Source organism: Lycorma delicatula, chromosome 10, assembly GCF_047948215.1.
Source record: "Lycorma delicatula isolate Av1 chromosome 10, ASM4794821v1, whole genome shotgun sequence".
Classification (NCBI taxonomy): Eukaryota; Metazoa; Arthropoda; class Insecta; order Hemiptera; family Fulgoridae; genus Lycorma; species Lycorma delicatula.
In genome coordinates, this window is record NC_134464.1 from 47,226,014 (window position 1) to 47,298,102 (window position 72,089).

Genomic DNA, 72,089 nt, shown 5'->3' on the forward strand with positions numbered 1-72,089 from the left:
GAGGCATGCCGAAAAAATGAGAAAGCATGGAAAAAAAGGCAAGAAACTTATGGCCTTTTTGTATAAAAAAATTATTAATTTTATTATTTTTATAGGCATTTTAATTCAAGGATTGCTGTCTGTTTAATTTATCACAAAAAAAAATCAAATATAAAAACCATAGTGACAGTTTAAATTTAATAATATAATCAGCAGAGTACAATAGACATTCAAGAATAGTGAAGCCATCAGTTGTAATAAGTTAGTTTCAACAGATCAAATGAGTTCGGTGTGGTCAGTTGTCAAAGAGGTAGTTAAAGTAAACAAACCAGATTAGGTCAAGCTTATTAAATGCTACTACGACGACTTCAGTTGTAAAGGTTGTGCGACAACGTTGATGTACGAGCAGTAGTTAAAAGGATCAAAGCGTTATAGTAAATAAAGGCAGTATATAAAAGGGTAGTTTCTCAGTAAACTTTACGAGTTAAATTTATAATTTATCGGTAGAATTTTATCAGCTGCTATTTAACGTTTTAAATATTAAATAAATGTTTAATACTGTAACTTAACATTACTAATAACTCAGCTGATATAATTAACGATGTAAGTATTACTACCGGTAAAAAAAAACACATTCCTACAAAGAATTTTGTATTTCATGACATTTTCATAAGATCACTAAGGAATATCTATATTAATATTTAAAATATTTATGAGTGTTTGGGCGTTATTTTAGCATCTGTTTGATATAAAGATTCAGAAATAGTTTAATCTTGTATATAGGAGGGATAGTTCTATTTAATTTATTGAAACATCAGTAGTACATATGTAGTACATATTACATATTTAAATATTCAAATTGATCGTGTACATGTGACGAAGTTTAATAAACCAGTTTCATTATTGGAATTGTTTTGCTGATGATGTAAATGAAAAAAAAATTCAAATTCTTTAGGTCAATTAAACTTTTATTTGTCTTTTAGGTAGATTTCATAAGAAAGCTACGGTAATGGGTACCGTGATTCGACTTTTGGAAAATTTCCACATAGCTTCGCGTTTCATACTAACGCAGACCCCAAAACCGGTCAGTTCAAAAGTTTATATATATATATACTAGCACACCCGGCAATGCTTCACTATAGCTATATATATATATATATATATATATATATATATATATAGAGAGAGAGAGAGAGAGAGAGAGAGAGAGTGGGAAAGAGAGAATTTAAATAACACAATTGAAAATTTGATAAAAAATTAAAAAACTGAACTTCCCAAATTTTACCTTTCACTTATTCTCCTTCTCCCCGTTTCCCTCTCCAACTTCTCCCTTTCACCCTTCTCCTTCATCCCTCTCCCAGTTTCCTTTTCCCCCTTTCCCCCTTTCTCGTTTTCCCCTTTCACCCGTTTTCCATTTTCCCCATTTTCCCTTTTGCCCACGCGTAAAGACGGTCAATTAGTTTTTTGGTCTATAGCGGACACACATACGAACATGCCTTTTATATATATATATATATATATATATAGAATAAAAAAGTCTGTTTGTATATTTGTTTGTTTGTTTCGTAAATATCTCGTCACCGGCCCCACCTAGCGGGTATAGTTTTTGCAAAAATATTTCTTTTCACGTAACTAATATTCATTCATCTTCTGAATATGAACCAAATCGGTCCATAAATATAATTTTTCTAAATATCTCAACCCCAGCTCCATCTAGCGGGTTCATTTTTTGCAGAGATAATTCTTTCCATGTAAGTAACATGTATTCTGAATATGAGGAAAATCGGACCATAAATACAATTTTTCGAAATATCTCGACTCCAGCGCCACCTAGCAGGTCAAACCTAATTCAGAAACCTTCCCTGGCATGCGTCCAACCATTCCCCAAAGTTTCATCCCTATTGGATGAACGGTTTAGAAAGGCATAAGAGACATACAGACAGACAAACATTCATTTTTATATATATATAGATATGTATATATATAAATATATATATATATATTTCACTTTCTTGTGGACACGATAACTGCTGTAATTTTGCACCAATCACTATAAGGACCCAAAATCTCAGTCGAGTTTGTTAATGGGAAAAATTGTACCATGAGAGTAGATATGGGGAAGCTTATTAAAAAAAAACAACATATCGCTATAACTTCCTACTATTCTTTGAATGAAGGCCTAAAACTTATATAAGTAAATTTTTTTAATATCGCCAATCATTGGCGCAGGGGTTCCAAAAAATGAGGTTTCGAAGACAAAAACCATCATATCTCCCTATAAGGCACAGCACCGTATCGGTTTAATGTAGTCGTTAGTCCTGTAAACATTATCTAAATATTTTTTTCTTAACAATGTTTGATATGACCGCCCCTTACACCAAGGAATGACCAAAACCATTAAAAATAAAATATTGGTATAAATTTCTTATTAAGAAAAATATTGAATTCGTTTAAAGTTCCAACTATTCTTTAGATAAGAACCAAGGGTTGGAAAAATGGTGTTTCAAGGACTAAATAATCATAGCTTCCTTAGTAGGTACAGGATCGAATCCGTTTAAAGTGGTCTTATTCCTCTAAAAATTTTGTCTGAAACGATTTTGTTTTGACCAACCCTTACGGCAAGGGATGACCAAAATATTGCTAGAATTGAAAGAAGGTGGTATTGAGTAAATTTGAAGTTTTTCTTAACTTTAAGGTGGAAATATTGTTTTCCCCTACTTAACACCGGTGAAATCTACCTCTGCCTTCCGGCGTGTTGAAGGGTCTTTTTTTGTTTTCTATTATCTTTCTTTTTTTTATATGGGGTTTTTAATAATTCCATTTACGATTCTACACACAATTTATTTATCAGTTAATATTTCTCCGAATTCGTATTATTGAAAATAGAATTTTTTTTGTTTTTCTTTTGAATTGTTATAGATTATTCCTTCAGTCTTCCTAGAAATAATTTACTTCCATTTTAACAAAATACGTTATACTATACGAAGGTACTTGATATTTTCGAATTATTTAAAAACTATATTTAATATTTTGAAAGCATTTTTTATTATTTATTTTTTTTCCTAAAAATCCATCCATATTTCGTAGCTTGAAGCAATATAACTGAACGTGTTTTTAACCGATGATATTAGGCTAAGTTATTCGTTTTTTAAAAATAAAAAATAAAAATATGAACTTCCTTTGCTGAACTGAAATAGTTTGTTAAATTTTTTACAGCAGTTTAGTATTTTAATTTTTTCTTGATTCTATCGGTTCTAGTCGACTTTATCGAAGTAAGGTACATAAAACATCTAAGGCACTAGTCAAATTTGCTTTCCTTGAAAGTAATGATGTTCAATATGACATTAGTCTCCGTCATTAAAAAGTGAAGAGATGTTTGAAGGATTGAACATCATATTTGATTCTATAAGTTTGTCATATTGACATGCAATTGTAGGTTTGGTTCAGTAATAAAGGTAACAGGAACTACTTCATTACTCACGTTTCTTACCAAACCTGAGAGAGGAAGTTTATTTTTCTGTTGAATGATTGTCATTTTTGCGATTGAATTTTGTTCTGGCGTTAAAATTAGGTCATTTAAAAGTCAATACAGTTAGAATAATCATCATATACGAATATGTCTCCAAAATTATTGGGATTAATGAAACTTTACTTTTGATTTTTTTTTAACTAATCAAAGAGCATTATCTTTAGACAAAATTAATATTTTTTTTTTTTTTTTTTTTTTTTTAAATTACAGGGATTTTTTTGTAGGAAAATATTTGATTGTTTTAATCAAAACACTTCATTTTTTGTTTAATTTTTTTTTTTAAGCAATTGATAACAGTAGGAACGATTCTCAAACGTTATTTATGTAAAAAAAAATAAAAACCCTATTCACCTAAACATACATTACAAGTCTATAGCTTTTCCTTATTTCTGATGTTTTAAATCGTGTTCCTTGAATGTTTTATTATTTTTTTTAAATACAGGATGTCCCATATAAAACGCAACTCATCAATCACTCATCCATGAAATTTCAAAAGTGAAGCTTACTCCTCTACTCGTTACTGAAATGGACCCGTCCAACATCTGAACATCGCGGCGACGGAATAGAACACTACCGATAGTAACAACAATGCAATCATAACGTTCAGTGTATTGCTAGAGACAAGATGGTGTTTTCGCTAGATGAACGTGTTTTCATTGTTGAGTCGTACTTCAGTACGAAATCAGCGGTTGCAGTGCAAGATTTGTTTCGCCATAAGTACCCAGATAAACCAGCTCCTAACAAAACATCAGTATTAAGGATAGTCGCAAAATTTAGAGAGACCGGTTCTGTTAATAACAAGGAACAAAAAAGATCTGCGTCAGTGTTGAATACAGATACAGTCACTGAAATCAAAGACCTATTACTCGCCTCGCCAAATAAATCGATCAGACGTTTGTCTGCTGAAATTAATTTGTCTAAATCAGTTGTTCATCGGGCGACCAAACAATTACAATTACGACCTTATCGCATTCAAACGGTTCATCAACTTCTTGAGCCCGACAAAGAAAAACGGCTACAATATTGTCAATGGTTTGTCGATGGATTCGTTATATTTTACAGATGAATCACGGTTTCATTTGGATGGCTACGTAAACAGCCAAAACAGTAGAATTTTGAGTGCTGAAAATCCCCACGTTTATCACGAAAAACAATTACACCCGCAGAAGTTGGGCGTGTGGTGGGCGATATCGCGGAAGAAAATAATCGGTCCTATTTTTTTCGAGTACACTATTAATGCAGAACGATTTCAGGATATTTTTTTTCAGTTCATCGCGCTCTTGGAAGAGGAAGACAGACACTGCTGGCTACAACATGACGGTGCGACATCGCACTACGCAGGTTCAACTTCTGATTTCGTCGAGGAATTCTTTGGTAATCGTGTTATCGGTCGAAGCTTGTGGCCACCAAGATCTCCAGATTTGACTGCGGCGGATTTTTTTTCTATGGGGTTACATCAAAGAAAAAGCATACAGCAACAAACCACGAACACTTGAACAATTGAAAGTCAATATTGAACAAGCTGTATTAAATACCAGCCACAAATTTTGAAAAAGGTTGCAAGAAACGCTGTAAAAAGAATTGAAGCTAGTATTCAAGAAGATGGCGGCCACTTCCAAACTCTCTCTGGCGGCCACTTACTCTAAATGTAAGGTAATGGATGGTAATAATAAAAATTACATTTACATTTACACATGCCTTTTTATTATTTCAATACCTACCAATATAAGGTTGGGTTGCGTTTTATATGGGACATTCTTTATATAGAAAAAATTAAAATCTGATTTTCTAATGATAACAGTACAGTATTACAATTTACGCAGCAACTGAAATTCATATGGAAAAATAGTCAAAATTTGATATTTTTACGAACTTCAGTTTGTATTTTTTTTATTTAAAAAATTAAACACCTTGCCGATCTCCGTGGTATAGTGGTAGCGTCTCAGATTCCAGAGGTCCTGGGTTCAAATCCCAGTCAGGCGTGTCATTTTTCATACGCTTCAAATTTTTATTCTATAGGACAAAATGACCAAAGCAATTGATGCCTGTTATATCAATGAAAAAAAAAACAATGTTCAATTTTATTACTTATTGGCGAAATTCAAAATAAATATTAGAAAATTTAGTTTAAATTATATTATTAACATTAAAATATTTTAATTGACCTTTACAAAAAAATTAAACTAATAAATTTAATTACGGGAAAACATTTATGGAAATTTCTATGTATTTTTTGCATAACATTTATTTTTAGTTACATTATTATTACATATAGAATTGTTTTATAAATGTACTTTTAAAGTTTTCTCTTAATTATCTAAATGTCCTTATTTTAATAATATTTACCATAATTTCTTTTTTTTAGTTATATATTTGAAAGATGTCACAGAAAACATTCTGAAACATTGATTTCTTTTTCTTTATATATACATAACAACCAAATCTTTATAAATGTACAAAAAGCGTTCTGTATATTTCGTTTGAAAAATATATTGCTTTTATTCATTTCTATCTCTACCTACACACCTACGCAATTTTTCACGAGATATCTTTTAAGAAATATTTTATATAAAACCTTGACAAAACCTTTTTACAAGAGATTTTCTTCTTCTTTTTCCCCTCCCTTTTTTTTAAAAATCTTTCATAAGACCCGCACTTCATATAATTTTTATTTTTTGATATTTTACGTAGGCCTAAATAACATTTCATTTCATGTAAAAGTTTTTCATTTCCATTTCTTGGAACAGGTCTACTTTACATAAAGTCTTTCAAGAAGAATTTTATATCATCAATATGTTTCGTAGGCTCTAAAAGGTTTGCTTACCTATATATTATGTCATAAATTTATCTAGTTCATATTTTGATTATTATTAATTCTTATTAACTGGCATAAATTATTAACAATAATAAAGCTGTTAATAATTTTACAAATACACTATATATATATATATATATATAGAAATAAATGTGTGATATTTATAGTATATATGTATATTAAATTTGAAATCAAATTCAATTAATCGATTTACAATTAAGAATAGTTTTAGGTTTCTTCATTTGATTTTTTTAGAAATTAGTAGATAGTATTGACATTTCAATAAACAAATTTAAGGTTACACAGTGTACTTTAAAAGCTTTACGCATACTCTATTTTAAAAACCACTTCTCCACGGAAATGCTTATTTTAGATAGAATAAAACCATTATTTTTTTCTGGAATTTACCAGTAGGTTTAGATTAATTAAGTACATTGTGATCCAGTAAAATTATAGAAAAATTTATCCTTTAAGTCCAAAAGTAAGGTCAAATAGAATTTTTTTTTTCTGAGGATACATTGGTGAAAATATGCTTTATATTTTCGAATGAAAGTCCTTCTTTATGGCAATTAAATACTAATGGAAATTTTTAGCATAAGAAAAAACCTATGCATTATTAAATGTGGAAAATCAATCTAGGAACATTTGGGTTAAAATTAGAGATTCTACCAAACTGGAAAAATATAAAAGTCTTTACTGTATATTTTTTAATCTATTTAAAAAATATACATCGGGTAATATACATAAATATAATGGATGTTGGGTTACATAAAAAGCATTTTGTATATGAAGAAAATATTCATTTACAGATGTATTATTAAGATATATATATATATATATATATATATATATATATATATATACATAACACTTCGATTATTACAATACATAGACAAGAAATTTTGTTTTGTATATTCCCGGATTTTCCCTGTAAGATATAATATTATTTGATAAAAGGATGAAAATAGAAAACAAGGAAGGAATATGGTTGCTGGGAAAGCAAAAAGCCTGGGAAAAGTTGGTAGGGGGAATATAAATGTAGGACATGGAATCCCAAATACGTTCTAGGATAAAGGGAATCATTTCATTATACGGAGAAAAATATGTGTAGTTAGAAATCTTTCTAATATAATAATTTAAGTGTTATGAACAAAACAAACCCAAGAAAATAATTTTACTATATCATGTGCTAAATTAATTTGTATTTAAATCATTCAATTTATTCATGTTTAAATATTATTAAATGAAAATTTATAATTAATAAAATATTTAGGTACTAATTTAGATTTATGAATTGTATGAAATAAAAATTATTTAAAAAATATATATATATGAAAATACTGATTTTTTTTTTGTACTAAAAATCTGCAATATTTATTTAATCTGTTTGATTTTTTACGAAGTATAATGATAAAAACATCTATTTCCTTATTACAAAGAAATAAAATTTAAAGAAAAGACTCGTAGTTTTAATTACTTATTTATTTTATATTTTAACTACTCGTAGGTAGGAATTAATTTTATAACAAATACATCTAATTATGTAAAAGGGTAACTCCAACTGGAATAAATTAAAAATTCGGTTTATAAATTTAATATAAATACAGAGTTTTATGAAGAAACGAAAATAATTTCAGGACATGTAGACAAGTAAAAGTAAACACAAGAAATTGTGTTAATAAGCGTCCGAAAGAGCTTTGTTTTGGAGTTATAGCTTGGGAAAAATTTCGCCTTGATTTCTGTCCAAGGGTAAAATGAAACAACATTAAGTGAACTTTAAAATTAAGGGCTAAATTTGATGGTTCCATATGATATTTTAGAATTCGTATTACCGATTGTTTTTAACAAGTAAAATTTTACTACAGTGTTAAGTAATCAAACTAAATCAGGAAAATTCATGGATAATCAAATAAAACTGACTACCAGTCGTCATGAAAATCATGCAATTTAAATATTAATATACAGAGTGTTTCTAAAATTGTGGACTGGCTATTTTTTTTCGGATTGTACTTGTAAAACTAAACAAAAAATATCCTTAGGAAAAATGGGAATTTCTCCTTTCTTCTCCCCTTGTCAGCCATTTTGTTATTTTTATATAAAGATTTATATCTCGAGTTCGGATATACGAATCACATTAATGTTTGGTACGTAATAAAGTTTTAAAATTAGCAAAAAATCAGAACTTAAATACTTATGAAAATTACAAAATGGCGGCCATGTTTATTTTTCATTCAGTTATATCTCCATAAATATTAATTTTATCAAAATTTATGTTATTTGCTAAAATGTTAAGGCTTTTATTCTGAAAAAAATATAATTTTATTTTTGAAAAACGGTTAACAAATAGTTGATTTATGGTAGAAAATTGATTTTGTAATTATGTATCTGTTTTCATTTCCACCACTTTACGCTCAATTCGATGAAATATTAATTGTTTTATTTACTGTTAATTCTAATATTGTAAATTAGTATCAAATAAAGTGATAATTTTCTCACAATAATAAACCTAACAATTATGACACAAAATTGCAACATGAATTTTCTCCCAAAATCGTCAATTTGTTAAAAGATTTAAAAAAATAAAATGTCTTTTTTCAAAATGAAAGGATTAATATTTTAGCAAATAACATAAATTTTGTTAAAACTAATATTTGTGTAGATATAACTGATTGAAAAACAAACATGACCGTCATTTTGAAATTTCCGAAGGTATAAGTCCTGATTTTTTGCTAATTTTAAAATTAATTAATTAATTTAAAAATTTAATTTTTTTTATTTTTATTACCAAGACGCTGACCAAATATTAATGTGATTCGTCTATCCGAACGAGGTGTAAATTATTACATAAAAATAACAAAATGACGGACTGTGGGAGAACGAAGGAGAAATTGTCATTTTTCCCAAGGATATTTTTTGTTTAGTTATACAAGTAGAATCCGAAAACAAAATAGCCAGTCCACCATTTTAGAAACACTCTGTATATTAATATTTGAATTACATGATTTTCATGACGACTGGTAGTCAGTTTTATTTGATTATTCATGAATTTTCCTGATCTAGTTTGATTACTTAACACTGTAGTAATTTTACAAGTAGAATCCGAAAAAGTATAGCCAGCCCACCATTTAGAAACACTCTGTAAATCACAAATTGTGATCTCTTCATTATTTAATTTGCTAATAAGGTACAAGAATCTATGTGGTGAGATAAGTGAAAAGGGATCCATTCATTCTTTCACAGTGTTCTGATTAGGGCTGGTAGTGTCACAACTCCTGCTCTTCACCTTGTTCTATCCTTTGCTAACTCTTTGTTTTTCTAACTCTTTGTTTCAGCATATTTTCCCTTTTCCATAACCCTATCCATCATTTCAAATTTCTTCCTTTCCTTACATTCACCAAGCCTTCTATCGCATCCACTAATAAACACCTACTTCTCATACAATGTCCTAGCCCGTTTCTTTGCCATTCTGCATCACATCCACATCTCAAAAGCCTCAATTAGTTACCTGTCTGCCTTTCTCATCATCCACGTTTCAACTTCACAGAGTATCGCACTCCAAATAAAATATTTTATTAATCTCTTCCTTAACGCTAAGATAAACTATCCACACAACAGTCTTTCCTTCTTATGAAAGAATGAAGAAAAAAAGAGATACTAAAGACTAATTATTAAATAAAAAATCTTTAGAAAAACCTATAAAAAAAATTTCAGATATAATGTTGCCAATTTAATTTGATTATTGCAATATTTGTATACGGTGATTAAAAAAAAGAAGGCATAAATATATATACATATAAAATGGACGACTTCAAGGTTGAATGAAACTACATAAAGATGAAAAAGATAGTGGGATGAGGTAATAAACTGACATAGAGATTTGATCCCATAAGGTAACTTTTTTTATCTTCAGTTATTTGACTGGTTTGATGCAGCTCTCCAAGATTCCCTATCTAGTGCTAGTCGTTTCATTTCGGTATCCCTACATCGTACATCTCTAACAATTTTTTTTTTACCAAGACACATGGTGTTTCTATAAGATAACCTTATAGAAAAAGAGAAATATAAAGATATCATCTATATTTTTTTCTTAATTTTGAAAGAGAGTTCTTATTGATAGATTTGTTTGCGTTTAAATTAGTAGATTTGAAAATTTTATTTATGAATTAGGCAAAAAATAATTTCGCCTGTTTATCAAAAACATGTCCTTTTGTAATTTATTTAAGGTTTGGCCTGCTCAATGATTTAAATAGCCGCAGTATTTTGACTGTGCTAAGGTAGCATTATAATTAAGTCTTTTAATTGAGGTCTGGAATGAAGGGTTTGACGAAAATTATACTTTATTTTTAAAATTTAATTTGAATTTTATTTTTAAGTTAAAAAGCTTAAATTTAGGAGAGGGACGATAAGACCCTATAGATCTTAATTTTGTTTTTAAAATTTTTATGAATTAAATTTTGTTGGGGTGACAAATAACATTTTAATCTTTATTTTTTTTTTACATTTTTTTATGGAGTTTTGATCCTTTATTTTGATTAAAAGATTAAGATACATTAGGGATAACAGCGTTATAAATCTGGAGAGTTCTTATTGATAGATTTGTTTGCGACCTCGATGTTGGATTAAACGTTTCTGTGGGGTAGGTTTTACAGTTTTGGGTCTGTTCGACCTTTAAAATTTTACATGATCTGAGTTCAAGCCGGCGTGAGACAGGTTGATTTCTATCTTCTTTAAATTTATTCTAATTGGTACGAAAGGATTTTTGGTAATATAATAATTTATTAACTAATTTGGCAGATTTAAGTGCTTTAAATTTAGAATTTAATAATGTATTTTTACAGTTAGTAAATGTTTATTCTTAGTTCTTTTTTTTTTATTTATTTTTATTCTTTTGGGTGTTGCTTTTTTTACTTTATTTGAACGTAGGGTTTTGGGTTATATTCAATTCCGTAAGGGTCCGAATAAAGTTGGTTTATTTGGTTTGTTACAGCTTTTAGAGATGCTTTAAAGTTGTTTAGAAGGGAATTTTTCTTTCTTGTTTTTGGAAATTATTTAATTTATTTTTTGTACCTATTTTGGGTCTTTCTGTTTCTTTAATTTTTTGATTAATATTTCCTTTTAGTTTTAATTTTGTTGGAGTTTCTTATTGTCTTCTTTTTTTTTGTTGTTCTGGTTTGGGGGTTTATTTTATTATAATTACTGGGTGGTCTTCTAATTCTGTGTATTCTTTATTGGGTTGTATACCAAGAATTTCTCAAAGAATTTCTTATGAGGTTTTTTTTTTTAGTTATTTTTTGTTTTATTTTATATTGTGAGTCTTTTAATTGAAATTATTTTTGTTATTTTCAGTTGGATGTTTGATTTATTATTTTTTTTCTTTCCCTTTATTTATAATTTTTCTTTCTTGTATTTTGGCTGAAACTAATCGTTCTCCATTTGATTTTTCTGAGGGTGAGTCTGAGTTGGTTTCTGGATTTAATGTTGAGTATAGGTCATTTAGATTTTCTTTATTTTTTTATCTGAATATAGAAATATAATGTTTATGAGATTTTTTACTTGTTTAGTTTTTTTGGGGGGTGATTGTATAATTTTTTTTTTTTGTTAGGGTTATTTTTCTTATTTATTTTTTTGTTTGGGTTCGTGGTTCTTTTCCTCGTTATCGTTATGATAAATTGATATATATGTGTTGAAGGAGTTATTTACCTGTTACTTTAAATTATATTTTGGTTTTTAATTTTTTTAGGATTTTTTTGTTTTTCATTATTTTAAGGTGATAAAAAAGTTAATAGTATTTTATACTTTGTTATAATTTACATTTGACTATTAATTTTGTTTTACTATAAATTTTATGATTTTACTGTATTAATAATAGAAATAATCAGTATTTTAGAATCTATTTATAAATAAAATGGAATTAAAATATTGATAACTTAATATTTGTCATTGTAATAAAATTTTTATATTATTAATTTTAATAGCATTTACGATTATATATACCGCATAATAATTTTTTTTTTTTTTTTTTTTTTATTTATGAGCCTGCAGTTCGTAATTCATGATGTGATTTTGCATCAAAGAGCTTTTAATATAATTTTATTATACACTAATATTAATATAAAAAATACACATACAAAAACTACATTTACAAGTATTATTTAGAATTTTTATAAATACTGGTTTTTATTTTGAAAAAAAAAATTTTTGGACCATAACCAAATATTCACTTCTGCTATTAGATTTTCACATAGCCTCTGAAACTTATTTATTATACTCATACGAGTCAATCTACTAGCCCATCCCTTCCTTACAAGATATATTAAGGCTGTATAAGATCTGATATCCTGAAGTTCAGATTTATATCAATTGTACAAAAATCTTGGAAGAGAAAAGGAAAAGAGATAAATGGTAAATAAGGAAGAGTATTTAATCTTGGAGAAATCTCTGTATAAGAAGAAATAATTTAATTAAAAAGAAAGCTTGAAGTATTGTCCAAGCAAGTAAAACTATCACGGTTACAATCCCTCGAGAATTCGAGATATTTTTCCCAAACAGAAGCCGTAGATTACTGGTAAATGATTTTGTTTTAACCAAATTATTACTTATAGAATTAAAGGTGTTTTTGTATAGAAATTAAAAAATACGGTAGGAAAAGACGTAGGATTTGTTAATTCACAATCTCGTCCATCTTCGAAATTGTGTAGCAGTGAGTATCTGAGGTGTTATAAACCATTATACGCCACACTCCATTATACGTTTTATATTACTGTATTCAATATTTAAAAAAAAATTAAATGAATATCATTTTACTTTTTTCGGTGTTATTATTTATTTACTACATAAGCTCAAAACTTGGGGCGTAGGAATACAGAACAGAAATTTCGGTCTAAAAAATTCCAATTCATTCTAGGATTTGAACCCGGAAAATTTCAAATGAAAAGCTGAGACACTATCACGGAAGTCGAAAATTTTAAATAAGTATCAGTTTTAAAATAATCATTTAACCTATCGGAGCTAATTAAGTGTAACTTTCTTATGAAAAATAGTGATGCTAATTTGCTTCTAAAGATCAGATACAAGAGAAGTTCTAATAATATTATTTATAATACAAATAATAATAATAATATAAAGTTAAAAAGCATTAAGAACCCTGAAAAGGCTCATTGCCAAACATAAAACAAATTTTCATTTTATTTAAAAAAAAAAAAATAATAAAATATTTATATTTGTAGTAGTGTAGTTTTAAAACTACAAATAATGTAGAACTAGGAACTTTAAAAAATGTATTATAATAGCATTATTTTTATAAGGTAAAACCTCAACAAATAAAATCTTATGAAAATTTTATAATTAAATAATAGCTTACGTAAATAAATTTGAAAAAACTTTTACATGCGACGATCATAAAACAATAGTACTAATAATACACAAATGATTGTGAAAGCAAAATAATTGATAAAAGGGTTTTGCTACTTTCAGTACATCACTTTATAACCATGTGATGACTTTTCATCTACTGCTTGAGCAAAATTGTATTGTTTATAACTTCATTTTACAATCGTAATTCCTCTTGATGTTTGCGAATAAGTTGACGTTTGTGAATTGGTTTGAATTTCTTAAGTGATCCATTTTTTTGCTTTCCGAAGGTAAAAAACTGGTTAATATTTACCGTCATATACTGCCCTGCTGTTATGGAGGGGGGGTAGAGATCAGCCACCCTGGAACTTAGAGGTCAAGGGGAAAATTGGCTATTCACAAGCGGCGAGTCAATGTGGCGAGAGCTGCATTTTTGGACAGTGTGGGAGTTCCTAGATGCGGTTTCTATGTTCAACCGACATCAGTAGTTTACTAAGGGAAAGAATCCCAACGCATTGCTGTGGGAAGCTAACCTTGAGATATATGGCTGACCACCAGCCAATTAAGGCTCCAAGCACTTTAATATGGTGGACAGGTACTTGCTGGCATTCAACGACCTACGCGTGGCAGCGAATTGCTGTCGTGACAAATTAAATTTTAATTTGTGCATGTCATATATATTTTTAGTAGTTGATGGGGTGCGCCTACCCATTTTAGTAAATATATGACAAGTGAGCGGTTGGGACACGTAAACCGGCGGTGTATGGCACCGCGCTTAGTCCGCTCTAGGAGCTATTTAGGGCACTGGTCGCTAAACTGTTTCGAGGCTCAGGAGCCGTTTGTGGCACAGACACTCGGTCTTTCGCTTTTGGGTGACCGAAGGGGGTGGTGGCCGGAGAAATGCCAAGCAAACCAATACCGTCATATGACTAAACAGTACAAATAAAGTTGTATGAATCACAAAACCTTTACAAGCGGGTAGACGGTCAAACTTCAGTGTCTTACAAGCATCATTCTTGACGCCCAATTGAAGTCACAACTTCAGCGCTTGAAAAATGCATAAATCTTTTTATCCAAGAAGATCTGCAGATTGTAGATTGCAGAGATTTTTAGCTAAAAATTACAAGTAAGTGTCGATAAAATTCATAACATTATCACCAACTAGCTCAAGTACCGTAAAACAAGCGCAAGATGGGTTCCTAGAGAGTTGGCAGATCTCCATGAGGAGGCAAGGATTAGTATATACACAGAACTGAAACAACGGGCTTATAGAGCTGTAAAGTGATGCTTTTAGAACAGTAATCTAACCTAAGGTGGAACATGGATTCACCATTACGTATCAGAATCAGAAAAGACAGAGCCTGGAGTGGAAGTTTGTCTCAAGAAAAAATTCTGAACCCGACCATCACCAGGAAAAATCATGACAATATTTTGGGATGCAAAAGCCCTGTTTTTTTCGATTTCCTAGATCAGAAAACAATGATCAGTGCATGTTATTCTGACATGCTTATCAACAAAGTGAAGCTAACACAATTGAAAAAATCCCTTTTGCTACGCCGGAAGGCAGAGGTAGATTTCACCGGTGCTAAGTAGGTGATAAAAAGGATTTCCACCTTAATGTTAAAGAACTTCAAATTTACTCAATACGAAAATGGTTGCACGTGAAAAAATTTTGACATGTTTAGCATACGACAAACCCCATCTTCTTACAATTCCAGCAACATTTTGGTAATCCCTTGCCGTAAGGGTTGGTCATATCAAAAATTCAGACAAAGGTTTTAGGTAATGTTTACAGAACTAACGACTACTTTAAACCGATTCAATACTGTGCTTATTAAAGAAAGTATGATCTTTTTGTCTTCGGAACCCCATTTTTTCCACCCCCTGGGCCAATGGTTGGTGATATCAAAAGACTTTACTTAGATAAGTTTTATGCTCTTATAAAAAAAAATAGTAGGAAGTTTAAAGGAATTCGATATTTCACTTTACAAGAAAGTTATAGCGATATTTTTTTTTTATCGAAAAAGCCCTCCATTGCCACCTCCATGTTCCGATTTTGCCCATTAACGAACTAGATCGAGAGTTTGGGTCGTTATATTTTATTTATCAATTTGAAAGTAACTGGGTCAAAATTACGGCAGTTATCGTGTCCACAAGAGAGTGAAATATATATATATATATATATATATATATATACATATAACATTTTGAAGTGACGGTGGTTTTGGGGGCCTTGGGGATGTGAAACATGAAGATATGTCAAAATTTTCCGGAAGTCGAATCATGATACCCATTACAATAGCTAGCTTTCTATGTTCCTAAATCTACCTAAAATATTGTGGGGGAAAGCAAATAAGTCTCAGATTAAGTAAGCCAATTTATAGATGGGATAAGTGTATACTTTTGCTGGATATTATGTTGAAAAGTGAAAAAAATCATATATAATTCGAAAAAAGGCGCACACATATAGACATCACGTGTGTTATAACATCAAATAAACATAATTTTTGTTCTATTAGCAATCAATATTTCCGTTAATAAGTAAATAAACTCTAGTTTTAACTCTAGAGAATTTGAGTTCTTAAATTACTAAATGACCCTCGTATTTAATTACTGAATAAAAATAAACATTATTTTTTATTTATTAGAATGTTGTTTTAATGCATTTTATACATGCAATAATTTACTGATGAAAGTTTTATTACTTAACACGAATATTCATATATTACACAATAAACTGTTTATATCTAATCTCCGGGGAAATATATTAACATAGACCAATTATTATTATTCCATTAAACAAAATTTAGCATATAAATACAAAGGTTCGTGGCGGGTTCTGCCTGTCCGTTTGCAACAGCATCAAGCAAGAACCAACGGGCTGATTTCTTTCTAATCATCAGGATAAATTCTTGTTATACTATCGAAGATTTTGAGCCATAAATCCAGCTCCTAGCCCCCTTGGTGGTGAGGTTGAGAATATTCCTTTTCAAACGTCTGTGTACTTAGTTTCTATAGTTACTACTATTCTGTCTTTTGAAATTTACCTTTTTCCACGTATTTGTTAAGTTTGAATACTTTAATTATTATTTATAAGTATTTTCATAACAATGAGGATAGCGAACACAACGCTGATTTAGATGGCAGAGCTGTCTGGCTAGACTGGAAGTGCGAGCGAAGCGAGCTCTGACCGGCTAGTTAAAAATAGTTATAAAAATTACCTTAACATATAAAAATATAAATAATTCAACGATTACTTACCCGCACAAATAACATTTAAGTTAATGAGCCACATATAAATGAGTCGCCACTTACCTAAGAAACAAAAAAAAATTATTAAAATATAATAGTTTAAGATATTTTGTAGAATTTTTATGATATGAAAATATTTCAAAACATTTATATATTGAGACGATACAAGTCGGAGGATTACGAGGTGGAGTGGTAGCGTCTCAACCTTTCATCCGGAAGTCCTGGGTTCGAATTCCGTTTGGGCGTCGCATTTTTCATTCGATAAAAATTCCATAATCTATATTTACGTACAAGCTTCTTTGTATGATTTTGAATAATTCATTAACCAAAAAATAAAAAGTGTTGCCAAAAAAAACTGTTGGGTAATAGAACTAGTTATATAAAAATATTAACGTACTTAATTTGATGAAAATGCTTTTGTTGTTTTTCTATATTTCTCTTGTAAACACACACACATATCCACATCACGTACGTCATAATATATCCAAATATTAATCGATATTTCCATAACTAACTTCTTTCTTTTCTGTTTAGCCTCCTAAACCACCGTAAGGTATTACTTCAGAGGATGATATGTATGAATGTAAATGAAATGTAGTCTTGTACAGTCTCAGGTCGATCATTCCTGAAATGTGTGGTTAATTGAAAATAACTAACCTGAAACGCCAGCCTCCGTGGCGCGAGTGGTAGCGTCTCGGCCTTTCACCCGGAGGTCCCGGGTTCGAATCCCGGTCAGGCATGGCATTTTTCACACACGCTACAAATCATTCATCTCATCCTCTGTGCATTAATGCTTAACTGCGAACCCGGAGGTTAAACAGTAAAAAAAAAAAAAAAAAACTAACCTGAAACACATTTAAATAATCGATTACTAACCGTAGAAAAAATATCCATTAATCTATTGATTCGCATACTCATTTTTTATAACTAACATTCATATAAAGCAACTAGGGTTCAAGTTGTACAAATCAGAGTAGCTTTTTTCTAAAATAATGTTGTTCATTATAATAATCAATTGATTTGGTGAACAGAATGAAGAAATCATGTAGGTTAAAGTAAAACCTAAATTTTTTTTATTGAGCTTGACATGATTATATGCTGCAATAAATTTTATTCACGGAAGAAGATAATGGTAAATTTAATTTAATGAAGAAGGTACTACTACATTCCTCACTTTTTTAATAATAATCCTGGCATGAGAAACTTATTATTATTGGATATTTATTTCTGAAAGTGACTGTATTATGTCAAGTCGCTTCAAATATAACATAACCGTTATATTATATACGTTATAATATAACCGTACTAAGTTACGTAGAATAACTGATATATAAATATTGTTAAATGTTTAACTATTAATTTTTTAGTCTTTTTGTTCACTTGATCTTCTTAATTGTTCAACTAAATTATATACAGGTAGAGTAATTTTGAAAAAAAAATATAACAAACATCAACCTTTTATTTGTAAAAACTTCTTTTCTTTGGTAAGAAAAAATTATTAAATGAATACAAAAATTTGTCAGTAACAAATACAGTATATGAATTTGTTTTATTATTATTATTGTTTTGTAGTATATGATATTTTTATCGAATTGCGTATCATAGACTAACCTCAAATATTAAATTTCTGATGGATTCAGCTTAATATTAATTTAATGCAATTTTGAAGTAATTCAAAATATTATACGAGTATTTCATAAGACTTGGATGATTTATAGGAAATTACTTATTTGTTTATATATATATATATATATATATATATATATATATATATATATATTAACGGCTGGATATAATAAAAAGCTATATAGGGTAGTAAAAAATATAAAAAAGTAAATTAATAAGTAAACTAATTGATTAGCTCAGACTCGTTAACTTTTTCCTAAATATTCTTTTGCCCAAATGACGGTAGAGATTGACAATCATTTTAATAAACATTTTTTTTTTTAATTTTTGAATATATTTACTTTTAAATTATTACCAAACTATCTACTTAATGTACCACTTTTCATAAAATGCATATGTATTATCGTTCCAGGCATTATTATCTATGTACTAAATTACAGCTTATAATCAAAATTAATTTTACAAAAGGACTAAAATAAATTATCATTGATTTAAGCAACATAATTATAATAAACTATCCGGTCAGGTCTTGCTTCGCCAACCCTTTCCGTCTAGTTACTATGTCCATTATCCTCATGCTAATGTGAATAATATTCAGGAAAAACAATTAAAGCATGTTTAATTCATAAAAATTCCCAGTGTACTGTAATTTCTTCAGAGTAAAAGTTTTCATAGCACAGGAATCGAATCTGAAGTACGCAGATTTATTCGGCCCCCATCTTAAAAATAATAATTATAACTACTTATCCATCTTTTGTAAGCATAAAAACGTATTTTAGTCAGTTCTTAGAGTTACCCAACAATTACCACAAGGAGAGAACATCCCAACCCCGTAGGGAGAATACACCCATCTTGTGACATTACCGGTCGCCACACCACCGCCTCCGTTCCAAGCTCTGAGGGACTTTACAGGAGGTCGTTTTTAGACCCTCTAACTGACTACATCTCAGAGTCATCAGCCAGGACAAGGAAAGGACAGTACTTCGTTTCTAAATACTTAAGTATTTCGATTGTTTATTATTTATTTATTGTATGTTTTCTAGCCAAAAAAACGGAGAAGGTTCAGTCAGTCGTGAACTTGTTGAAACGCGTCGATTATGAGATCAGAAAAGATCATCACTCGATTTCCGACCAGCCCTTCTTTTTCCTGATGTTTCAAGAGCTGTTATTGGTTGCATAGTTCATGACCATTTAGGCTTCAGAAAGGATTGGCATGTTGGTTGCCGCACGTCTTAACGGAACGTCACAAAATACCCGAAGGGATCTGCTTTGAAGTTTCTGATACTCTACAGAGAAAAAGCTGATGATTACCTTAATTCAATTTTTACCGGAAACATGGATTTCGTATTACACGCCAGAGCGAAAACGGCAGTCAAGTGAATGGCGTCATCCTCAATCACCAACCAGACCGACAAAGGTCAAGCCACAGTCATTTGAAAGCAACTGATGACCACAGTCTTTTGGGATAGGTTTGACATACGGCTGATCGATTTCATGCAATGTGGAATGACTATAAATGCGAAAGCCTACTGCGAAACTCTACGTAAATTACGGCGCGCCATTCAAAATCGGTGACGTGGGCGGCTGACCGACGGCGTCGTCCTCCTACACGATAATCCACATGTTGCTGGTTGACACGTGATTTATCGAGAACATTTGGATGGGAAATTTACGATCACCCACTATATATTCCGGACTTAGCTCCTTCTGATTACTATTTGATTGGGAAATTTAAAGAATTTTTGAGCGGTAAACCATTCGCGGGTAACGATGAACTTAAAAATGCTGTTAATCAGACGTAAATGAACTGGCTGCAGAAAATAGAGGATATATTGAAGTCAGTGTATCGCTACGATAAATGTCTTAATTCATGTTACGATTATATAGAGAAGTAGTATAAGGTATGTAGTTTAAGAAAAATAAAGAATATTTATAAAGTTTTCAGAATAATCAATATATATATATATATATATATATATATATATATATATATATAATATGTATATATATAAGATGTATGATTTCTAAGAAAAAATTGGACCAAAAATGAAATTCAATTTTTTTCAGAAACTGGCAAACCATACTCAAGGCAACAGGTATCATATACATGCTTAATTCCGAAAACGTAAAATTATTTTCCTCGCCTTCATCACAGAGAATAATATATTATTATACACAGACCTATAAAAACCCAAATAAATGATCTTCAACTGCAAGTAAATTCTCTTCAGCATGGAAATTAACTGTTTAATAAGCATCATACATTTAAAGCATGTAATTCTTAATAGTGTCTCTTTCATTTTAAATGGTTTATTTACATTTTATCCCAAATACAAAAAATATTAATATAATAATAATAGAGAAGATATTTTACATCAAAAAATTAATGTAAATATATCTATAAGAAATATAATTGCTTATATTCAATGAAGTGCTGAAAAAAACATTATTACTTTTATAGGTAGCAGCAATATTATATAATTATCTTACCAATGAAAAGAAAACAATTCCTTAGGGTAAGAATATAAAGAAGAAGATTATTTTATTCATGAGAAAAGAATAAATTAATTTTTTTTTAGCAGTTATGTGAATAATTTAATGAAATAAATGGATTTTTAACCAAATAAAACTTGTTCTCTTTTGTAAATAATGTTATAAAGTGAAATTTAAATGATGTTGAATCTAAAAAGCTGAATATATAAAAAAATAGGTTTTTATCTATCATACAAGTATTTTTTAATGAATGACTAATAATGTGCCTTTATTTTTAAAATTGCTGTTTTCTCTTTAAGCAAAGATTGTTTACACTAAAATCAATTTTTTAACAATGTTTTCGAACTTAAATAGTTTCATAATTATCCTCAATAATGTGTTGGACTGTGAAAGAAAAATATGTTTTATCAAAATAAATTACTCGTAGAAAGAAGCTCTGTATGAAACGTGTTTAGTCACTTAGAAAATATGATTCTCTACTAATCTATATCTTCTTCTAACATTATAAAACGATTGTACCATACGATTCTACCCGTTTATAGGAAATATATTTTCTCTTTACGACCGTTTATTAAAATTCAGAAACTATAGATTCAACGTAATACAAATATTAAAACGTTTGGTTTAGTGCAAAATAAAAGTTCCTTTTTTTAATGAATATCAGAAGAGCCGTTGTTTTAAAACAGTATTAGCATCCTTGTCACGGTTTCACCCGCACTAAATGCAAATAGAATATCATGAATTGGAAATAGTTTTTTAATAATTACGTGTCTTTTTTGAGTAATTTTGTTTGCTCTCAGAGATATGATTTCATAACAGACCAGGTAAAATAAAATGTTTAGATGTTTAAAAATCTGTTCACAAAATCAAATTTTTAATGAAATCAAGTGGGTACTGAAATTGTTCAAAAACTACTTTGCACCCAGCACAACAAAATCCAGGAGTTTCATCATTCTATTGATTTTTATTTTGGCATTATAATGGTATTTTAATCATGCTACTAAATTGAATATCTTTCAAATTCAGAGGTTGAACTTGATTTTGAGCCGACCGTCTACGTTGATCTTCAAGTATTTGAAACCGCTCTGCCTCACGATATTTACGATCACAATCCTAGAAGTTCAAAAGCCCAAGAAGTTCTTTCTATCGTTGACCTCAACAAATTAAGTATTACCAAAATATTAATACCAGATAGAAAATCAAACCTATGCCGATTATGTGTATGGCTTACCCTTACACATAACAGTACTACGGAGTGCTACTTTTTCTCGTGAGGATGAAATCTCCAGGGTCACTGCCAGATTATACAACTTTTATTGTTATTCCTCGTATGAAAACTGCAGAGAAATTGAAAGAAAGAAACATCATTATACATAAGCTCTGTGGAACAACGTGGGGAGCATCGGCTTCCACTTTGCGGACATAGACTCTGAATCTCGTCTTCTCGGCTGCAGAATATTGTGCGCCAGTGTGGCTTAACAATCCTTATGTTTATAGAATTGATGCTCAACTTAGTAACTCTATGAGAATGATTTCCGGGGTTATCGGGTCTACTCCTGTATAATGGTTCCAGTATTGACCCCACATACCATCCCAAAATTTGCGCCGTATGAACGCTCTTATAAGAGAGGATTATGGACAATCGAAACCTACCAAAACATGAGGACATTGAGAATGCCAATCATGGTCGCCTTCGATCTAGAAAGCCATTCATCAAAACAGCAATTGCTGCCACAGAAGAAGGATTTAACCTAACTGACGCCTGGCGTCAAGAATGGACTACAAAGCAGAATAACCAAATTCCATGTATTACTCAAAGCCGCCGGGTTTTGACTTGCGACGTAAGACATGGTCAACGTTAAACAGAATACGAACTCTGCATGGTAGATGTTATTTCCTTTATAAATGGGGTGAAACACCGACGCCCCTTTGCGAGTGTGGCTTCAGTATGTAAGTAGAATCACTTGCTAGTTTTTTTTTTTGTTTTTTTAACCTCCGGGTCTACCGTTAGGTATTGGCTTTAGAGGATGGGATAAATCATTTATAGCGTATGTTAAAATACCATGCCTAACCGGAATTCAAACCGGGGACCTCTGGGTGAAAGGCCGACACGCTACCACTCGCGCCACGGTTGACGGCATCTTCCTAGAGTTTGGCCTCACCTTTAAGGACACTCTGTGTACAGCTTATGGATGAATAATTGTAGCGTAGTGTCGTACTGTATATTAATACACTGTTTATTAGTATTGATGTCTTACTGAGGTGTTCTTAGTTAATTGATAGGTTAGTTCAATTTTATTGATTCTTGAGCTGATGGCTTACTTTACAGAAATGTTGACTTCAATTATCTTCCCTATATATACGAGTTTTCTTAATTTTCACACATGCCGTTATTAGTTTTTGGGGCTGATTTGATATTTCTCGAAGGATATCTGCAGACCTATCTTTTCTATTAGTAATGTTATTTGCTCCATTGCTGTCGTTAAAAAGATATTTATTTATGAATTTTTTTCTTGTAAGAAACAGAAAACTGTGTTTTTTTGTTTTTATTTTTAATAACATATCAATAATAATAAAAGAAGTAGTAAAATGTAATTCTCTAGCGAAAATACAAAAATGATTACCAATGTAGTTTTATGATAGATCTTTTTTATGTTTCAATGGAATTTATTGAATTGAATTTTCATGATGTGATTTTAATTGTAGAATTTCTTTGTATTTTTAAATTCAACTCTAATACTAAAATTTTTATCTCTTAAAAACAGCTTAATCAGCTTAATTAAAATTAAAAATGTATAAAAACCAGTGTAATTAAAATCCTACAAAAGTTTTTCAAAGAGAAAAAGAGATATTTTTATCTTTCAGTTCAGGGAATTAAAATTCTTAAAGGAGTTAGTTATATAATTGATAATCCTCTCCAACAATTTTTATCTCATTCACTGCTGCTGAACTTTTATTAAAATTTAATGAATTTTATTATCTATTACTTGTTAAGATGATTCCCTTAGGTAATTAGTTTACTATTTTGTAACCAAGTATAAAAATATATAAATTTAAATTTTAGTTATTTATTTAGGTTATAATTTTTCACAGTATAAGCATTTTCGAGTTTTTCTTATTACATTGAATAAAACGCAGCACTTAGCGTTTTAAAATTTATAACAATATTTTCTGAAATCCTATTGGGATTCAACAATTTTTTTTTAATCTTTTATTTATTCATCTATTCATAGAATACTAAAAGGCTTAAACCTAGTAACAGTCATTATGATAGATAATAATAAATTTTTGTGAGGTTTGAAAAATGTTGACCGGGACTTGAATCTGGAACCTTCCGTTGAAAAACAGAGGTGCTACCACTCCACCACGGTGATCATCTTAGTGATTGACTAATTCATATTTCGTAGATCCTTATTTACTTCTATACTCTACTTAAAATCCTTTATTTTAAATCAAAATATATTCCCGTTTTCAGTTCAATTTTGTACATTCTTTATCTTTTTTTTAATAGTTTTCTTCATATATGTTACGTGGAAAAATCAACTGGAAAAAGGGCTATCTGGTGAAATCTGACTACACTAAAGTGTAAAGTAGATTACCATGAAATTGTTTATGATAAAATCGACTTTCTAAAACTTGTTTTTTTGTATTACTTTATTTACTCAATATTCTCAGAAATAAATTCTCTAAGAATATTGATTGTTTATTGGCTATTTAACAAAATAAATTTACAGAAAAAAAAAAGCATTTTTTACTACAATTTTTTAGGCTTTGTTACAATTCTCTCAATAACTTGTAGATTTGTACAGATCTAGGACCTATTTAATTAAATTTTTCAGATCAACAAACTAAATTACAGCAGCTAAGTTTGGGTTCCAAGAATTTCAGGACGGCTTCATTTTACCCTCAGCGAAGAAATTAGGGTGAAATAATTTGCCAGCCTTTGGTGACTTGACAATGAAACAGTTTCCAAAAAAATCTATAGCAGAACATTTTTTCTTTATATTGAAGTCCCAATCAGCTCCAGTAGTATTGTCTTGCAACTTTAATTACTTATAAATATACATATTAAATTTAATATTTTAATTTACAGTAAAACAGTAACAATACATCAGTGTGTTGCACTAAAATAGAAAGTCAACATTAATTCCTTAACATAGTGTTTTATAAAATAAAAAATCTGATGCAGACACCACAGGACACTTCTATGTACGCCTATTAAATTACATATACACATTTTTTTGCAATCAAAGATTAATAGTTATTAATAAAATAATATATTTAAATTACAAAAAAAAAAAAAGAGGAATGAAGTCAGATTCGAACCGAAGTGCCTTCCTCTTGTACGATCCAAATATATGATTAATTAAAATTTCACTTGTCTATAACTCTGGAACCAATGAAAATAAGTTCCACTTATGATATGATGTTGAAAAGCTATCAATGAAGGCTGTTTACTGCAGTTAAAAAAAAGTCCAAAATCCAATCTTTTTTTGGAATTTCGACTTTTTTGGACACTTTTGGTCCAGTCGATTGCAATTAAATATAGAAGTGCACAATTAGATGTTACAACAGTCATAAATCCAAAATTTCAACATTCTACAGTTAATCGTTTCTGAGTTATGTGAGATACGTACGTACAAACGTCACGCCGAAACTAATCAAAATGGATATTTCCGTTGAAATTTGAATACCGAAATATTTTACGATCACAATACTTCTTCGTACAAGAAAGTAAAAATTGATACTAAATCTTCACTAAATATTCAAAGTTATCATATTTTATTTTATTCTTTCTTATCCTTATAATTAATCATTCAATCATAAGTCAGAATCAGTGAGCAAAAATTCTACTTCCTTCTTGAAGACAAAAAGGGTAAATTTCGTTGCAGCTTTTTATTTTAAAGTGTTTCTAAACAACTCATCAATGGAGTTATGTAACTCTGCTATGTATAACAAAATAAGTTAAATCTTTTGTTAGCCACATTAGGCAACCTATAACCAATGTTAAAAACATCAATTTCTGAATAAAAGTTCATAAAGTAAGTATTGCTGGTAAGGTAGGTAATAGCATATAAAAATATTCTATAAATATATCATATGATAAAATAAATAATTTACTTATTAAAATAATTTTTGTATCAATAACGTATAAGAAAAAATATAATATTACTCTATTTACTTAGTAAACTTGTATTAACACTTCAAGTGTTACAATCAAGTTCCAACGACTAGCACTAGATAGGGAATCTTGGAGAGCTGCATCAAACCAGTCAAATGACTGAAGACAAAAAAAAAAAAAAGATTGTAACACTTTATAAGATTACTTTGTAACACAATGAGGGTGCTGTCTCATTTCGATAAAGTTTTTTTTTTTTTTTAATTGTGAGCGAAAAACGCCTGGGCGTTATCATCGCCCGGTAGTTATTATTAAAAAGGTAAATTAAACAGAAATTTTAGCCAAAATAATAAACCACACACGGTGTAAACGTAATATTAACCATATAATAAAAATTTACTAAAACAAGCCAAGAAGGCAAAACAAAACCCAAAACTAATACCACAGACAAAGTTGATATAATATAAAAGCTAAAATAATAGAATAAAGAAGTATAAAAACTTACCCAACTCCGATGGGTTGCGCAAAAATCCCCTCCCCGGATAGTAAAATTAAACACATAGAACTAAAAAATCAAATCGAAAATAAAGGTAAAATTATTAAAAAAACTCTCCTTACAGAAAAACATATATGAGTATATTAAATCCTTTGCAGTAACCCAGTACCATGTAAAAAGAGAAACAACCGTTCCAAAATCCCGCCATCATTGCACAAGATATCACGAATGTTGTTGGGTATATTAAACTGACGACGCAACGCCGCATAACATACGCAGTCCACGAGAATGTGGTGCACAGTCATGCGGCAGTTGCATCGTGTGCACATGTGTGGGTCTTCTCCTGACATTAGATATTCGTGCGTGATCCTCGTATGCCCCAACCGTAACCGGCAGAGGACTACTTCCTCACGACGATAACTCCTGCAAGAGGAGCCCCACGGCAACACTGAATCTTTAATCCGTCGAAGTTTATTATCGACGGCAGCCGTCCAGCCACTTTGCCACCTCGCTAGCAGTGATTGTTTTATATGATTGATAAAATCAAAAGTAGAAACTCGGATGGTGAAAGGAATTTGGATAAACGATTCACTCTTTATTGTGGTATATTATTTAATAATTATTAAAACACGTATCTACATTATAATATCCAGTATCCTTTTTATTTAAAAATTACAGGATAATAATCCTTTTTGTTTCAATAGAACCAAAAAGAAATTTTAAAAAAATGGAAATTGTATTCATGAAATATTGATTCAAAGAAAGAAATAAGTCTGAATAGTTGCTTTTAATAAAATTCAAAATAATAGAAAAGATTAAATAATAGTATAATTTAGAACGAATTGGTAACAAATAAAATGGAACTTATTTAATTTTAATCTAGACTTTAAATTATATTCCATCAATCGTATTGGTGAAAATTTAAATAAAATTTATTGAACAATCTTATCAATCATTCATTACCTAATTTTTTTTTCTTTTGTTAAATTCTTTTCTTCTTTTAATTTAATTTTAGAAATGATACGTATATTCTTTGTACACATATTCTGGCAAAGGATATTTAAATTACTTTCTTTGATACTAATATTAAATATGTAGTCATTGAAATAGATATATCAAGGTAGTAGTGAATAGGGGAAGATTATCATTCCAGGAAGAAAAATATATAAGTCTATACAAGAATACTTTCTATTCATCAAAAATATAATACATTTTCATAATATATTTTTCTTTATATCTCTTTTTATATTTCTCTATATTGATGATTATTTGAACAAGCACACCCGTTCACACGTATTAGATTGTTACATAATTACTTCCGGTTTTTTGGGGTTTTTTTTATAAGAGGATCAATACAATAGGTTGTACAACTTCCGCCTAAATTATAATATCCAGTAATGAAAAATTATTGATAAATAAAAATTAAGCATTTTAATTTATTAAAGAATATATTGTTTTTCATAATATTATAAGAAAAGATTATTATTTTTTTTTATCTATTTTTTTTTCTTTCCATAGCGGAGGAAAAAGCTCTGCCAGCCGCCGTCAGGCCCGCACTGACGGCTGTGCGGGGCTCTCACCCGCTAAAAAACCTCCCCTTCTACCATGCAGGGGCCGGATCTAAGCCATATGGTATGTACAGCCCCTGCATGATCACCCAGGCACTCTACTATCCGAATCCGTGTGACCGGAAGGCGTCTCTAGGGGGCGATCGACGAGCGACGACTCCGAGGAGCCCCTGCCGCAAACCCCCAGAAGCTGGCCTCCCTTGATCACCCGTCATCGAACTCCAAGCCTCCATAGATTCGCATCTACTCAGCCTGCCGTCGCCTCTATTCATCGGCCTTCTCTCGTATTATTGATGCGATCGTAGTCGAGACACACTCCCACTTGTTACAATTGCTGAGCATTACCTATATTATTATCATTCAGAAAAAAGGGATCTAAAGGAATTAAATGAATAAATTTACAAGAAAATATTCATTAAATAATAATAAAAATTAAAAACGATACTGCCAAAATAATAAAAAATAAATAAATTGAACAAAAAAACGACAATTAATCGAGTTACAAAAAGAAAACAAGGTGTGTAAATAAAGGATTAAACATCGTTATGAACGTCGGTGAGGAAGCAGGGGTACTCCTGACCCTTCACGCTGAAAAGATCGTCCCGGCGAGGGTGCCCCCGTTAGAGGCCAGACACCAAAGGACTGAGTCCTGGCTACTGAATTGGGGCGGCTGGGAACGGCATGGCCGGGCCTGGCGCTGCTCCTTCCCTGAGGTTAGAGGCGGTGGCCTCTCCCAGAGCCATGTATATGCTTAAATGCGGAACCGGTCCTGGGAGGCAGGGAGAAAAGAAGAAAAAAAATCATCGTTATCCAATATTTAAATAAATAAAATAATGAGTGATCATTCAACTTTCAGGCAATTTTAATTTGTTTAAATATATTTTTCATGTTGTAAAAATTGTAGGTTGATGATTAAGTCCTCACCAGATATTATTAGATCGATAAGAAAATTTTGTCCTTCAATGAAAATATTCAGATGTAGTCGGGGGGGGGGGGAGTTCTTTAATATAGAATAATTACTATTCAGAGCTAATTAATATAGGACAATTACTATTCAGAGTCCGCCGACTGCATTTATATATTTTTGATGAAGGACAAAAGTTTGTTTGTTACCAGTTGATGGTGATTGGTCTAGCCTCGCATCACCACTAGTTTCATACGCAGTCCCCAAGGAGAAAACCCATTATTATTAAACAGAAATCTGTTTAATTTATTTAATATTATTTTATTTTATTTAACGTAAATTTAATTCTATTATTTTTGTAATATTTTTCATTCGATTGATTTGAATCATTCAGTTCAAAACCAGGTAACACAGTGAGAGGTAGAGGCTCACAATTTACAGTTCATTAATTCATTAAAGTTTGTGGTTCAACCAGCAAATCTCCACTACTATATATGTACACACACGTATATATATATATTCGAATAGCCTATGACACTTCCGGTAATGTATGGATTCCAGCGTGGGGTCATACATCTAAATCGGTTGTGCTGCTACGATAGAACAAACTAGAACAAACAAACATATATATATACATATATATATATATATATATATATATACACCCTAAATACATTACAATCTTTTATGGGCAATCGTGTTAAAATAAATATAACTGAATGATTTTTAACCAAATTATTTAAAAATTAATTATATCTTCTCTACAGTATAAGACTGATTTAAAACCCCTTTGGTGCGAAAAAGAGAAATAGGGGAAAATGGGAAAAGACAGATAATTGAATAAAATCATTAAAAGAACAAATGGAAATACTTATTTCCTAATGAAATTGAAATAAACAATTAAAAGAAAAAATTAAATCAGAGTATTACATCATCATATTATTCCATTGATGATTCGTGGTTGCGAAACATGAACCTTCACAGAGTAATCAGTAAATTAATAGGTAAGAGTGGGATTATATTAAAAGTGAGTTAGATAATTGAGAATGAGACTAATACAGAAAATATATGGAAATTAATATAGTAAAAAGAGAGGAACTGGGCCAGAACAAACAGCCAGAATCAACGATAGAAGGTGGACTAAGAAAGTATTAAATTGGAATTCGTTGACTTTGAAAAGAAGCAGAGGGAGGCTGAAGAGGAGTGAGAAGCTGGGAGGAAAAATTCAGAAGGGTTTGTGAATGAGAAAAAAGAGTAGTAACCGGAGGAACAAAGTGGGAAAAGTTAAATAAGGTGTACAGTACTAAATGACTAATCAAAGTCATACAACTCGTTCCTTTTATTATTTGTAATTTTTTTTCTATTTACGATTCAAGTTTTCCTTTTTATTTACTTTTTTTTTTTTTTTTTAATAAAAGCTTTATAAAAGGGTTTTTTTCAAATATTTTTTATTTTCCGTACCATAATCTCTATTTCTACCGCTTAGCTCGGTTATTGCTATATCGGCATTGCTATAAAGGAAAAGTTTAGAGATTGGCCAAAATATTAGGTATCGAAAATTTAGGTTTTTGAAAATTTTCAGTGTTTCAAGACGCCCTTAGTTTGCAAAACACAAAAACAGTTATAGAAGTTTCCAAAAGATGTATTTACGTGTTTTGGCATTTTTTTGTTATTATCCCCAGATTAACTCAACATAAATTCCTTTTAAAATGGTTCAAAAAATTTCTATATATGGTCATTGATGGTATTAACTTATGGAGAAAAATTAAAATACAGATTAAAGGGTAGTATCCAATAATTTTTTATTTTTTTTATATTTGTCATAGATAATTGAGCTTGAATGGGATGAAAATATTTACTAGCATATTTGATATTTCAAAGTTTTAAGTCAATCGGATTTTTATTTGCGGGAGAGAATCAGCATTATTGTTTTCCTCATATCTCAAAAATCTATTGGCAATAGAAGTTGAAATTTTGTATAAATATTTGGCTCTTTATATTAAAACTTTAGTCCAATTATTTTTTAATTAACTTCTAATTCTTTGCCAATCTTCTTGACGGAGTGGTAGCCTCTCTCTTTCATCCGGAGGTCCCGGATTTGAATCCCACTCAGGCATGGCATTTTTCATACGCTAAAAAATTTTCATTTAATATCCCCATGCACAAGCGTCCAGCTTAAATGGTGAATTAACCATCCAAAAAAAAAATTCTAACCCATAAAACAAGGGGTATAACAATACCATTTTTATTTTTTTTATTTTTGCTTGATATCACACCACATAAGCTGGAAGCTTGTACGTGGAATATGGAAATGTAACGTATGAAAAATGCCGTTCCTTACCGGGATTCGAACCCGGGACCGCCAGTTGGAAATCCGAGACGCTACCACTCGCGCCACGAGACCGGCACGATTTTGTGGATTAACTTTTTTTTTTTATTGCTAAACTATATTTTTTTAGCCTATTTGAATAACATTCCACCAAATTGGGGCATGAAATAAATATTTATTCCAGTAAATAAACATCTAACCCCCCCCCCCCATACAAATAGACAAGGGGCGGAATGCGACCCATTTTTTTCAGTTTTAATATTGATAAGTGATACCCATAGTATCAATTTTAATTCAACTTTGAAAATCCAGCTGTATCTATTATTTATGAAGACAATTAGGACTTTTTTTTTAAAAAAGTAGGCACCATGGGGGCCGAAATTAAAAGATTTTTGAATTTTATAATTTCTAATAAAAGTTGTGACTGTTACTAAAATTGCTATATTTACCGTAGCTATCGAGCAAGAGAATTGTCAAGTAGAACCTAAAACTTTTTGTTAAAAACTATGATCAGTAATTACTCTAAAGTATAATCTTGATTATTAAAACGTCATTTGATCAAGATGGTAAACTGGGACCCAAAAAGTTTTTCATTTTGATTTATTTTTTTCAATTATACTTTTAATAAAGTAAGTTTTTAAAGTAAAAACATCATTTGATGGAGTTGCTTAAATTTGGCACCATGTTTTCTGGTCAATATTATAATAATCTTTTTCGTAATTCAACACTATATATTGCATAATTAAATCATTAATATTTTTAAATCCTGCAGTATATTTGAAATAAAATTTGTCAAGAGCAAAGCCGGGAAAGTTATGTATACTTTTGCCGGCTTTTTATTTTTGTAAAAGTTTATTTTAGAAAATACGTAAAAGAAAAATAATAATTTATTTTATTTATTTATTCATTCTTTTATTTGAATGATTTTTAATTTTCTATTGTATGATTAAAAGGTAACTACGTTAAAATATTTTATGAACTTACAGCTTTTATAAAGAACATTTTATTTTAATCTTATCATTGAAAATATCTGATAAAATCACATGAACAAAATAAAAATGTATTGATTCCACTGTCACATTATAATATACAGAGTAAAATCGTTACTTAAGTAATGAAATTTATGATTTCTTTTACTTTACATTCTAATCACGTTCTGCGTCATAATAAAATAATTCATAAATTATTTTTATATAAAGAAACCGTCATATGAAGGATTTTTCTTTAATTATCTGAAGGATTAAAAATAACTTCAATACAAGAGAGGAGTTACACATAGGCTCTTAATAATATCTAGCCGAACCCGTGCGAGTCCGACACTCCCCCATTTGTGGGGTGTGCGTAAATGGTATTTCTCAGACTCATCTATAACAAAAACAAAACAATACAAGAGAGGAGTTAATTATTAGAATTTCAGACTATACAAAATAACCCACCGGGTTGGTCTAGTGGTGAACGCGTCTTCCCAAATCACCTGATTTGGAAGTCGAGAGTTCTAAGGTTCAAATCCTTGTAAAGGCAGTTTCTTTTATACGGATTTGAATACTAGATCGTGGATACCGGTGTTCTTTGGTGGTTGGGTTTCAATTAACCACACATCTCAGATATGGTCGAACTGAGACTGTACAAGACTACAATCATACATATCATCCTCATTCATCCTCTGAAGTAATATATGAACGGTAATTCCCGGAGGCTAAACAGAAAAATAAAGAAAGAAAAGACTAATACAAAATATCCTCATTGAAATACGGAAAGCCACCAAAAACACTGTTCTTCAGGGAGTTTGTAAGTTGATTTTATTATTTGTGTTTGTATTGTTATATTTTTTAAATGTTTAATTCTTCTGATGAAAATCTTGTTTCGTTTAATATATTAATAAAATCTGGCACATTTTTAATGTGTGACTTTATTCATCAGAATCAAACTTCTACAAGTATGTTTTTAAGCTTTTAGGTGTTTATTACCCTTAACCCATCGGGTTGGTGTAGTTGTTAACGCGTCTTCCTAAATCAGATGATATGGAAGTCGAGAGTTCCAGTGTTCATGTCCGAGTAAAGTTAGTTATTTTTACACGGATTTGAATACTAGATCGTGGATACCCCTGTTTTTTGGTGGTTGGATTTCAATTAACCACACATTTCAGGAATGATCGAACTGAGACTGTACAAGACTACACTTCATTTACACTGATACATATCATCCTCATTCATCGCCTGAAGTATTATCTGAATGGTAATTACCGGAGGCTAAATAGGAAAAGAAAGGTGTTTATTACCCATTTAACAAAAGTATTTTACGCCAAATATAAAATACTGTTTTCCGACTCAAATCTTTTGTCTTTTACCCGAGATTTCTCAAAGACTACAAAAATACAGATCTGGGAATATTTTTATTTCTTTATTATTGTTTTTTTTTTTTTTGAGGTTGATATAAAATCATTAAATGTATTCCTTAAATTTGAGGTCCAAGAATTAAAGTCAGATCAAGATTACGTTAGGACGAAATCATTCACCAGCCGACTCATTAACAAAATATTTTCGAATTTAAGTTTATATGAAATTTCTTCTTTATATTCATCAGTATAACATGGCCTGAAAGTTTATTACATTCTTCGTGAATCACTCTGTATGTACGTAAATTAAATTTATAAACCATATTCTAAGTTAAAATTGAAATTTTATAAAGTATGTTGAAAATTTATCTTTGAAAAAATCATATCATCAAAAATGTTCCAAAATCATAAGCGATTAAAAAAAAACAAACAAATCACTTTTCCGCTTAAAATAAATGAATTATACTAAATTATATTCCTGTAATTCAGCAAAATTTATTTGCATGGAATAAATGGGTATAATCAGAATCTTTAACTATTTATTTTTATTATTTATCCCTTTGATTTATATAATTTTATTAGCGAGTTAATAGCTTCCTACCTAGCATCATTCATGGACGTTTATAGTAATACAGTATAAATGTAATTAGTGGAAAGAATAATAATTGTAACAAAAATCATCTTTCTAGTTTTTTGTATTACAAATATATATATATATATTGTAATCAGGGAATCATAAACCCTTGTGAAATGCATATAAAAGAGAAATCAAAATGTTGTTCTTTTAAATGTACGTATATGCATCATTTAGTAATAAACTAGGAATAGGAGAACCAATAATGTTTAAACTTGACATGAAAACTGCTATATATATTGCATTGATTCTTGTAATATTTGAACTCAAAGTGGTCTGAGGGAGAATGAATGAGGTGGATTAAGGGTTCATATTTTCTTGACTAATTAAAATTTTATTCAGACGAGTTTTCCAAAATTAAGAAATAAAGATATTACCTAAGTTTTTCTTCTAGCTGAAGTATTTATTTATTTTTTTTAACTTATACTCATATTTTCCGGGAACGTTTTGCAACATGATGATTTGATTTTTTTTAACAAGTATGTTTAAAAGAAAATTCAACATATGTTTTTTTTTTAGACAAAATTAAATTATCATTTTAGTTAAATTAATCCCTTTTAAATTTAAACATATTTTTAAATAAATAATTATTTTGTTTACGTTTATAGGTTTACAAAAGGATATAATAATGAAATTACTTTTCAAGATATTCTGAACATTGATTGGTCAGTTAAGTATCGAATAAACATGTAAAAATAGTAAATATTATTTAAAATACTAAATAGCAATACCTGCTTTGAATTTCTTTTTATTAAACGTATCGACTTATTTTAATTTTACAACAGTTTAATTAAATCGGAAGTAGTAAAAAAAAATGTTTGTAGTAAAATAAGTTTAATAATACCTTTATTCAATTTTTTTTCAATTTAATTAAAAATGAAATGTACAAATTAGATTTTACAATAAATTTATTTACAAAGAGATCTATTGATTTAATTTCCAATTTAAATATTTTTCATGCTGTAAGATTAAAAAAATATTAAATGAAATTGAATTTTTTTTTTACAAAAAAAAACCAATTAAAACTATAATACATGAATCAAAAGTATAGAAATCCTTCAACAACTTTAAGAACCGTTCAAGATAGAATACCGTAATTTTCAGAATAAATTATTGGTCAACTACTTTACTTTTTGACAAGAAAAAGGATTACAACCCCTTCTTGGAGGGTTGAAACTCGGCCTCCGTGGCGCGAGTGGTAGCATCTGGGCCTTTCACCCGGAGGTCCTGGGTTCGAATTCCTGTCAGGCATGACACACGCTACAGAACACTCATCTCATCCTCTGCGGAAAGAATTGCTTGACTGCGGACCCGGAGATTAAACAAAAAACACCCTTCTTGGGGGTTGGTCAGTCTTCAGGGGTTGTAACTCAAATATTTTAAATAGTAACGCATTTTCTGTGATACATTATTTTAAGGTAAAAAAGATGATATAAATAAAATGTTTATATGAAGTCTGTACCCAAAATGGCGAGGAGATGAATTTTGGATTTTAAAAATTACTAAATTCTGGATGTTCAAATAATAAAATTAGATTAAAAAAATTAAACTGAATTAAATAAAAATTTAATCTAATTAAAATGTATTTTAAAAGTGAAATTTAATTTTAAAATATTAAAAAATTGTATTTATTCCAACAATTTAATGTGTAAATAAATAAAAAATATTGTCATCTAATTAAGCTGATCAGCTGATTATTGATGGTCTCTTACCATTTTTGCATAAATGAAGCCTTATTTCATTGTTAGTCCATTATTTATTATTTTCATTGAAATATTCCATTAAGTGTTTCATTACTATCCTGTCAGTTTCTCGTGAGAATTTATTGTGATCGGTTGGTTAATTAATTTTGCCTACCTTTACCACATTAGTAAGCAATTTTGTTATTTACATCTTTTTTATCTTAATTATTTCTAAAATATTATCAGTAAACAGAATTTTGTACATTGCATAAATGCTATACGTATTGTCGAATAGAAATTCTATTCTTAGCTCTGTATTAAAAAATAAAGGTTTACTTATAACTTTGTCGTGAACGACATTAATATGTGAAAATTGTGAACAACCACTACGTTATTCAAGAGATCTACGGTAATAGGCGGAATCATCTGTTATTGTTTACAAGTTTATTAGTGAATTAGTGTTAACTTTTTGTGACCCAAATTTCAGAAATGTATATTTATCAGAATAAAAATAGCATCAACAATAATTAATATTCTTCTGATTTCTAGATGAATTAAACCAAAGTTCACATTTTAAAAGCAGATTGTTGGTTGAACAATTAAAATTTACAAATTAAAAACAGCAATATATATCGCTTAAATTATTCTGTTACATTAATTAAACTGTTATTTACAAAAATAATTGATTTATAAAATGATTTATTTTTGAAAAATCATTTTAGCTTTTTTATTTGCCATTTCAAAAGTTTGGTTTGGATTATATTTATAAGTTGAGATATTCCGTGCATTGCAATTTTTTTTGAATAGTTTAGTAATCCTGGATTGTATGCAGTTTGCTTCCGAAAACAATCAGCTTGTTAACTATGAGACGAAAAGGTGTATCTCGTACTTTGTTGTTCAGTGTGTTCATCGAATTTGAATGATTAAGACCGGGTCTTTCCGTGTGCGCCCAGTATGATATTAGCTTTAGCACAACGAATAATTCTAGTTGAATACGTCTTCCATGAGCATTATGAAAGATTAGTTTTCCTTTAGATTTTCAGGTACACCGGTTCCTAATAAACATAGTTTAAGAGTGCCAATCGAGAAATTTAGGGAGATGGGATAGGTAAAAGACTATGAACGAAGTAGCAATTCCATCGGTATTCGATGAAAGAAACTGCAAGACATATCAGCTACCAACAAATCCATCCAAAATTCGGCCCAACATGTTGCAACTGTAAACAAGGTAATCTGCAGAAAGCTAGTCTGTAAAGGTAGATTAGGCTACAGACTTAAAAGACAGTCCGTAGAAATTATCATCCCAAATAAAATGATAATGTTCAAATGTTACTTCACAGATTGGGGAAAGCGAGTTCTAAACTATGAATGGTTTCTATTGGAGTATTCTGTCGATAATTTGGACTATGTTTTCTTTACAAATTATAGTTCTATTTATCACGGTATGGGCACTCATAGAGCTCAAATGTATGGTTTATGAACAATCCAAATGCAGTACATGAAATTTCTCTACATGACCAGATAATTGGGATGCGGATTCAAACTACCAGAAAATGAATATTCAGCCCAATACTTTTCACAGAAACAATAAATTCAGCTCGTGATTGTGAAATAATTCACCAATTCACAAGAAAACTAAACGTAGACGAAGTAATAAATAATGCTTAGATTCCACAAGATGGCAGAACCGCTCATATAGTATGGCAGTTCATAAATTTATTGCAAGAGGCTTTCGGAGATCGAATCATTTCGAAGGGCTTATGATCATCTCGTCCAGATTGAAACCCACAGATTATGCAAAAAGTAATGTTTAACGAGGAAACCCCCACAGTCTCTAGGAACTTCTAACTGGTATTTACAAAGAACATTCCAGATGAGCATCTTCGAGAACAAGCAGAAACGCATGCAGAAATTTCGGAATGTTTATGGGGATTATTTTCAATAGCTATTGCAAGGTAAGTCAATTTTACGTATTTTTGTATTAGTAAATCATAGGTTTATGGTTACTTTTCAAACGCAGTTTTAAATATTAGAGTGTTCCAAAATACCTTGTGCATAATAGTTACTACTACTACTATATAATTACTGTAGTTACAGTCGCTACTGGGCGTAGTTTCGGGGTACCGAACTTTATCGTATGATGCATTGTGCGTGCTTTCTTCGGTGCTCCCGATAGAATTGCAGATTAAAGGAGGAAGACTAAGGGCATCCAGTGTAGCCAAAGATGAGGCCAATTCTATAATACGGGAACTATGGAAGGTGGCATGGTCGGGTTCAGCAGTGGCCGCATGGACCAGAAGAATTATTCCGGACCTGGATGCTTAGCTAGATCGCTCTCATGGCGAATTAGATTACCACACAATGGACGTCATGTCGGGACATGGCGCGTTTGAACAATACCTGCATAGGTTTGGCAGGAGAGATTCACCCATCGGCTGTTACTGCGAGGCGGTTGACGATGCCAAACACACTATTTTCGTGTGCAGACGATGGAAGGAACATCGTATAAATGCAGGACTGATGCATACCCGACCGGAGCAGCTCTCGGAGTGGCTCTTGGCTCTATCCGGAAACTGGCATAATTTTGCAATATTTGCAAGAGCAGCTCTCGGAATAAAATAAGACGATGCAAGACGACTTGGATACTGAGGGTTTTAGTTTATAGCAGTGCTGGGCGGACAGCCCCGTTCTTGAGGGCTCACATGCCCTTGTGTGTGGGTTCCCGTGATGAAGCAGGGGAATCCTGGGGTCCGTTAGGTGTGAATTAATGAAAAGACCGAGACCCGGCCGGCTGTGTGGGTTCCCGGATATAATTTGACGGCTTCGGCTCCTGCACCGTCGGTTTGAGTCTGGCAAAAGGAAAGACCGAGACCCGGTCTCCGGCGGGAGGGCTGGGAACGGCATATCCGGGCCTGGTTTGTTCCGTCGGAGATTAGAGGCAGGCAATTAAAAGATCCAGAAAGGACACTCCCCAAGTCAAGTATACTTATTGGATGTCCGGCTCCGGGATGTAGGGGGAAAAAAAGAAAAAATAATGTAAATTAATTGATTTAATGTTAAACCAAAAATTAAATTTAACAGAAAACAAAACTAGTTTTTTTTGGGTTTTTTTTATATAGACGTGAAACAGATAAGTTTTCTAAAAAAAAGGATAATTTTGTTATTTACTTACCATAAATGTATGTACAATATTAAAAAAAAATAATATAAAAATGATTTACTGGGAAACAACAGAATTTTTTTATTTATTTATCTTCTTTATTTCTTCTTACAATTATTACTAATAACTTATTTATTCTTTTTTGTTTGTAACTTGAGCTCAGACTATCATGTAATGGTATTGTTTTATCAGAAATTTATGCAATTTTGTCGGAAACAATTTGTTAGATAGTTTTCACTGATTAGAACTTTAAATGTTAACGTTTAACGATTCACCTTGTAGTATATTCAAAAATAAAAATAATTATAACTTTTATGAGACTAATAATTAATAAAAAAAATTCACCAGAAAAGTAAGAATGGCTATTTTTTGCCCTATACTAATGATTTTATGTATAAAAATATTATAGGGCAAAATATACATAAAATCATTAGTTTCAAAGCTGTTATGAGCAAAAGTAGTTTACAAACGTAAAATTTATTGCGCAATTAAAAACATAAAGTTAATGAGAGAACATGAATCAATTATTTATTCTACTTATAGAAAGGTAAATATAAATGAGATAAGCAACTGTTTCAACATTAGTTAAAGCAATTGCCCAAAAGTGATTCATTTTATGCAATGTTCGTTATGCTAATTTCTATTCCAGAATTAAATACCGAGCGATCTCTCTCGAATTTTCAATCTACCATCAACCAGATTCCACCTTTATATCTGTGCTCACATAAATGAAAACAAAAAAAAAATCATGAAATTGTTGTTTTACTTTTTAAATCATACAGAATTTAAAATCGTTTTATATTTTCGTATCAGAATAAAAAGTTTAATGTTCTTTTTTTAAAACTTTCAATCAAAATGCAATGTTACAAACATAGTTTGTATATACAATATGTGTTTGCATATTTCAGATTAATCTAAAGTTTTAGTATAACAGGTTTTTTACGTAGTTTACGATGATAGGTTTTTTATATTTGTACTTTTCCTTAATAAAATAATTATCTCTTATAAAAATATAAATCACCTTAGTTTAATCACCTTGGTTTATTTTATTTTTTTTTTGTCTTCAGTCATTTGACTGGTTTGATGCAGCTCTCCAAGATTCCCTATCTAGTGCTAGTCGTTTCATTTCAATATACCCTCTACATCCTACATCCCCAAGAATTTTTTTACATACTCCAAAACGTGGCCTGCCTACACAATTTTTCCCTTCTACCTGTCCTTCCAATATTAAAGCGACTATTCCAGGATGCCTTAGTATGTGGCCTATAAGTCTGTCTCTTATTTTAACTATATTTTTCCAAATGCTTCTTTCTTCATCTATTTGCCGCAATACCTCTTCATTTGTCACTTTATCCACCCATCTGATTTTTAACATTCTCCTATAGCACCGCATTTCAAAAGCTTCTAATCTTTTCTTCTCGGATACTCCGATTGTCCAAGTTTCACTTCCATATAAAGCGACACTCCAAACATACACTTTCAAAAATCTTTTCCTGACATTTAAATTCATTTTTGATGTAAACAAATTATATTTCTTACTGAAGGCTCGTTTAGCTTGTGCTATTCGGCATTTTATATCGCTCTTACTTCGTCCATCTTTAGTAATTCTACTTCCCAAATAACAAAATTCTTCTACCTCCATAATCTTTTCTCCTCCTATTTTCACATTCAGTGGTCCATCTTTGTTATTTCTACTACATTTCATTACTTTTGTTTTGTTCTTGTTTATTTTCATGCGATAGTTTTTGCGTAGGACTTCATCTATGCCGTTCATTGTTTCTTCTGAATCCTTTTTACTCTCGGCTAGAATTACTATATCATCAGCAAATCGTAGCATCTTTATCTTTTCACCTTGTACTGTTACTCCGAATCTAAATTGTTCTTTAACATCATTTAATGATGTTAAAGAACCTTCGTTTAATTAATTTAAATTTTTGTGTTATAAGAAAATTAATAATTGCAGTAAAAATATCAAATTTGTATATTCATTATAGTTATTAAAATTACTTATTACCCTTCACTATTCTAAAATATTTCCTGTATGATTTAGAAAAAAGCATTATTTAATTAGTTTCATCATCATTAAGATTTTTTTCTACCGTATTAATATATTTCTTTTGTAAATAAATATAACTCTTAATTTTTTAGTTAATTTTGAAATATGTATACATATTTTCTTAAATCTCACAATTCTTATTTCAGAAAAAAATTATATATATATGCACGCACAAATATAACGAAAAGAAAACAAAATTGACCTATCTGACAAATCTATTTTTTATCTTTTATTTTTGCTTCAACTACGACCTTATTGAAGATTTCGTGATTTTATTGGGTTTTATTTCAGTTGGGAATAAAATCAAATAATCCATCCCACAAATCAGCCAATTACTATTTTCCGTTTGGGCCTAATTAATTGTATTTGTTCTCTCTCAATAGTAGCAACAACAAATAAAGTTTCTCTGACCATATATCTATTTCCAAATTTAAAAAAAATAATTTATAAAGCTTGTTGTTGGTCAGGGAAATAAAAAGAAAAAAGTTGTAATTTACTTCGTGTTCTAATAAAAAAAGAGGATATATTACAGTAATAATAAAATGAGAAAATATTATAAATAAAGCTTTTTCTCGTATGTACATCATAATATTTTAGTTATACTGTACCTATCCGGTGAATATAATTTCTGTTTAAGTATGTTAAAAAAAAAGAAGAAAACCATAACAACTCTACCATTATGTTAAACTCTGTCTCACAGAATGGACTAATGTTAAAGCGTGAAAACATTTATGATACTACACATTAGATATAATGAAATAAGTTATATGCTTGACTTTTGAAAAAAAATTTGTTTTTACACCTTCAGAAATAAAACCAAAATATACATTATTTAGGAGTACATACCCTCGAAAAAATTTCGATTTCAATAGTACATGTTTATTAAAATTAAACAATTCTAAAAAAAAAAAATAGAATAAATGTTTTATATTTAAGTCGGTAAATGTTTTATTTCGTAGATACAGTCATATAATAAAAATTTTAAAAATGCAATAAATGAAATAAATACAGTCAAAAGAAAATAGCAAAAAATTAAAACAAGAAATATAAATTTTAGACAGAAAATCAAAATAGTTGTTATTTATTTATAATATATCAAAGAAATAAAATAATTTTTATTACCGTTTTTTTAATTCTTTTATGGTCAACAATACGCAGAGCCGGGTGTTTCAGCGATTAGAACGAAACAAATCTAGTGACATGATTGATTAAATATAGTTAATATTTTTTTATTAAAAATATTATAGCATGATGAACATCTCGCGAAAATAAACCGCAGTAGGACTGTATTGACACAGCTCCCGTATACAACACAAAACGAAAATAATGAAATGTAGCAGAAATAATATAGATGGACTAATTAATATAAAAATAGGAAAAGATTATGGAGGTAGAAAAATTCTGTTATTTGGGAAATAGAAGTACTAAAGATGGACGAAACAGAAGCGATATAAAATTCCAAATAGCATAAGCGAAACGAGCTTTCAGTCAGAAGCATAATATGCTTACATCAAAAATTAATTCAAACGTCAAGAAAACAGTTTTGAAAGTATATAATTGGAGCGTAGCTTTATATGTAAGTGAAACTTGGACGATCGGAGTACCTGAAAAGAAAAGATTAGAAGCTTTTAAAATTTGTTGCTATAGGAGAATATTAAAAATCATATGGGTGGATAAACTGACAAATGAACAGGTGTTGTGGCAAATGAAGAAAGAAGCATATGGAAAAATATAGTTAAAAGAAGAAACAGACTTACAGGCTAAATATTAAAGCATCCTGGAATAGTTGCTTTGTTAATGGGAAAGATTGATTGATTGATTGATTTGACAAGTAGATGGGAAAAATTGTACAGGCAGGCAATGTTTGGAATGTGTAAAAAAAAATGTTAGAAATGTAGAATGTAGGGGTATACCGAAATGAAACGACTAGCACTAGATAAGGAATCTTGGAGAGCTGCATCAAACCAGTCAAATGACTGAAGAAAAAAAAAATATCCGAACACAGGTCTGAGTTTTGTCGGATGGTTCCAAAGATTGGGCAATCAACAAGCAGGTGGTACACGGACCATTTGACCTTGCAAGCCTCATAGATCTAAGGAGAGCCAAGTAGGTAAGCGTGGTGTGTCCAAACCTTAGCCAAGTTAAGATGACTCGGTCTCTTCTGTTGCTCGAGGATGAAGGTTTCTCGTTCATATTCCCCAGATGTTGTGTAATGCCGTGGGAGGACTCAGCAGCCAGAATCTTTTCCACTGAGCTCGCAATTTTACACGGACTGATCTCATGAAGCGTCACTCACATGTCGATTGTACTCGGATGTCATTTATTGCAGCTCTCTTGGCAGCATCATCGTCTCGTTCGTTTCCGAGGATGCCACAACAGCCAGGGACCCACACCAGTACCACCATTATTTAAGTAGTACCATCTCCATATTTAAAATTAAGTAAAATAAAAAAAAAAATAAAATAAAATACTTTTAAATAATAACTTCATCGAAAATTAAAATGTAAAGGAAAAATTAGTGGCCAAAATTCATTAATTAAATTAAAAAATGATTTTTTTTTATTTATTAAATTTATATTCTTTAAATATTTAAGTTGTAGTTAAATAGTTAGTATTCCAAATAAAGGAATACTAAGTTATAAGTTTTCTTTTTCTTAATATTTTCACACCAGTAACACCATTTAGTGATTTTAAACTTTAGGAAATAGTGAAAAAGTATCTTTTTTTTAATTTCATTTAGTTATAATTGTTTTCAATTTGTTTTAAGAAAAATAATTTTTTACCTTTCATTTTTTTTCAATACTGACAGGTAGTTTTGTAAGAGTTAATAAATGATTTTCAAAATATTTACAAGTGAATTAATTGCTGATTGGTTTTGAACAGCTATATCACGAAATTTACATTTATCCTCTCTCTGGCCGGAGTTAAAAATACATCTACGTCTCATCAGAACAGACTGATGAAGAAGAATCCTTTTACACAGGATGAAACGGATAAATCAGGATATACAGCTTACCTTATCGAGGTTGGATTATTTACTGTACAAGCTAATTAAAATTATAACTACGAATTATAATATTTTTATTAATAAATTTATAATTATCAAATTAAAGTATTTAAATAAAAAATATTGTACGTGATATTATTTATCTGGTCATAAAAATAATACGAGTATAGTTAGGGAATATAATAACTCTCAGTAAAAAATAAATAACAATACATATAGTAAGATTTTGATCTGAAATCGTATCAAGAACCATTACATTATAATTTAGCGAGCCATTAAAGTCATAAAGGAAAACTATCAACTACGTAGATAAGAAAAATGCTTACTACATCAAAACCATTTTATTACAATATTAGAACAAAAACTAGTAATTTTTGTTATGGACCTAATTAATTTATTTCTTAACAATTTTTTTTTAAATTTATTCTATTTTTAAAAAGTTTAGTTTTTTAAAATATATTTTGTGATAATAATAATAATAATAATAATAATAATAATAATTTATTATTTATTTATATATTTACTGTAATATAATTTACTATATTATAGGTTTAATAGAATAATATTGTTACTAATAATAGATGTATATATAATCTTTATACTTTTATGAAATCGCTAAACGTAACTCAAAAGATGTGGACAAGTGTATGCACTTAGGGGTATTCAACTTCCACTCAGTCCACGTGGCGCCCATACAATAATCACCATCAAACCACCACCCATTACGTTATCCCTCTTTCTCTTTCTAAAATCCCCCCAAAACACCTAAAACACTGATCGATTCGCACACCCCACCTTGATTTCAACCCTCTAACCGCTACCCATCAACTATCTACCCCTATTTCCTCTAACTCTATTTTGACATAAAACACTGATAACATTGTGAAAGTGTAGTTACGTGTGACAGAAATCGAAGTATCCATCCCGGATAGGATCGTAAAATTTCAGATCGGATTTTGATTCATCTTATCTCAACTCTTGACATTTGATAGGCAGCTATTTTGTTGCATTAAAAAAAATGTTTAGGTTTTATTACTTTTATAAAAACTATTTTTTTCTTGTCCATAAACATTGTTACAGAAGAAAAAATAAAACTGCTTCACAATAAAAGTATGTTCAACTTATCTTAAAATTTTGTTAAAGGTCAAATGAAAATTCAATAATTTAAATATGTATAATTTTGAACTAATGTCAAATGAGAAAGTATAAAGATTTTGATTTGATAATTAAACATTTATAAATAAAAATATTGTATTTTGTAAATATATAATCTGTTTATCCAGCAGTTAATTTGGAAAAGACAAGTAATATATTCGGTTTCCTCTGGATTTTTCATACGCAACGTTGTTGCGTATGAAAAATGGCATACGTGACCAGGATTCGAATCTGGAACCTTCAGGTGAAAGGCCAAAACGCTACCACTCCGCTATGGAGAACGGCTTTAAAAATGTGTATATTTCCAATAATAAAGATAAAATTTAATATTGTCATGGTAACAGATTAATATTATTTTGTAAGTGGAAATATCATAGAATGTATGAAAAATTATACGCCTAACTCGGATTTGAACTCGTGATTTACAAGAAGAGAGGTTGAGATCGTACGGGGATTGGGTAAATTAATTAATTAATTTAAAATATTTTAAGAGGATTCGAAAATAGAAGCAGATTCTCAATTCAAATGGTAAAAATTTATTTTTGTATTCAAGTCTTATTTTTTTTTCTACGTATGGGCGACTTCGGTGACTATTTTATTCGTAGAATAAGTTACTAGAATAACCCTAAAGTAATTATTTTTCCTGATAAAAACAGTGTAAAAAATAGAAATTATGCAGCCGTGTAGACCATTTGAAAATTATTTTAATTTCTTCTTTTTGCATTACTATTATTAATAATAAAAATAAAAATAATTTATTTACATAATTTGTTCAATATTGGGTCCCACTATGACGTAAATTTATCAGCAGGTTCCCATATTAACATAATTTGAATACAAGTTATTCAACAGTACAATACAAAAAATACAATGATAAACATACTTGTATAATACTTAAAAAGTAAAGTAATAATAACAATAATAATATTTTTATTTTATTTATTTATGTATTGAGTTGTATCACAATCATAATACAATTTCCTCTAAGCTACAATAAACTTTTTTGAGGAATTAAGTAGAAAACTATTTCCATTTAATTTATAATATTAATTACAATACAGTATATAATAATATATAAAATAGTTTTTACATATTTTATTATAATAAAATTTGTCTTATGTTGTAAATATTATGGCTTTACAAAGAAAATTATTTCAATTTTAATGTCTAAAACGAACATGAATATAATAAACTAACTTCGCATACAAATCAAAACTCTATATTCTGACAGATGGAAAAAAGATTTTAGTGAAAGTTTAGGCTAATTCCAGAAAATGATATTTCAGTTCAATCTTCAATTTAGAAATGCCATTGATAAATCTCAAATGAATCGAAAGTTCATTAAAATAAGAAGGAACAAAAACCTTGGGTGTTAACTTCCCATAACTAGCGAAATATCGCGGCATATTAAACAATATACCTGTTCCTCTTAATTCATAATTCGTTATTTTATATTCTTTATAAGCGTCCACAAAACAGTTCTTCAAAAGTATAATATGCATCTAAAAATTATGTAACTTCATAATTCCCTCACTAGCCATGTCAGGATGTCCAAACAAAACTTATTAAATTCTAATTAAAAGGTTTTCGACCGGATTTATAATATACTGTGGTGCAAAATCATAAGATGTAAGACCATATCTCATAATTGATTCGACTAATGTAAAATGTGGAATCCTTTTGACTGGGAAAGAAAATATATCAGATAGAATTTAAACAAGATAATTAATTCTTAGCCTTGAACAAAAAAAAAAATCAACATGAGAGGACCATTTCATATTATAATCAAACATCAGACCAAGATACCTGACTGTATGAGGATGTTGAATCTTCTTAGAAGAACAGTTATAATTAATTTGAAAACAAGTATGAAAATGACAAGCTATGCGATTACAGTCAGCTAAACAATCATAATTAGATCTTAGCTTTCTAAAAACAATTTTATTTATTTTTTTTTTAATCAATATGGTTACTGTTATTAAAATAGAATTTAATTAAAATATCTAAATCATAGGGTATTTGTTGCAAAAGATAAAGATTTACTAGAAAATAAATCAGAAATTATTATCCGAAATTAAGATTCTGATTTAAATCAGAAATTAAGATTTATTAGAAAATAAATTAGGTCATCAGTAAACATAAACAGCGAACTTCTCAAATTCAGTCGACAAATATCATTAACGTACAAGTCAATGATATTTGTGGACTAAATAATAATAATATTACATAATAATGAACATTACATTAATGAAAGACTTTATATTAATAACAAATTTTTCCAGTCCTCATCAAGCAAATTAGTTTTTAAGAAGCCTACGTTTTACGTATACCTTAATTAATTTATAATTATTTTATTTCTTACATATACAGAGTGTATCACGAAGTACTCTCGGGATTTTCATAACCTATTCTACTCGTTAAAATAATCGAAAAAGTGCACGTAAACATATGTCGTAAAATGCTTCGTTTGCGAGTTACAATGAAATGAAGTCTAAACTGAAATTAAATGGCAGAATTAATAATTTCTTATGGATTTTGGCATGAAAAATTGAATAAAATTTTCATTTTTTACGGTCCCAGAATCGTATCTGCGGTAGTTTTTAAGAAATCTTTAGTGAAACCAAATAGATTGGGATAGCAAACCTTCCTTGTTTTTTTTCTCTTTCCGTAAGAGGAGGAAAAAGCTCTGACAGCCGCCGTCAGGCCTGCGCTGACAGCAGTGCGGGGCTCTCACCCGCTAAATAACCACTCCCCCCTAACATGCAGGGTCCGGATCTAAGCCATATGGTTTGTACAGTCCCTGAATGATCATCCAGGCACTCTACTATCTGAATCCGCATGACCGGAAGGCGTCCCCAGGGGGTGATCGACGAGCGACGACTCCTAGGAGCCCCCGCCGCCAACCCACTGAAGCTGGCCTCCCTTGATCACCCGTCATCGAACTCCACGTCTCTATAGATCCGCATCTGTCCAGTCTGTTGTCGCCTCTCTTCATTGGCCTTCCCTCCTATCATTGATGTGATGTAGTCAAGATACATCCCCATTTGTTGCTGTTGCTGAGCATTACGATTATATTGTTGACCCCCTCCACACCCTGATCTTTGAGGATCAGGGATTTTATTGTTTGACGTAAAATAACTTTGTTAAATGCGTACTAAACAAATAAAACTTATGAACAAAACTTGTAGATAATTTAATTTTGAAAAATATGGTGCAAAATAATTTGAAAAAAAATACAAAAATTTGGAAAAATTCGAGTTTTATTTAGAAATGATTTATTACTACATTTGTCAGAAACAATTTTGTAAAAACAAAATTTACTGTAAAAAATCAATATTAAAATTGGAAATTGCATAGTAATTGTAAAATAAATAAAAATTACTTGGGTAATAATTTTTTTATTAATGACAGAAATATGTATCCTCTTTTAGTAAGTTGACACAACACAGTTTCGACTGAAATTTTCTTCCTCGGTAAACAAATTAACTTGTAGAGTTGTCGATTTGTATTCTATCAATTGCAGAACTCCAAGGAAAGGGGAACGTTTTCTAGGTGTAGATGTTTAAATGGCTGTTTATGATAAGGATAAATATTGTTTTGTTTAAGTACGATGCGAATCAAAACAGAAATCAGAAGTGAAAATATAGAAATGAATGAAAATGTCAGTAATAAATGGTTTTCTGTTAAAGAGTAAATTCTGTTAGTTGATAAAGTTTCTTTCAAAGAAAGACTGAATTAAGATAAGTTAAATCAGTTGAGGAATAAAGTTTTTTAAAAGAGTAGATTAAAAGTATTAGTGTAGTCTTGAAAAGCAGTAAGAAGCTGGATTTGACACTTTAAAAAAATTAAAATTCTAATAGATGTAAATACTAGTCAGTAGGATGGTTGAAAGCAGCTAAATGAAATCTTTGGATTTAAAAGAATAAAGCAGGCATGGAAATACTCGTATAATACACCGACAAGAAATACACTTATTATATTTTAATTGAAGTTTAATATTTTACTTCAACAGTTTAATTACTTTTTTAGGTCAAAGAATCTCTAATTATTTATTAATATTAAGCTAAGCTATAAGCGTAACAGTATACAACTTGATGAAAGAGTTTTGTTTTAGTTTTTTCTGAGTGGTATACGTGAGCCTACAGACTATTCAACTTTTTATATCAACCACTCAAACCCCTATACGTAGCAATAAACCACAACATAACTTTGGTCCAAATGGTCATAAACTATATAACATCCACGTGGCTACCGTACACAACATAAAATATGTGTTATTATTATTCCTTTCTTCGCAAAAAAATTTATTGTAAATCAATATAAAAATAAAACGAAATATGTTTAATTTTATGTTTTTGTGTTTTGTAAGTTATATTTGAAAAATGAGTGATAGTGTAAATTATACTATTAATAAAATACATGTGAAATAATATTTTTAAAATACATTAACGTTAACATTAAATATTCAAGATAGATAAGAGAATATTTTGAAAAAGGAAAAATCTGGTGTGAACATTACATGACTTCCTTGTACGCATTACATATAAACAACATTTTTAAACGAAAAGTTCGTAATAACTTCTGATATTTTTTCATGTATACATTTTATCTTTTTCTTTACAATCAGAGGTTGATAATTATTAATAAATGAATATATTTAAATTGAATTAAAAGTTAAAAATAAGAGATGAAGTCGGATTTAAACCATGTGCCTTCCCATATGCTATCCAAATACGAGTATTTCATTAATTAATCTTTTATTTGGCTATAACACTTACGTTGGAAATATCTCAAAGATGGCTTCTTACTGCAGTTAAGAAAAAGTCCAAAACCTAAATGTTTTGGATTTTGGGCTTTAGTGGACACTTTTGGTCCAGTCAATTGCAGTCAAAATGGGAGATGTTACAGCAGTCCTAAATCCAAAATTTCAATTTCCTACAGCTAATCGTTTTTTAATTATGCGAGATACATACGTACATACGTACGCCTTTACGCCGAAAAATGAATTCAGGGATGGTCAAAATGGATATTCCCGTTGAAATCTGAAAACCGAAATTTTTCGCGATCACAATACTTCCTTTACTTCCTACAAGGTAGTTTTTTTTTCTTCGCAAAAAACGCCTGGGCGTTATCATCGTCCGGAATTAATAAAAGGATAAAATAACTCCAAAATAATAAAAGTAGTAAAGGTACTTAATAAAGTACTTAGTAAAGTAGTAAAGCTACTTTTTAATACCTTGTAGGTACTTCTACAAGGTATTAAAAAGAAATTTGCCCGAGTTTTTAAGATCAATCGAAGAAATCTTTGAATATATAATCGATAAAATAAAAAGTGGAGGATAATGTTTTTTTTTTATTTTTTTTTTTAAATTAAAAAATGAAGGCAAATGACGTTTAAAGAGAATGAATGAAGAAGAAAGATTTTCAACTTCTTGATAATCTCAAAATTAAAAAAATTGACTTCGAGAGCTCACCAAAAAAAAAAGAGTTTTAGAAAGGAAAATTTTCAAGAAAATAGTACATAAGTTTAAAATATTTACAAGAAGTGACTAAAGATGGAAGAGGAAACATCAGGGGAATCACACAACACATAGAAAAATTACGAAAGCTGATGTCTGAGAGATGGCAGATGGAAAAGTAATTTGTTCACGCGGAATATAAAATATTATTTTTCTTTTAAGGATTACTTAGGACTGTATAAAATCAACTGTTAATATTGGGGAAGATTTAATGATTGGTTACAAAAAAAAAAAATCCAGAATTACAAAGGAATGAAATCTTACTATTCCATATAATTTTAGTACTATTCCATATAATTTTAGTATAAAATGCACTATACTTAGATTAGATTTTTTTACATTAATACACTAAAAAATCCCTTTCGGCACGCCGGATGGTAGAGGTAGATTTCACCAATGCTAAATGCGGGATAAAAATATTTCCACCTTAGAGTTGAGTAAAATATTTCCATTGTGTATTGAGTAAAATATTTACACAATACGACAATGCTTGCATGTGAATAAAGCTTCACATCTTTAGGATATGGTAAGCCTAATCTTCTCATAATTCCAGCAAAACTTTGGTCATTCCTTCCCGTAAGGGTTGGTCGTATCAAAAATTGTTTCAGACAAAGGTTTTAGGTAATGTTTAGAGGACTAATGACCAGTTTAAAACTATTCGATACTGTGTCTGAAGTATGACATTACTTAGGGCCTAATTTAAAGTATTGTAGGAACTTTAAATGAATTCGACATTTTACTTAATAAAAAGTTATAGCATTTTTTTTTTTTTTAAAGCCCTATTTCCACCCATTAACGAACTCTATTTTATGTATCAATTTGAATGTAATTGGAGAAAATTTACGGCAGTTATCGTGTCCACAAGAAAGTGAAATATACAAACCTTTGAACTGACAGTGGTTTTGGAGTCTGGGGGATATGTGACGAGAAGATATATCGAAATTTTCCGGAAGTTGAATCATGGTACCCATTACAATAGGTAGCGTTCTCATGAAATTTATCTAAAAGATCATAAAAGAAATATTCATAATGATGACATTATTATATATATAATACAAAACGAAACTGGAAAAAGAAAAAACATATTTCGGCTGACTGTAGTATACTAATTCAGTTTAAAAAAAAAATCACATTAACAAAATATTGTCAAGTTTGTTTGTTTAACCGCTTGACAAAATGATAAACTTTTTAATTAAACTTATTAATTTTACGTTGTTTTAAAGAGAGAAAATATTAAATTGTAAACTATAGTCTTAAGTATCAAAGTAAATTCTAAGAGACCTCATTATAACTCACTCATCAAAGATAAAGCTTTTGTTTTTAACTTATGAGAGTCAAAAATTAAAGTGATACTTTATTTTATCTCAAAATATTTTGGCCTTTTTAAAAATTCACTGAACTATGTAAATTTAATTATAGATTTTCAAAAACAGAAATTTTAATTGATACATGATATACTTAGTAAATTTAAGAATCGTTAATGTATTAAATTATTGTAATTAACTTAGTTTTCGTATTTGCGACTTTTTGTAAGAATAAAAGTCGTTTTAAGAACAAAAACGTTTTCTTCAAGCAGGAGGCCCAATTTTTTAAAAAATCAGATAAACGTTCTTTTGGGATTTCAATTTTAATTTATTTAATGCCAATTTTTAAGCATATTAAAGTCAATTAATATATAATAACTATATATTATATATATAATTTCCCGACTATGCCGATCAAGTCATGCGAGTCAGCTTTTTTTAAATGTATTACAAAAATAATTATCAAAGAATACATTACGTGAATTCCAATCATGTTGTTGTCATTTGTATTACTATTAACATAACCTATTTTTAAATAAAGTTATTGGAATTTTTATTTTCACACTTACCAATCTCTATTTATAAAAATGTCATTTTTACTTTTACCAAATAAAAGTGAATATACTCACATATTTATTATAAACATGATTTCGTATTCTAGGATAAAATAGAAAAACCTATTAAATATTAACTATTTCACTGTGAGCTCGTAAAAAATCATTAAAAAAAATATCTGCATTTAAATAAAATTTTATTTTATTGAAAATCGTTTTAATAATTAAATTTTGCATAATGAAAACAAAATTTCACCTCAAATTCAAAATATTCAACTGAAAATATCCAAACTGTACTCAACTATAGAGAATATTGTAAAAAAGCACTATATATCATCTTTATCATTTTTTTGTAAACCCCAAGCATCAAGTTCACTATTGTGACTCACTGCATAAGCGCGTATGAAAAATACATCAATATAAATTTAACATAACCTCAAAATACAGGGGTTAAGTTGTCGACCTTAAATTGAGCGTAACTGAAAAACGAGCTAACCAATCTTCATAAAATATTCACATGCAAAACTTCAGATAGATTACTATGGCATATCTAAATTTCAATGAAATTGATCCGGTACTCTTCATAACTTCAAAAGGTAATGAAAATTAAATTTCCCCACCCCACCCCAATCACACCATACACCCGAAAATAATACCGTAATTTTATTTGAAAAGTCGATTAAAAAAAAAGAAAAGTTAATTATAAAGTGATTTTTTATTTTTAGCAATTATATATTTATATAGTATCAATTCATTTTACCTTCGGCATGGCCCGAGGTTGTCTGTCAGATTGGTAAACCTAACTTTGCTCATATTCAAGCAATGCGAAAATAAAAATATAATTTAAAATTCAACTGGCATCACAAATAATTCACCTGGTTTAAAAGGCTTAAACATACATATCAATATGCGCGAAAAACCACTTATCCCCTCCTACTACTCCTACACACACGGGTGCGCCCACACATACATACACAAACCCACACGCACACACAAACATACTCACTATTCAATCACAACGTCTAAATTGAAAATTAAAAAAATAATAACTTTTCCCAAAATTCTTATCGTTCGTATTAGTAGTTATGTATTAGTACTATTAATATACAGATAAAAATTGGATGATTAAAGAGAGAGTAACCGAGAAAAATAAAAAAAGATTTACTTACCCTAACAATGCAATAATGTAGCCCTACATTTTACAAATCACCATTACACATACTATTTTAAAGAAGTGGAGGAACCCCATTTACGGGCGCCTAAGCAGTGTCGGGCTCGCAGGTTGGCCTTAATAACAGGTTCTGCCAGTTATAACCAAGGGCGTACGTATACCTGCGCACTACCGACTAAACCTCCACCCCTGGCTTCCCGTTTCCTGGGACTGCTTATAAAAACATTTCATCAGAAGAAGGGGGAATCGCCCACACATACAGTATAACTATCCAACAATATCACACAACACTACTGGAAGCAACACATACAGCACGTCAAATACATACACCAACAACAAGACAAGAACTTGCAGAAAACAGGACAATCTACTAACATCTACAACACCCACGCGTTACATACCCACATAGCCGCCAAGACAAATCTTAAATAGTCAGACCACTTACCAGTAGCCACCATCAGACGCACGAGCAGAGTGTCCCCGGAGCAACCCCCACACATACAGTGGGCCCCCTAGGCACTCAACTGAGGACCTGTCCGCCCCCACGACATCCGGCACCATTCTCCTGTGCGGGACTCATATAATTGGAGTTTCCTTATGACCGTCCTGACGAATCTAACATACACATCTACTAGGCAATCTCGTACTTAATCTCCCCGACACATACATAAATCTCCCCCTGACACACACATAAATACACAAATAATATTTTTATTTTATCTGATACTTTAATAATTAAAATTACTACCCAAATACTTCCTGTATTTTAATGCCTTCCGAACATTCTCAAAGAAAGTATTGAAATTCGTTCCTTTAATATAATTATAACTTTATCTGGGAATACAAGCCGTGACTATGTATTTGTAATTTGTCGTCCCATTGATTCCTGTTACAAAACCAGCATATCTGTCGATCTGCCTTATCGTCCGGGATTCTGTGATTCAAATACCACAGAGACGTCTGAGTTTTAAGAATTAACGCATAAAATACCCTGTTGTTAGAATCGTTAAAGTAACATTTACTTCCTAAACTTAAATTTAATTTACCTACAAACAATATGAAATTTTGGTTTACTAACTTAATCTATCCATCAACCGCTCACAAGTTAATAATTCTTTAACCAAATCGTATTTATATTAACCAGTTCGTATTCAAATTTTACAAAAGGCTTTTACCTCTCTCGTTTTCATCCTAACGTAAATTTTGTAACAAAAACAAATGACTAATTTGACCTATTTGAAAACTGAAGCCACTGGACCCCTTTAAATAGATAATAATAATGCTTTCTTACAAAAGAAACGATTCCTTTCAAATCATTATCACTGAAGCAATTCTAAACTGGTGAACCTTAAGTGACAACCGCTTTATTAAAAATGAGACATAAGAAACTATTTCTAGATTAGAAATAATTTGTTATAATAAAAGCTATTTCTGGAAGACAAAAAATTTGGTATAACTAGTTGGAAGTTCACAAAGAATTAGGCGGGAAAGAAAAACTTAATCTTTCATGGAAAAAAATATTTTTGTCGTCTTTTATACATTTTCTGTAGCTGAGGAGTCATTTAATTGTGAACTATCAAAAAATTGCTTTACAATTATTCATTTCAACCTCTGTTGAAAAAACACATGAAAGAAGTTTCCAGCGAACACCTTCATTAAGCCGTACATACATATATAAATAAACTGCATATATATATAAACTCTACATAAACAAACACATTAATCAATCGGTATCACAAAGATTAAAGAGAACATAATAGTCTAGTGAAAAAACAAACAAAAAAAGAATCCAAAAAATTAAAGGCTTATTAAAGACGGACATCTTCACTATTCTAGAGGATTAACTACTAGAAAGTTCACATGACTGCCTAATCGCCGTCTCTAACTTAAACTGAACCGTTTGATTTCATCCAGAACATAAGGTAATCCAAGACAATCTTAATTTCCTCATTCCGATTGAACCACAGAGTCTCTGCAATGGATCCCACCAACGTGTTCTGAAAAGCTTGTATAATCTATAAGTTACTTTTGCACGTCGTGTCCCATAGCATCTTTAGATGAGTAAAACAGATGAGTATTTCTAAGTCGAATCGTTACTATTTCGACTCAATATGTATACACGAAATGACGTACAAGACTAGTAAGTCCGGTATTTTAGTTGGATCTGTAGGCCAGTAGGTAAGTCGTAACCCTGAGACCATGTTAAGACATAGATTGAGAATTCAATTTCTTAATGTTCTACATGGAGTGGTTGCAAGCGAGGTCATCCATACAGATGCTTCGTGATCCAGTCCTCCCTGTGATAAACCGGGAACCTAAGATAGCAAAGAATTCTGAGAACAATTCACTCGCATGGCAAGGAGGACAGTACATCGCAGGTAACCTGATGAGTTTCAGCCAGTCCGTGATTTCGACCGTGGTCGTCTGAATCTGAACTGTGCTGAACGCCGGAAGTTGGTGATGTCAGTGAGGGTAGAGCTCCTTGAGCAAGGGAAGAACCAAAAATTTGAGCTTAAAAACATGATTTACATATAATAGAAATAAATACGTGATAGTACCGCACGAAAACCGAAATTTAAGTTTATTTTACGTAGATCTGAATCGATAAATAAAATAACACTTTTCTTATTTAAAATTTTTATTGCCAGATTTCAGTGTTATACTGATATTAAAAATCTGATGTGGACACTACATGGCTTCCTTGTACGCCTATTAAATTACATATATACATTTTTTTTTTTAATGAAAAATACATAAAAATCTTTGAAATCTGAAAACCGACATTTTTCGCGATCACAATACTTTCTTTACTTCGTACAAGAAAGTAAAAATATTACTATCAAATATAATGGAAGTAAGGAAGTAAAACTACATTGCTTTAATAAGATAAAACCTTCAATAATCCTTCAATAAAAGAGGATACTGGATTTTAGATAAAAATAATACAGTTAATGTCAAATTTTCTTTGCGTTAAGAAATAAAAAGGAAGTTCGATATAAAATGTTATGTACGTATATATAAATAAAAGGAGGTAAGGCCTGCATAATAAAATAGTCTGCTATTTAGCTACATCAGTAAAGTCGGCAAATAAACATTTTTCTAAATATATTATACCTTTAAAGCTATATAATTCAATATAATATAAAAAAGAGGTTTAGGGTTTTCTTTCTGTTGAGGTTAGAAGGTATTTTTAACGTATCTTCAATTCAACCCGTATTTGACATAAGAAACTCCTTTGCTTAAAAACAACCATTAGGAATATTAAATGTTCTGTAAACTCTCTATCATAAAAGTATATTTTTTCCTTACTTTTTACAATATTTTAGCCATTGATTTTATATGCTCATTTTAGTGATTGGTCATTCATTATATTTGATAAGCCCTACAAGTCAGTTCTATTCTTTATAAATCAAATTTATTTATACTGAGTTGAATGGTAAATACATTAAAGAGTATATATAATTTTCAATCTTTTAAATGTCCAGCTTGTCAAAGAATCTATAATACAAATAAATATTGCGGTATCTAAATTATCGTAAGAAAACTACTAGTTAAGTAGACTTAGAATTTTAAATTACTTTCCACGTCCAAATAAACTGAGAATAAAAAAAAACCTTCTGTTAAATAAAATAGCGTTGGACAGTTTGATCATGGTAGATAAATATTCCAAGCGTGTTTCACGTCGTATATAAAATACACCTCCTTTTCAGGTTAATGGTGTGTGGTTCAAAAACATTGTATCTTCTAAGTTCAATTCTCAGTATGGTTATGACATTTTTTATTTCACTTTAATCACAATCAGCCAAAAAGTACATAAAAATTAATAATTATACAAAATCAATATAATTAAATTTGAAATACCGTGAATTATTTTTTACCTCACTTATGTTGTTCTAAATTTAAAACACTGAGCTCTATAATTAAATTTTATAAAGAATTGACAATTACACAAAATACAACAAAAAATTAAATAGTTAATCGCTACCGATTGTGAAAGTTTTACCTATAGCAAAGAATAAATTTATGTACTCGTATTACAAATATATTGTTATTGCACTTATGGATGTTCGACATTACTGACTGATTATCCAGCAGATATTTCCACTTTACCTTTTCACTATTTATATCAGTTCCTTTTTTTTCTATTACATAGCTTTTTAAAAGTTTGTAAATTAGGTACCCAATGGGGAAAACGTAAAAAAAAAACTTACCGTAAACAAAGGATTAAACATTTAATATTTTAATGAGAAAGTTACTTTACCGGTTTAATATTAGGAAAACAGCCTCATCGATAACCGTTAAAGTAAAATATTAAAAACTAAATTATCTTACCCGTAGCCACTGTGAGACAAACGGGAAATGTTAAGACGTTAAAACAGATGAAATACCACGTACTTCTGGCTTGACAATAGACAATAGACCTAGCTTGACAATAGACCTCTTCATCATTGCTTAAAAAAAATTAAAATTCCCATTTTCATTGGAATTTCAATGACTGCTGAATTTTATAAAAAATTCGGAAAATTTGTTTAGACGTAACCTCTAAGACGTAACCTGGCGTTTTAAAATATCTAGATTCATTCAATCAATTAAAATTTCTTTCAGTGATAAACATTTAATGAATTAAAATTTTTGTATCAATTGTACGTTAAATGAACACATAACTGTTCCGATCTCCGTAGCGTGTAGAGTGGTAGCATCTCGCACTTTCATCCGGAGGTCCCAGGTTTGAATCCGAGTCAGGCATGGCATTTTTATTATTCCATTACAATATTCCACGCACAAACTTCAAACTTATGTGGTGATATCATCAAGCAAAAAAAAAAACATAATAAATAAAGTTAAAAACAAAATAACTTACAAAAACCATGGAAACTATTTTTAGGAAATAATTTTCTATATTAATGTAATTTTTTTTACTACTTTTACTATTCGGAGAGAGGGTGAGTATTAATTAATATAAGTGTTTTTACATTACATTGAAAATGGAAATTATTTCGAATCTCATTGCCTAAAAGGTAATAAATTATATGTTATGTGTATGAAGCATCACACAGACAGGAAACAGAAACAAAGAAATAATTTTACCTTGAAATTTATATATTTTCTGTGGAATTATATCCATTAGCTATGTTCATAATTTATTTTTAATAAAAAATGAATTAAAACATTTTTAATTTACGATTTCGACATAAAATGTGTATAATTATGATATAGTCTACTAAGTAAATTATTTGACTTTTTCTCTGACAGTTACGCGGAAATGAAACATATTTACGCGGTCAATTTTTTTGTAAAAGTTGACTACTAATCTCTTAACTTTAATTCTTATCCTGTAATATTATTTACTTAAATCAATTCTAATAAAACAATTACCAAAAAATAAAAACAAAAAAAAAATTCAACTTATTTTCATTAATTTAACATTTTTTTTTATGTTCATCTTCATTGAGTAATAAATAAATAAAGTTGGGATATCATGAAATCCTAATGATGTAAAGCAAATCTTAAAGTAATAGCTCTTAAAATTACACAAATAATTTACTTTCTGTAATTGAAACCTTCGGTAATAAAGTAATTGGCGCCGAGACCTAGTTTAAAATTTCATAGATATTTTCCTTGAAATTTGTTTAATTTCGCTAAAAATGTAGGAATGTTTTTTTGAAAAAAATTAATGAAATTTTACCAGCTTCAATTTTTACGAAAAGAATAAATCTATATGTACATCTTGATTTAGATCCAACTAGAAATTTTTTAAAAATAAATTCAGTTGTTATTGCTTTCTTAATGATTTGTATATAATTTTTTTTTAAGGAAACCCAATTTGTGTTTAAAATACAATCAATTTTTTGATATATTTCTTGTATACTAATAACTAAGCCAGAGTTAGTGTCCTTCAGAAAGGAGTAAGAAGCTAGTTATTCTTACTCATATAAACATCCTGTGCAAATATTTATATATTTAGAGGAATTAAGAAGCCCAGTTTTACTCGATCAGCATTTTAAATCTTTGGCTTATTGTGCATACTCAAAACAAGAACAACTTCCAACGATCTCCTCACACAGACGCTCTGCACAAAACCGCAAGAAGTTTTCAAGACAAAAATTAACCGTAAAATTAGCCTATTAGAATCTAAAACAGTGTTTTCGTAAACTTGCTGTACACTGGATTTATGGAAGTATAATGACGAAACATTCTTATTATTTTGTATTTTTATTTCATTATTTTATAGAAACGGATATTAAAAATAGGAATAGTTTATAAAAAGTATTGAAAAAGACCTTCACCAACGTCAATACAACACTGCATATGTTTCAATTTGTTTTCAAAAATGTAATCAGTTGACATAAGGAATGTCTTGTAGGTATGACGTTTTATTTAGTAATCGTGCGTGAGCTGTTGAAATACGCTGCTTTTTTCGTTGTCCCCAGTAGAAAATAATCTGGGGGAGTCAGATTGGGCGTTCGTACATTTCGAAGGGACCATAAAACCCTCGAAATGATTCCTTCACCAAAGACATTTAAAAAAATTCATTTACTTAGCTGTCTAGACTGTGCCGACATCATATAATTTTTGTGAAAAATACTGGATAAAAAAGTAAGTACATCAAAAATGTAATTCATGTTTGTGAAATATAATTATACTCACTATTTTATTAACGTGTTAATAGTTTGTTATTGTAACCAATAATTAACAAATAAAATTAATTTAAATTTTGTTATTAATATTTTTTAATTCATTATACGATCATTTAAATATATGTTTTAAAAAACATAGCACAAGTTATAAATAGTATTATAATCAAATATAATTTTATAAACCACTAATCGGTATTCATTATTTAAGTTTTCACTTCTGTCGGCCAGTCCCGCGACTATTGAATTAAATAAATGATAAAAATATAATTTATTTAATTCAATGATTCTAAGTGAAGCGCATAGACATACAATATACAATTCGCGAGGGTGTGGCGTTACTAGTGGCGACGGTTGGCACTAAACTAATAGGTAATTTCATAACGAACAAATTTCGTTTGTTCAGTCGGCAGATTGATGTAGCCGCGAGGCTTAACGCATCAGGTACCGGGAGATCGAGTTCAAGACCCAGCCGGGCCGAGATACATTAAATGTTTTTCATTTATTTGATTCTACCGCTCAACTGTGACGTCAAAAAATAGCAGCCGAATACAACAGCTGTATATCAGTGCTACTACCATATGAAATATTAACTAAATAAAATAAAATATCAATATTTAAAGTGTAAAAAATAATTTGGTTGGGAACCCTGTGGAATTTTGAATTTCCTAGTCCAAAAGGACGAGAAGGGAGTTTACTACAGGAAAAATGGAAATTCCAAGAAGGTAGACTGCGACAGTAGCCCTTCTTCTGATGACAGGGTGCTTTTGAGGGTGCTTTTGACACAGTATACGCACTTAGCCACTAGCTTAGACGATTTTTGTGGTTGAAATATGATTTTTAAAATTTTTATTTTGCCAATATTATTATTTTTCATTTAAAAAATGCGCTAAGATATGTCCTTAATTAGGCAAAATTTCTTGATACTGAGGTTGACCTTGCTCTACAGGCTCTTCTTCTTGACCTTTTAAGTTGTAAATTTAATGGCATCAATGCCATTCATATAGCAGTAATCTGACCAAGTTTGGTGAAATTATGCCCAAATTGGATTGATTATAATACTTTTCCTTCTAGAGCTATAGCTCTGCTACATCGCTATCTAACAAAGAAAAGTAAAAAGGAAAGATTGGACCCACAATAAGAGTTTTATTCACACCAACGCAGACTCAATTTTCGCTTCGTGTAAATCTTTGATTCATGTGTGTTATTTATCGACTACAGGCATGTCTTTTGTGATTTAATATATCCTCTCAGATGAAACCAGACTTCACCTGTAAGAAAACGTAATGTCAAGGATACCTACAGAAAATTTGTCAATAAATCATTGACAATAATCTAGTCTTTCGACATGATCTGTAGGTTTCAGTTCTTCAACACACATTTCTTAGTAGGAAAAAAGTTTCAGTTTTTCCTTACAGCTTTATGTGCAATAGAAAGTCAACAATCTTGCTCTTATAAGGAACCCACAGGGAAACAAACCTAACGTCGAAAGGACAGAATGTACCATATAATTCCATATAATATACCAATGTACCATATAATTAAAGAATTCTGCACAACGATTTTCCGAACGCACTTTATTTCATCCATGAAATCTCTACAGGAAAAAAAGGGTCAAGGATAAAGAAAAGAGGATGGATGGCTTGAGGATCCAAAAATGAAACAAGAAACCTCACTAAATAATTACTTCATGTTCGTCTTACGGAAATTACAAATCTTGGCTCATTATTCTTGAGATATCAAGATTTTTTTAGTCGGTAAGAGTTCAGCACAGCACTAACCAATGGTTTTATTGTTGAGAAGCTAAGAAAATTTTCTTTTCCTAAAGATACCAGAGACGAAGTTCAACCCTTACTTTTGAACATTTTCATTTCTACATAATTATGTAGTGTAATAAAATCCTATCAAGATCACAGTTTAACTAAGCTATAAACCATTCATCCAGACTTGGCTATGGAATAACATACTCTATATCTTATTACGTAATAATCTTTCACCTTACTTTTATATATTAACTTTCTATAATTAACTATATAAAAAAACCAACTATAAAATATAAACGACATAAAATAACCTATGGAAAGAAAAATTGTGTTTAATATTTTATTAGTCTGGTGATACAAAAACAAGGATATTTATAATTAATTTACAGGATTAATTTATCAAAGATGTAGCATGTTTGAAAATGGGGAATATCATCTCACATAAAAAAGAGTTAATGAAAAACTTTGGGATACTGGGTTGTAATGAGAATAGTTAATAAGCTAAATCTTATCGATACTGCATGGGCATTATATAGCAACTTATAGTGAAGTAGATTTTAGGAAAATTAGGCTTACAAGAGGTTTTTGAATACTAGATTTTTGGATACCGGTGTTCTTTGGTGCTTGGATTTCAGTTAACCACACATCTCAGGAATGGTCGAACTGAGACTGTACAAGACTACACTTCATTTACACTCATACATATCATCCTCTAAAGTAATATCTGAACGGTAATTCACGGAGGCTAAACAGGAAAAGAAAGAAAGACATAAGAAGTAATTATTATTATATATAATAAGGAATTTATTTAAGCATAATTTCAAACATTTCTAATGATATTACTTTTTCCTACTGCCATTCTTCCTAGTTAGTTTTTTAGATGGTGATAAAAAAATTATTTTATTTTAAAGGGCGACTTGAAAAAGAATGGTAAGCTGTCAAGCTGAATTCAACAACTGCTTAATTTAATTAAGGTTTGCAACATGTTAGTTATACGACATGTTAACGTCTGACGGATTTAATCTATATAATGCAGCCACATCTCTTTGTAGGACAGAATTAAATTGATGTTTTCTTACACTTCTTCATTCATTAAATGCAAATATAAAGTTACTGTTATATAATATAATAAAATTGGATGAAGAAAGTATGACTTACTGCAAAGAGGGATAAAGTTAAAAATAGTTTTTAAAAAAATTTCATTATTTATATTCTATCCTGTTACATCTGTTTATTTCTTTTTGGTTCACTCATCTATTACGTTTATAAGCAATCCTTACATTTGTTTCTTATCAATAAAAATTACAATGGTAAATACAATATTAGATGTACGTAATACAGAAATAATAATTATATTATAATAATAATAATAAAAATATTAACAGTTATTCTACATATAAAATATTATAATGCAAATAATTCTGAACATATAATTTACAAATTAATTTCATAAGAAAATTATTACTCCATAGAATTTTACGTACAAAGACCAGGAAAAATCAATGATCAACTATGTAAGTTTTGAAGAAAGAAAAATAGATCTAAATAAAAATGAGACGTCAAAATATGTTTCAAATAGCAAAGCTCTATTATTTCAAAACAATTTTTTAAAAAATAATTCAAGAAAATTGTAAACTTACATAATTTCTAATCGTGGTCACATTGAACTTTTCATTTAATTGAAAATCAAGTATTTATTGCTATTTTAAAAATAAATGTTAATTATCTTAAAATAATTTTAATTATTGTTTTTTTTTAAATCTATTGTCTCAGGTAATTATTTTTTAATATTTTTATATTGAAAAAAGTTTTACATTCATTGAAACTAATTAAATGAGTTATATTAATAATAAATCAAAATAATATTTATATAAAATATTATAAAAGACAATCCTCACTTTGTATGTGCCTTTATAACTCAAGATATACTTAACTAATTTCACTGAAAATTTCACAGTTTGTTATTATTATTTGTCCCGGAAGTGTTGGCATTTTACAGTTTCCATAATATTTAGTAATATAATAATTAAAATAACCTAATATTTAATCATACAATAACTGAGATAATCGATATTAACATAGACAACGATTGCTATAGACAATCTCTCGATCAATGACAATAAGTATCTCTCGATATATACAACGACATTAAATTTAGTAAAAGAAGTTTTAGGGTATCACGGAGTTCGTTGGAAGTTCTTCGGTAAAAGGCGATGAAGTCAACGAATTATGGTTACATAATTAACATTACCTATCCTAACAATGAAATGAAAATGGGGGAAAAAGCGTGAAAACATTATATTTCGGTTCAATTAGATTAGTAATAACAAATACTTTCAAAAACTACCTCGACTTTTGTTAGACAACGTTTTTTTTCATTTGATGAGCCGCAAGACTGGAATTGTCATTTTATTTATTTTTTAATGTACTTTTCCGAATTGCGCCGCTAGATAGCAGTACTTGATAGTACTAGTAGCATAGAAAAACTTGACATGTACTTGCTTTGAAATGAACTCGAAATAATAAAATTGAAAAAAATATACTACAGCTTGTTTTAATACTAAATACTGTTATGTAAATGAAAGCACTGAAGATGAAACAGTTTTTTTATTCCCATCATTTCTTAAAAAAAAAAAAAAAAAAAAAAAAAAAATAGAAGTATAGTTTACAAGAAATTATACTAGTTTTATTAAAAAAGGAAAAATATGGAATGAAGTGAAAATGAAAATTTTGTTCTAAAACTCTTACCAGCCCGAATTCATTTATTAAACAACGAATAATCATAAGAATTGTACTATTGTTGTTTTGAAATAATAGAACTTTGTTATTTGAAACATATTTTGACGTCTCATTTTTATTTAGAACTATTTTTCTTTCTTCAAAACTTACATAATTGATCATTGATTTTTCCTGGTCTTTGTACGTAAAATTCTATGGAGTAATAAATCTTATGTTAATTTTCCTTAATTAATATTTGTAGAAATCTAAAATCATATGGGGATTACCAAGATATAAAGGATTATAAAATTGAAATAGCAGCCATTTTTAACAATTTGTGAACGTCTATAATGTAATTTTTTTTTATTAGAATCATTGTGTAAATATATGTATCAAATATTATTAATTTCTCAATCGGATTTTGAGATATATATTAAAAAAAAAATTGGTGGTCAGAATTAAAACGAAGAGGAAATCAAAATGTTTTCATAGCCATTCTTTTGTTCATTTTGACACATAAAATCCGAAAATGTATAGCTAGCCACCATATTAGGTAAACTCTATAAAAATTTATTTAACTTATAACTACTTTATTAACTTAAATAATTATATTAAATAAAATCAGGGGTTCACTTAGTTTCTTTTTTTTAACTTCCAGAACCACCGTTAGATATTGCTTCAAAGGATGAGATGAATGATTTTTAGCGTGTGTGAATATGCCATCCTGACTGGGATTCGAACCAAGGACCTCCGGATGAAAAGCCAAGACGCTACCACTCGTGCCACGGTGGTCGGCGGGGTTTATTTAGTTGAGAAGAAATAATGGAACTATAATTGATTATCTAACTGGATATAACGTAACTTCAGCGGAACGATTGGGGAAAAAAAAATGTTATTGGAGCTGCAGCAGTGGGGTAAAATTTTCTATAATCAGTTCATATAGATGAATAATCTAAGATGATAAAACAAACAAATAGATTTGTAAGTAAGCTATAGTGCGTTATATTTTTGTTACTGTATAACATAAGTAAATGATTTTATTGTTAAGTATATATACTACACTATACCTCTTTTATTGCTATATATTTGAAATAAACTGAAAAAATAACCCGAAAAACAAAGATTATTAAAAAATAAAGTGTATTAAACATTAAATTTTATGATACAGAATATTTAAAATGTATAACTTGTTTAACAGTGAAAATAACTATTTGCAAATTTTCCTGATTAAAAATTAACATATTACATGTGTTAACTTTATACTTTGATTAATTACATAGTTTACATTTCAAAACGAAACTTTTCCACTATAAACTAAGCGAAGGAAACTAATTAACTCATGTTATATAAGTTAATACGATTGAATAGTTTCTGAAGATAAATTAAAACTACAAAAAGCAAATATTTGGTAGGTTACCTTTACTTTAGGGCAAAAAAGGCTTGAACTCAACCAACATTTTTAATACATTAACATATAATTATGAAAATAATATTGATTCTACATCTCCAAATGAAGTAGATAAAAATTAAACTAATAATATCTACAGTTTCAATCGTAAAATAAAAAATATTACATATATAATTTTATGGTAAAATAATTCAAAACAATTAGTTTTGATAGAAATAACAAAATAGAATATATGAAAATACATCTTGGCTTAATTTTTAAGAGTGCTGGTCTGAGCATGCGTACTTGTTATTTAACGTTTGAAGTCCACAATCTTCGCCGCCGGCCCACGTGTGCGAGTGGTAGCGTCTTGGCCTTTCATCCGGAAGTCCCAAGTTCGAATCCCGGTCAGGGATGGCATTTTCACACGCTACATATCATTCATCTCATCCTCTGAAAAGCAATACCTAACGGTGGTTCTGGAGGTTAAAAAAAAGGTCCACAATCTTCAATAAATTTCTTTTAATATTAATAATGACAAGTTATTAACATACTTAAGTAATTAATACATACTTAAGTAATTTTAATTGTCATTATAATAACAATGAAATTCTTTTTCAGTGAATTCCTAAGTACAATATATTCTAATAAAAAAAGCTTTTTAACTTTTAACTTTTTAAATCATTTCGTGATTTTTTATTGTTAATTCCATAACACAGGTTTTCATTATTTAGCGAATTATTTACATTGTAAAGTCATAAAGCTTATTCTCTGGTTGATAAACTAAAAAATGCTAATACAATTGTAGGACTTTCCCGTCACGCAACTAAAGCCGCGTTCTGGGTAAGTCCTACAACTGCGGATTTTTTCTGTTACAGAAAAAGTTAAAATTTATGATTTTATTTAACTATAATATTTTTTCGTTCAATGATTCTAAATAAAGCGCGCGCGCATACCGTATGTAATTCTCGCAAGTGTGGCGGTACTAACGGCAACGGTCGGCACTAACTAAACCATTCGTTCTAAAAGTGGGCGATAACGTCCCTGTTCGTTGAATACCGTCCGCAATAAAGTTCCCACTACTCTAATACTATAATCCACTGGTTGGTTTTATATCAAATAAAATTCACTGGTCACACTGGTTCAATATTGCTTACATAATTCAAGTATATTACATTTAATATTAATTACATTGCTGTGTTATAATTACGTATGAAGCGAGATGAAAATGACGGTAGTTGTGAACAATACAGTGAAAAATAATAAAATATATTAATTATTAGCTGTAAGTAAGCCAATTAAATATACAGCTTTTTATAACGAAGAAGACAGTAGTTAAATTTATATATAAGAAATGTAGAAGAAATGAATATGATACTGAAAAGCCCCCTTGTAGGCGCTGGCGGCCTTCAGCGGAGGGCGGCAGAAGGCCCACAGAAAATTGAAAGCATGCAGGCGGTCTAGGAAGGCGATGGGTGATTAAATAATATTACAAAATTTTTTTCTAAATTTTTAAGAATTTGCTGTATACTTTTTAGTCAAATTATTATCATGTTCAACCATTTCTGATAGCATTTCCATCGACGTATTTGTCTGAACGTGGATTTACTGCTGTAGCAATGTTGCTATCCAAAAAGAGAAATCGGGTGCATTTTACCGAACGCGGCTGTTTTTATCTAAATTTGAGCCTGATATTAACAAACGCGTTAAAGCAAATCAGGTTCATCCTTCACATTAATTTAAGTGATATTTGTCAATGGAAAGCTTTGTTTTAATTATTGTATTGTTATATTGAATATTCTACCACTATTGTTGTTATGTAACTATATAGATACAATTGTAATTTTTCTGAAAGAAATTTTAATAAAAATACTTCCAAATATGATTAAATATGAGTTTTTAATTGCTCTCATTTAAAATGTAAGTTTCAACTCAGAAATAGGATATGCCACGTTTAAAAACAATAATTGCAACTGTTGTTTTTAAGAACGCATCTTAAAAACAGCAATTGCAATTATTATTTTTAAGAGATGGTAAGTTTAAAAATTTTGGGGGGCCGCTAGAAAATGTTTGATTCTCAATGTGAAAGAAATTTTAATAAAAATGGGTGAAAAGTTTTGAGAATAAATGAACTAAACTAATGTAATTTCACAACTTACATAGAACAAATTTCGCTTTTACGGTCTGCAGACAGGTGTAACCACGAAGCTTAACTTACCAGATACCGAGTCAACCGGGCGATAGATTTCGAGTCCCAGACCGAGTTACTTTTTTTACATTTTAAATATTCATTTATTTAATTTTACCGTTCATATGAGACGCCACAACACAGCAAACGACACCAGCATTTTTCTGGGGGCTGCGATTTTACAAAAAAAATTAAAAATATTGTTACTATTTAATTGTTAACAAATGTGCGTAAGAAAAATTTGATCTTAATTAGTTTGTAATCTCTTAATAATGAGGGTGACCTTGCTCTACAATCACCCCCTTGACCTTTAAAGTTGACAATTTAATCAATGTCCCATATATAGTAGTAATCTGACCAAATTTTGTCAAAATTGGGCCAGTTTTTGTGGAGATAGAAGGTGAATTAAAGGCTAACACCGAACACATGTACATACGAACATTAACATCCGTAAAATTTCCATCCGGTTTTCTGGGTTTCTTAGGTGTCAAAACGTCAAGATCCGGTGAAGCTAAAAAAAATATACGGGTTGAATACGTTAATTCCTTTTTTGAAGTAGGTTAAAAATAATCTTTATAGTTAATGATGTAAAACTTAAAGTTAATTACTTCGATAAGTTTTTAACGAACTCATATACGTTGATAATGCAAAAATATCATCAATAGAAAAACTCTGATGAAATAATAAAATTTATTTTGTATTTGAAAGTGAGAGTCTAGTAGGTTTGCCAGGAGAGGTAACTGTTTGTAAACCTGGGTCCAGAATTAGAAAAGTGTGTGTCGCTTAATCTTAGGCATTTTTCAAAATGCTGTTGATCGAATAAATATTTGTGTACTTATCTATCTGAACAAAAATAATTTTGGTCTTCTGTTGGCTATTTTTCTTTCTTTATGGATCGCGAAAGATATACACCTACAATATTATACAACATTAAAATGTGAAAATTTTTATATAACATAGGCTGTCTATATAAATAAAAATGTAAATGTTCGTTTGTTCAAAATCTAAAATCTCCGAAAGTTCTTCACCAATTGCTTTGAAATATTGACGCAATGTTGCATTCGAATACGCGCGTTTTTTTTATATACCTACTATTTATATACCTAAGTTATCACACCTGTGACAGGTAAAACAATGCTTTATTTGAAAAACAGCGCTATATGTTGGATGTAAAAGCAACACACGCTATAGTAAATATTTTACAATTCATTGCAATGTTTCCGATATGTGTTTCCGCTAAAGATTAAAGAACTACAGGGCCGATTTACGCGTGGGGAAAAAAGAGATTGAAAAAATCAAATAAGGTAAAAGGGAAAATGGAAAAAAAGGGTAAAATTGGGAAAAGGAAATTGAATGGGGAAAAAAGGAAAAAGGGAATGGGGAAATGTAAATATGGTAAAGAGAAATTGGGAAGGAAAGGGGGAGAAGAAGGGGAAATAAGGGAAGGGGAAATAAGGGAACGGTAAATGGGAAAATGTGGTAATAGGAAATGGGGGAAAGGAAATATGGTAAAAATTAAAATGGTAAAATGTTAAATTGGAAAAGTGGGAAGAGGAAAGGGGGAAAATGAAATGTGAGAGGGAAAGGAAGAAAGAGTAAAAGGGAAAAAGGGAAAAGTAAAAAATTTTGTGAACTTCCGTAATGTTCATTTTGTTAATGTTTTATCAAACTTTCAATTAATTGTGTTCATTTAATCTACATACATATATATACTCAAATCTAGCAACAGGGGAAGCATTGCCTGTTTTGCTAGTAACAAATAAATATTAGAACAGAAATTTATCAAATGATACGACAGAAATTACATATTTAATCTATTTTGTGTTTCAAAACGTTTAAATTTTACATGTAAATAAATTTATATTTCGTAAAATTAGGAAAGTGTATTCGAAACACAATTATGTTTTTTAACTCTATTAAAAACTTATATTCTGTTTAATGTGTTGTTAAAAGGTTATTATTATATTATAATTTATTTTCTGTAGAATATTCTGTTTTTAATATGTATTTCCAATTTTACTAAAATACCTTAATTTAAAACACCAGGTAAGTACAAATGTACATTTTTGTACATTTAAATGTACAAAAATTTCTAGACAGATAAAAGCTAAGCATTTTTGAAAATTTACTTATTTATTTTATAGAATCATCAATCAGTTGACTGGTTTAATTGAATTCTGCATTCCTTTTTGTTTAATATTTTTTTAAATTCGGCATATTTACCACATTCTATATCCTAAATTATCTGTTTTATTTATTACACCTTTGTCTTTCTCCAGAGATTTTATCCCATATAGATTTTTATTATCAAATTAATTAAAACTGGATATCTTAATACCTGGCAGTGATGTCAAAGAGTAGTGGAAGTTATCAATAATGTGAAAAGAAGTAAACTGGAAAGATAGGAAGAGCCAATAAGATTTACTTATTTTAGAGGTAGTAGTTAGATAAGGTGGGGGTATTACCTGCATCTGCCACGTGCTTGTATCGACTTGTGACCTCGAATCTTTTACTTATGAAAATATTTATAATTCCGGGCAAAATATCACGTAATATTTTTTCTTGCTCTGATGTACTTTTAAATTAATTTCCGTTTTTTTTTTGACATTTTATGCACTTTTACTTTCTTGTACGAAGGAAAGAAAGTATTTTGATCGCGAAAAATTTCGGTGTTCATATTTCAACAGAAATATCCATTTTGACCATCCCTGAATCCGTTTTGGCTAATTTCGGCGTGACGTGTGTACGTATGTATGTATGTACGTACGTACTTATGTATCTCCCATAACTCAAAAACGATTAGCCGTAGGATGTTGAAATTTTGGATTTAGGACTGTTGTAACATCTAGTTGTATACCTCCTCTTTTTATTGCAATCAACAACCAAAAAGCCCAAAATCGAAAGAAATTTGGATTTCAGACGTTTTTTAACTGTAGTAATAAGCCCTCATTGAGAGCTTTTCAATGATATATCATAAGTGTTACTTATTTTCATTGAAATTTTAATTAATTAAATATTTGAATTTTATAAAGTGGAAGGCACATCACTTCGAATCACACTTATGTTCTTTTCTTTTTTTTTTTTAATTTAAATATATTGGTTTATTAATAATTATTAAACTTTGATTTTGAAAATGTTTTTACGATATATAGTAAATAATAATAAAAAAAAATATGAAAAAATATCAGAAGTTGTTAGTGAAATAAAATGTTATATATTTGTAATTTAATAGGCGTACAAGGAAGTCACGTGGTGTTTACATCAGATTTTTATGTGAATAATTTAGTAAACTGTCTGAAGAGGTTGATATTGTTAAAAACTATGATCTATATAGACAATTACGATCAATAATTACAATAAT